We start from the raw sequence: 72,089 nt of genomic DNA on the forward strand, positions 1-72,089 counted from the left end.
AAGGAGACTGAGAGTCAAAAAGTATAACCCACCAATAGAGCTTCGGACAGATCTGACAGACTTCACTCGTAAATAGGAAGAGATAGCCCAAGAATCAGCAGAAAACTTCAGGAAGACTTCCATGTAAAAGAAAGTGAGTCAGTCAAGCAAGAAGAGACTTGGAAGAACAAGAAATCAGGCAGGGAGCTAGGAAAAAAATAAAAGTCTAAATTTGTATAGTTACTATCCTCAGACAAGCTCAGAAAAAATTTTCACATCCATTCAACTCTTAAAAAAAAAAAAAGTGCTGCTCAGTCCCCTGGATGAGGGTGAGGAGGAAGAGGGGTACTCAGTCTGTTAAGCATCTGCCTCAGCTTAGGTCATGATCATGGGGTCCTGGAATCGAGTCCCACTTCAGGCTCTATGCTCAGCAGGAAGTTTGCTTCATCTTCTCCTCTGCCCCTCCCCTTGCCTGTACTCTCTCTCTCTCTCTCTCTCTCTCTCAAATAAATAAATAAATAACAAATATTAACCTTAAGGGAAAGCAGTTACACAGCGTGAAAATGTAATCCTAGAACATTGCATGGTTTGTCCCAAGTAACATTTCCATAGGCCTAATAATTAAAACCCTGAACATTAGACTAATCAAAAGGCATGGTATAAATTTATTAAGATGACAAAGGAAGGAAGGAAGGGGAATAATAGTGATGGTTGGTGGTGAAGAAGGATATAAATCCTCATTTTTTTTTTAAGTATGAAGCCAACAATATTCCAAACTTAAATAGGAAATAGTATAAACATATCACCCAGAAATATGAAAGTAAATATCCAAAGGAACAGCATTAGAAGTTAAAAAAAAAAATTACGTGTTGCAAACATGAATGGGGAAAGACAATTTGACCAAACACTATATCCATATAATCAATTAAATATAGTCCTATTTTTTAAAAGATTTTATTGATTTGACAGAGAAAGAGAGATCACAAGTAGGCAGAGAGGCAGGCAGAAGAGAGGGGGAAGCAGGCTCCCTGCTGAATAGGGAGCTGGATATGGGGCTCGATCCCAGGACCCTGAGATCATGACCTGAGCTGAAGGCAGAGGCCCAACCCACTGAGCCACCCAGGAGCCCCAAATATAGTCTTATTTTTTAAAAAACTTAAGAGAAACTGAGCAAGCTGGGATCTGGCTAGGTGGAAGGAAGACCGTTCTGCTCAACTCTTACATCTGCAGGAAAACAATGTACCACAAAGCTCACAGTCCAGTGGGCGAGATGTAGCCCAGCTAGGAATGATGCCTTTAAAAAACCACAGGTAGGTCCATTTGTTTCTGGCTTAAAAACACAGTTGGATTTCAGATGCCTGTTGGTGGGGGGAGGTGGGGGAGCGGCGCAGGGAGGGGAGGGCCAGAGGGGAATCAAGCTACTCTGGAAAGAAAGAGCAGCATGAAAGAAGAAATCACTCAGTAACACACATGGCAATTGGCCAGACCCTGAGGATTTCAGCCTGGCTGAAGGACTACTAGTTGGGGAGCGGGGGTGGCAGAAACATTACATGGGGAGCCAAAGTTCACTTTGAGGAGTTTGCCAGCTCTGGGCAGGCTTTTAAGCCAGCATCTAATCTGTAGCTCCTGGGGGTGCTGAGATCTTGGAGCCATGCACTGACCAGAGACCTAGTCATGAAGCCTCTGAAATTAGACCATTACCGACACCTGATCCTACCTTCCAACGCCCTTATGCTGTTTTGTTTTGTGGTCTCTCTGCTCCCAAGCTCAGGAATCAATTGTAAGAACACCAAAACTCTAGCAGGATGAATTCTATAGCCCTAGCAAGTTTAGATAAGAGTATCATATCAATGTTAATTTTCTGAGTTTGATCATCATAGTACAGTTAGTTATGAGAATTCCTTGTTTTTAGAAAATATATACCAAAGTGTTTAGAAATAAAAGGCACTCATGTTTCAGGTTAGTCTGTATGTATACAACACACACACACACCACATCCATCTATGTACAGAGAAAAGGATAAAGCTAATGTAGTTAACATAGGAGGGATCTGGATAAAAGATAGCCAGACATTTTTTGTATTCTTCCAACTTTTCTGTAAGTTTTAAATAATGTAAAAATTGTATAGAGAAGAAACAATGCTTTAATACTACAACAAATGTACATAGTAATGATTCCCAAAGCCTTTCCTGAAAGAGGCCTCTGGTCATGTACTCAGATAACCATATACTGGGAAGAAGTAGAGGACCTAAATCTTTAAAGGCTTGCTGTACACAGGGTCTTTGTTACTCAGAAGATTGAAGCACTCTTCAGGCCTCCTGCTAGAGCAGAGGTATTTGGCATTGGGTAATAAATGCATTTCAAACCTAATCCTATCCAACTCACAATGGGTCCATGGTGGTCATTTCTACAATTCCTAAATGTATAAATCGAATGGACATACTAGTTTATAAACCTCCCACTTTGGGCATTCGTTTCTTAAACAGTAGAGGAATCATAGTAGGAAGGGCCAAATGAGAGCCCCTAAAACTAGACCTATCTTTAGAAAAACCAATAAATTAAAAACCAATATTGCTTCCAGAGAAAATTAGGTTAGGGCCACTCTTAGACTTAAGTGATGGTGATGACCAACAACCTCACTGATTTTCTAATTTACCAGTATGTCTCTTACAAAAACCTGGTGCATCATGGTGGATAGCAGTGAACGGCCATAAGTTCAAACAGTAGCCTCAATTGTAGTTATTGTGCCAGATGTGGTCATCTGTACTAGACAAAATCAATACAGCCTACAGAATGGGGCATGGAGGTATTGGGCCAGCAGTGCATTCTTTCTCGTATCTCTCAAGAGGAAAGATCAGAATCTGGTTGTATTCCCATGTGATGGCCAACAATGTACATGTATGGTATTGTCCTCAATTCTTAACTCTCCTACTCTCTGGTGCATCAGATTCCCAAAGTAACCTAAAACATCTGGACATTCTGCGGAACATCACATTGATCTTCCATATAGATGACATCATGTTAATGGGTCTTTATGAGCTATACAACTGGAAAGTATTCTTGATATCTTTGTAAGATATATGAGGTTTATGGGGAGAGATAGAAACCCTATGAACATTCAGAGTCTTGTTCTCTCCAAAGTTTTGGGATCCAAAGCTCTGGACCAGTCCAGGATAGCACCTCCAAAGTAAAGGACAATTTATTTTACCTTGTACCTCCTACACCCAACGCTTGATAGCCCTTTTGGATTTTTGTGGGAGGCATCATGCATACTTGAGAATACTGCTCCGACTCATTTATCAAATGATTTTGAAGGCTTCCAGTTTTGAATGGCACCCAGAGTAAGAAAGGAATCAGAAGTGAGTTCAGACCATAGTAAAAGAAATTCTGACACTTGGGCCACACTATTGGGCAGATTTCATGGTACTAGGGGTAGCCAAAGTTACCTTATGAAGTCGTGCGCAAGCTCCAAGAAGAGAACACAGCACAGATCATTAGGGTTCTACATATATAGGGAGTAGAGGGAATTAAACACTATTTGAAAAACAGCTCCCGGCATCCTAGAGATCGAGCATCTTATCAGGGAGTATCAAGTTACCATGTACGGTGAATGCCCATCATGACCCATGCAGGCTCAGAAGCAACCCACCATAAAATTAAAGTGGGACAGCTGGGATCAGGCTCAAAGCAGGCCTAAAGATCACAAAGAATCCACAAAAACAGGTAGCCCAGATTCCCATGACACCTACCAGTAATGCACAGAGCCCCTCCCTTGGCTCACACTTAGACCTTACGGTGCGAGTTCCCTAAGATTAGCTAATAAACAAAAGAAGAAAAACATGAGCTTGATTCTTGGGCTCAGACCCCTCAGTGATGAGAGTTTCAGTCATCCCATCAAACAAGACATTTAGACCAAAAGCAGGGATAGCTGAGGGTACGAAGAATCTAAAATGAATGAAAGAAAAAAAAATAAAAAAGGAGATGATGAGTATTAATTGTGACTTCAGGACTAGCTGATCCATGGTGCTCTACTATTTCCACTAACTCTCCTCTTGTATGCTTTTTCTAGAAACCGTAACCAACCAAAATCATGAAGAATCTATGCTTTAATGAAATGAATTTAATGTGAGAAGCAATGAATCTGAATAGGCTAGACTTCAGTTGATACTGTTAGTGTCCCACCCAAATCATTTTGATGGGACTGTGTACCCAGTTCTCTCAGCTGTTATGAGTGTTGGCTGATAATAGCTCATAGGCATGCCATTTATGGAAACTTGCCTTCAACTAAAGGCAGCTATCTTTCCCGGAAGGCTACAATTTCCACCTCCCCACTGCTATCAACAAAGACAGTGTCATTTGTGCTCCAGACTATACCTCTCCTACCCCATCAAATAGCTACACTTTACCTGAAAGTACATTTCATGCTTTGCCTCTTTCCCTTCCTTAGACCTCCCCTTGTTTCTTTTTTTCCTTTTATAAAATACATGAATCCTGAATCCTTGTCTCGTGATCTGCTTCAAGCATCAAACTTAGACATCTATGATAGGGATAGGACTCCTATTTGAAAATCTGTGGACAGATGAAACTTTTCCTACCAATTTCTAGTAAGGTTCTGCCTTAATTAAGAAGGTTGGCTGTTAGATAGCATTAGTTCAAGATTTCTCCCAGTGCTAGTGCATATTTTTAATGAGGTTAAAAACAACAACAACAAAGGAGGGGTCAAACTCAACTAGCATGTCAGGACTTTCATGAAAGTCCAATTCCCTTTTATATGTTAGTGAATTAATAGTGAAGGAGGGATTGGAGAACAGGAGGGAAAAGGTCTCCTGCTCCCCCAGTCATTCCTGTCCCACCCTTCACTCCATCTCTTCTGCCCTGAAGCTCCAATGAGTGTCTCCACCTCCTATTTTCAAGAGTCTCTAACACTATGACAAAAACAGCATTTTAGAGGGACCAGCTTGGCAATGGACCAGGACGGACTGGGGCTGGCAGAGAGACCGGTAGAGAGCGTGTTATGGAGAGGAGAGTGGAGGTATGAAATGGTAAATGCCTACTTTTCAGTGGTGGCAGCAGGAATGGAAAGAAAGGAGTAGAAATTAGATTTTAACCCAAGTGTCCTCAGGCCCCATCATCCTGTGGCCTCAATTAACACTGAAGCAACATTAATACCCCCGAATTCATGGGGTCATCCCCCCGCCTGCTGGTGTGCATCTCCTCTTCCCCATTCATTCATGGTCTACCGAAAGGGAGCCTTCTACGCCCTCGTGTCTTTCTGCCTCCACCTTCCCCTCGATGCTGGCTTCCTATACACACAGGAAGACAGTAGAGACTATCCCTCTCCCAACCCCAGTTTGTTCTTCGTGAAGACTTAAGGCATAATGAACACTGATGAAGAGCTTCTTTGGAGCAGTTGATAATATTAATTTATATATGACCATCCCATACCACTCAGTATTGCATACGGGTGTACGTTGCCTAATCACTTAAACTGGACATTCCTTCAGGGAACAAGCCTTCTCTGCATTCTCCATGGCGTGTAGTGTATATAATGGTACAAGGCGTATTGACCATTCTCAGAATCCTGGTGGAGTGACTAACCAGTAGAGACCTGGACAAGATTTCCAAGTCTTTGCCTAAGGGGAGGAAAAGCCTTCATCCCATCTATGATAGTAGTAATGACTCTAGGAGAGAGTACCATCTATTAATTTGATCAGACGATCATCTGGTTATTATTGGGGGCTGTAGGGCACTGGCACTGAAGACCTTTGACAGAGTTAAACTAGAAATAAAGAAAAGGCTGAGACAGATGGTCAAGTGAAAGAATAGCTCTTGGGCCCATAGGAGATGACTATACATGGTCAGTAGCTACAACTTAACACACCATAAAGGGGAAACCACAGGAAAGAGAAAAGGGAGAGTGGCAGAGGCAAACGCTACAGTCCCTCCTCCAAAACCCTCTGACACCTGAGAAAGATGTCCTGAATCATTTAAAAAAAAAAAGAAAAAAGAAAAAAAGAAAAAAAAGATTTCAGCACGTGCACAGAAGCCCTACGAGGGAAGCTAATGGAAATATCCAATTTTGCTCAGTGGCTGCTTAGCTCAAGTGGGGACAACACTTTACAAAAGAGCACCAAGAGGTGATCACTTCCCACGTGATCACAGTGATGTTGTGATTTATAGCAAATTTTATATAGAAATTTTAGGATGGTTTGTTCTAGCTCTGTGAAAAATGCTGAGGTATATTTTTTAAGGTTTTTTTATTTATTTATTGGACAGACAGAGATCACAAGTAGGCAGAGGGTCAGGCAGAGAGAGAGGGGCAAGCAGGCTCCCTTCTGAGCAGAGAGCCTGATGCCAGGCTGGATCGTAGGACCTTGAGATCATGACCTGAGCCAAAGGCAGAGGCTTAACCCACTGAGCCACCCAGGGGTCCCTGGGGTATTTTTATGGGGATTTCATTAAATACATAGTATGCTTTGGGTAGCATAGACATTTTAACAATGTTTGTTCTTCCAATCCAAGAGCATGGAATGTTTTTCCCTTTCTTTATGTCCTCTTCAACTTCTCTCATAAGTGTTCTATAGTTTTCAGAGTACAGATCTTTTATTTCTCTGGTTAGATTTATTCCTAGGTATCTTACTATTTGGGGCACAGTTATAAATGGGATCACTTCTTTGATTTCTTTTTCTGCTGCTTCATTATTGGTGAATAGAAATGCAACAGGCTTCTGTATATTGACCTTGTATCTTGCAACTTTGCTGGATTCGTGTATTGGTTTTAGCAATTTTTTGGTGGAGTCTTTCAGGTTTTCTACATAGACTATCATTTCGTTCTCAAAGAGTGAAAGTCTGACCTCTTCCATGCTAATTTGGATGCCTTTTGTTTTTGTTGTTGTTGTTGTCTGATAACGGAGGCTAACACTTTCAGTACTGTGTGGATAGGCAGTGGTAAGAGTGGACATTCTTGTTCCTGATCATAGAGGGAAAACTCTGTTTTTCCCCATCGAAGAGGATACTAGCAGGGGGTCTTTTGTATATGGCCTTTATGATGTTGAGGTATGTTCCATCTATACCTACTCTGTTGAGGGTCAAAACCCTTGGACTCTCATGTGATGAGACCAATAAACGTAGCTTTTTTTTTTTTTTAAGATTTTATTTGTTTATTTGACAGACAGAGATCACAAGTAGACAGAGAGGCAGACGGGGGGTGGGGGGAAGCAGGCTCCCTGCTGAGCAGAGAGCCCGATGCAGGACTCGATCCCAGGACCCTGAGATCATGACCTGAGCCGAAGGCAGCGGCTTAACCCACTGAGCCACCCAGGCACCCATAAAGGTAGCTATTGTTAGGTTAAGGAAGAGACCCAGGAAAGCACCAACACAAGGGGGCTGGCCACCAGCAGAACCAACCAAGCTATTAGAGGGTTGGAATTTTCAGCCCTACTGTACCACCCCTCCCCAATACACACCTCCTGGAAGGGGAGAGGCTGGAGATAGAGACCCCCAATGGCCAAGGATTTAATTAGCTATACCTGTGTGATGAAGCCTCTGTAAAAACCCTAAAGGAGAGGATCTGGAGAGCTTCCCAGTTGGTGAACAGATGGAGATGCCAGGAAAGTGGTGTGCTTAGAGAGGGCATGGAAGCTACCCACCCTTTCCCCCGACTTTGCCCTACTTCTCTTCTACCTGGCTGTTCCTGAGTTATATAGCCTTTTATAATAATAAACAGTGATCTACTAAAATCCTTCTCAGAGATCTAAAAGCTGTTCTAGCCAATCAGTCAAACCCAAGGCAGGGATTGTTGAAACCTCCTATCCACAGCTCTTCAGTAGCCCGAGTGACAACCTGGACCACAACTGGTGACTGAAGCTGGGAACCAGTGGGGAGAGTCTTGTAGGACGGAGCCTTCCCATCTGTGGGATCTGACACTATCTCCAGGTAGTGTCAGAATGAAGATCAATTGTAAGACACCCCACTGGTGTCAGAGAATTGCTTGGTGGTGTGTTAGGAAAACACAAACACATTAGAATTGGTGTCAGAATCGTAGCTGGAGATCAGTAGCAGAATCAGGAGAGTCGTCGTCACTCAGTTATGCAATGTTATTAAGCAACTACTTTATAAAAGCTAATTCAGCTAGGTAATTTGTTTCCCCAAGGGCATATACAGAACCAAGTAAAATAAAACATGCTCATTAGTAGCTACAAAGGCAGTCTGTGAGGAATTCCTTAAAATTCGTCGCATAGCGTAATGGGAAATTAAGACCCGGGATAAGACTGGAGTGGTATTTAATTTTGTCTTGAACAGATAAGATTTGGACAGGCAAAAGGACAGGAGAGTCAAGATTTTTTCTCTTCCACTAGCTTATTGTTCTTCCAAATATATTCTAATTGCAAAGTCAAAAGAAACCCATTCCCCGGGTGCCTGAGTGGCTCAGTGGGTTAAAGCCTCTGCCTTCGGCTCAGGTCATGATCCCAGTGTCCTGGGATCAAGCCTGGTATTGGGCTCTCTGCTCGGCAGGGAGCCTGCTTCCTCCTCTCTCTCTGCCTGCCTCTCTGCCTACTTGTGGTCTCTATTTGTCAAATAAATAAATAAAATCTTAAGAAAGAAAGAAAGAGAGAGAGACAGAAAGAAAGAAACAAACAAACAAACCCATCCCTGCTCCTGGAACAACAGCTTCAAAACCCAAATCCAGCGCTGGGTGGAGGAGGGGCACGGCTACCAAGGACGGCATTGTTAAAGAAAAACCAGTGTCCATGCACGAATACAAGTTACAAGTTCAGGGCTGCACCAGACAAAGTCAACCAGTAGAATCAACTCCTTCTCCGGGTGCAGTACCAACCCCACCTGCCTCAGCCCCCCACCTCAGCCTCCCCCCTCCGCGCCCCCCTCATCCCACACCGAGCAACCTTGAAAGTCCTTGGATTCAAGGGGAAGGCACTCGAGGCAGCGGGCCCTGCACTGGCAGTTAAATGCGGAGGTCGCCCTCCCTTGATTTTGTAGCCTTAGAAAACAGAGCCACTCCATTACCGCTAATAATGTAGGCCGAAAAGCAGAGACAAGAACGCTTTGCTTTTGAAGCTGAATCCCCACAGGAAAGCTGCTTTGCTCCGTGTAGGCAGAAAGAGACAAAGAGTTGCAAGACACAGTCACATGTGCCAGCACTTTCATCTCCTTGCTGCCTAGCTACCCTCGTAGGTAGAGCTCGCGGAGGGAAAATTCTGAGGCCAGCCCCAGAATGAGCAGGCACGTAGCTCCTGAGCTTGGGGAACACAACCTGGGCAAGGTTTTTAGTGACACGAACTCTGAAGAGCTAGCTCTCCCTTGACCACGAAGATCTGAGAAAGCGTTCTTACCTCTTCTTGTCTCTTCGCTCCCATCTTCTTTCCCCGTTGGTTCTTCGGGCCTCCTCCTCAGGCTGCAAGGAGAAAGGGCAAAGATGCTGTATTATTTGAAACCAGAGGTAGATTACTATGATTGAAAAATCAGCAAAAGCAAGAAGCTTAGCAGCACCAGTTTCCACCGCCTCCTCACTTCGTTGACTTCGACGCGACAATCCCCATCCCTGCTGATGCCGATCCCCCCTACCGCTTGCTCCCTCCATCTTGGGTTCCTCCAGTGGCTACACAGACCTTCCTAATTTTAAGCCAAGTGTGGCTTTCAGGTGTTCTGAGGAATAGCAAGGAACGAGTAGAAAAAGAATAACTGAAGAGGAAAATATTTCCCTGAGCAGAGAGGAGAAAAATCCGCCAATTAGAGAGCAATACTTAAAAGAGAGATGGAAAAGCAGAGACAGACCTAAATCCAGACCACCTGTACTTAGAGACTTGGTGGAGAATTTCTGATTTTCAGCTCTAGTAGACTAAAGAATATAAAAAATTAACATGAACAAAGAGGATTTAATAGTGATCTATAGGCATACTGCTAACTTTGTAGTCTTCTGAAAATAGACATTCTCAAATGAAATAAGTAAAAACATGCACATCTAAGAATTTTAACAAAATTCTTGGTTCAGAACAACAACAACAAAAAAACCTCTAAAGTCAGACTGTTCAGAAATAATGAAACTCTTAGTAGGAAGAAGCATTCAATTGTTACCTGTGTGTCACTTTTTTAAGACTACTTTACACTTAATCCTCATCACACTATGAAGGAGATGTTATTACTCTATATTTCAGGTGAGGAAATGGGGACACATAAAAGTCAAATAGCTCGCCGATGTCGAGTGGCAGAATCAGAACTTGAGTTGGCCATCATGTTGCGATCTTGTCTCCCCCAACCAGACCTCCTAGATCTAAAGCCCACATCTTTAACCACTTGACAATAAAATTTCATAAAACCCCACAGGAATGGCCAAATCACAAAGAGGAAAATGCATACCCTCAATAGCTTTTTATTGTTTAAAAAACAGATGAGGGGAGACAAGATCGCAACATGATGGCCGACTCAGTAAAGGAGCCCATGGCCTCCTTTGGCATTAAATGTGTACGGGAAGGAAAAAGGAAAAAAGAAAAGTGGAAGTTGTACTGCCCGGGCCGAAGATCTGTCAGTGTCTATGTGTTGGTGGGGAGGTGAGACATGAAGACACAAGCTAAGGATGGATAAGAGTGTGGCTTTGACTAGCAATCCCATGAGGATTACAGCATCCTTGCATATAGAGCCAAAATTGAGTTCTGTGATAACATCTCTAATGATTTTGATGTTAGTCACTCCCTGAATTGCTACAAATGGGGAACTTCCAGAATGAAATGGTTAAGAGCCCAGGTTGTTGTATCAGATCTTGCCTTGAGACTATGGCTTGGCCACCTGCTGGTCTTAGGATCTTGGTAAAGTTACTGAACCTCACTTTCCCCTTATATAAAAAATGGGGAAAACAATAGCTACCACCACCACACCAGCTCCTGAAGTTGTAAGAACTAATTCTAAACACTAAAGTACCTGGCACAGAAGAGCTTCATTCTCTCATTTTATATGTGTTCTACACATGCACACATGCGCGTACACACACACAGAGCACAGCACTGGCAGATAAAGGGCCATCAGCAGACCAAAAATTGAAGAATATCCACCCTCCAAAAGTCAGAGTGGACAGAAATAAAGTGTCAGAAGAAACCATGAGACTTCACAGTCTCCATAATGATCAGCTAGGGTATTTGGGCAAGGCCCTCTTGATAACAAAACAAAAACAAACCTAAAGTCACCTGGTAAAATGTTAAAAAAATAAAACACAGACACATCTTTCTTAAAAGCAGGAGGAGCTAAGAACAGAGAAATAACCAGAAGGAAAGGAACTCTGAAGATAAATGAGCACAGAAACCACTTATGTCCAGAGATCTGTTGCTTCCATTAGACTTGAGCTTGCACTAGAAAGAATTTTGGTCACAAAAGGGACATAAGTCCCTCCCTCACACAAGATGGGGAGTCTAACGGGAGATGCTACCCTCAATAAGCCAGGACCCATAGCTGAGGATGAACCAGAGGAACTCAGGCCTTCCGTGAGATCTTGCGTCCAAGACAGACCCCGAACTCAAGGCTCAAACTAGGATTAGGGTAGTCCTGGACTAGAATTTCCCTCAGGTGCCAAGCAGAAGCGAATTCGAATGCCCTCTGGAGCAATGTAGCTTTCTTCTAGTTCCCCATTGGTTCTTAGAGATCGTCCAAGGGTAATAGTCAGGAATCGGTGATGAGGATGCATGTTAAAAACAAGCTACCTTCATAAGGAACAATATGGAGGACATTAGGAGAAGGAAAGGAAAAATGAACTGGGGGAAATCGGAGGGGAGATGAACCATGAGAGACTGTGGACTCTGAGAAACAAATAGGGTTTTGGAGGGGAGGGGGGTGGAGGGATGGAAGAGTCTGGTGGTGGGTAATAAGGAGGGCACGTATTGCACGGAGCCCTGGGTGTGGTGCATGAACAATGAATCTTGGAACGCTGAAAAAAATAAAATAAAACTTAAAAAAAAAACAAAACAACAACAACAACAAAAAAAAAAACACAAAAAAAACAAGTTACCTTGAGGGAGAAAAGCAGATATATACATACACCCACGTGCACACGTGTGTGCAAATCCACAAAAGAGTTGGCCTGTGAAAGAATTCTGATTATTTTTGTTTGTTTGTTTTTGTTTATTTATTTGACAGAGAGAGATCACAAGTAGATAGAGAGGCAGGCAGAGAGAGAGATAGGGAAGCAGGCTCCCCGCGGAGCAGAGAGCCCGATGCAATGCGAGGCTTGATCCCAGGACTCCGGGATCATGACCTGAGCCGAAGGCAGAGGCTTAACCCACTGAGCCACCCAGGCGCCCCAGAATTCTGATTATGTTTAGTGAAATATGTAAGCTATGCCTAAGCAGGGTACAAGAAGTTTTCATCAAGTGATTTTGAATCACTTGAATCAAATAGAACTAAAGAATCAAATAGAACTTCTACCATTAAAAGATGTGATAGCCAAAGTTAAGAAAGAAGTGGGTGGAGAAGTTAACAGAAGCTCAGGAGCAGGTATAAAAACCAAAACAAGTTCTCCATAATATGTAGCCCAGAGAAACAAACAGAAAAACTGGTAAGAAGTAAGAGGTACAGATCTAAGAACAAGGGAATTCAGTCGGGGTCTCCAAAGAAGGAAGTAGGACAGAGACCACATTTGAAAAGATAATGGCTGAGAATTTTCCTTAACCGTAATTCAAGAAGCTCAGTGAATTCTAATTATAGTAAGTAAAAATAAGTCCATACCTAGACACATCACAGTAAAATTTAAAATTTCTAAAAAGCAAAAACAAGGAGTATACTTCTAATGAAGTCTGAGGGGGGAAAAAACAAACTTTTTTTTTTTAAAGATTTTATTTGTTTATTTGAGAGAAGAGAGATCACAACTACGAAGAGGAGCAGGCAGAGAGAGAGGAGGAAGCAGGCTCCCTGCTGAGCAGAGAGCCTGATGTGGGGCTTGATCCCAGGACCCTGGGATCATGACCTGAGCCGAAGGCAGAGACTTTAACCCACTGAGCCACCCAGGCACCCCAAAACAAACTTTTTAAAACGATTTTATTCTTTTATTTGGCAAAGAGAAAGGAATGGAGCACAAGCAGGGGGAGCGCCAGGCAGAGGGAGAGAGGGAAGCAGGCTCCCTGCTGAGTAGGAAGCTCCATGTGGGACTCGATCCCAAGACCTGGGATCATGACCTGAGCCAAAGGCAAAGGCTTTAACCCACCGAGCCACCCAGACACCCCCCCAAAATAGACTTTATTTCTCTTTCAAGATTTTATTTATTTCAAACAGAGAGAGAGAGATCAAGAGATTATGAGCAGGGTAAGGGGAGAGGGAGAAACAGTCTCTCTGCTGAGCAGGGAGCCCAACGTGGGCCTCAATCCTGGAACTCTAGATCATGACCTGAGCTGAAGGCAGATGCTTAACTGACTGAGCCACCCAGGTACCCCAAAAAAAGATTTTCTTAAAAAGAGTGCTGGACTGACAGCAACAAGAGAGAAAAAAAGTAGGATAATCTTTTAGTACGTTGACGATCATCATCAACCTAACATTCCCAGTGAAAATATTTCTAGAACAAAGGTGAAATAAAGACATTTCCAGAAAAAGAGTTTATCATCCAAACAAGGGAAAATCTAACAAATGCCCTTTGGACAATAGCAAATATGATCCAAAACTGTTGATCAGAGATGAAAAGGATTTGTGAGTTCATGTAAATAAACACTGAAGGCATCGAGTAGATCTTGTGGTTTCTAAATATAAAAAAGTCATTACCTTTTCTAAATGGAGGGTAGAATTACCGATGAACTTTAGACTTTGATACATCCCGGGATTTTTCAGGATAACATAAGAGGAATAGAGAAAGAATGTAGAATGCCTAAACTAGTAGGGGAAAAGTGAACTTACAAAAAATTTTAAAGATTCAAGAAAAGAAAAAAGTATAAAGTACAAAATAAGATTAAATTCAAATAAAAAAGTGATCACACTTCATTTAACTGAAACATAAACAAAAGAATGAGGAAACTCTCTACGAGCTGATAAAAATATATCCTGAATATCACCCCATCGGTGACAAAGCAAGAGGCAAAAAAGCTACCTGTCACCTTTTGTAGAAGAAAAGGAAAAATGGAAATGTGCATGCTTATTTTTGCAAAATAAAACCAAAGATAAATGAGAAAATCAGCGGCCTATGGAGGAAGAGGCCGTTAGCATCTATGAAGTAGAAGTGGTAGAGAGGGAACGAGACTTCTAAGTACACCTGTTCATAGAGCTTTGACTTTTGAACCATGTTAATATTTTATGCATTCAAAAATTAAATTGAAACAAGAGTGGGGAAAACAGGAAAGCTGAATGCAAATAGAAACAAAAGAACTCAACCATATATCACATTGACTGTATCCATAACTATACACATAATTACACAGAAGGAAAAAATTAATCTAAATAATTTCTGAACGCAGTACTCTGACAATACACTTTCAGTGGAACACAGTTTAGTCTAAGGACAGAAAGAAAGCTGCAAAGAAAATGTTTAAACGACTTAGTTTGCTGTTGAAGAAGCCATTATGAAATACTGTCAATTTATCACAGAACGGAACCAACCTGTTGTTGGGAACCCAGGTTCTCATTGTGGGAGATGAGAGTTACAACTGTGGAAGGTGGACGAAGAGAAAAAAAAAAAAAAAAACCCTGTGATATTAAAATAGAATTAAGAGACCTCATCAGTGTCAACTTGAGATCGCTTAGCCCTCCACAGAAAGGCCCTAGAAGCAATTACATCTCTGTACCGAGTGCTGTGGTATCCAGACCTTAGTTCAGAACACTGCTCCCCACTTTAAAGGAACATTAGGATACCTTAGAGAAAGGAGAGATTGCAGGGCTGAGACTGGGTAAGTTTAAAAGAAGCTGAAAAGATCTTGCCCTGGAAAAGTTAGGAAGTGCGCTCAGGCCTGGTGGGGAGTCTCACAAGAACAGGCTCCCTGAACACCGGAGCTTGAAAGGGCTCAAGATGGCCAAACTGGGGAGAATTGAAGCATCAGAATGAAAAAGGACAGGAGTAGTTTGTAACACTGGATCAACAAAATCATTCACGAATCCATCCACCCTGATCGCAAAACCTTATTTTAAAAGGAATGGCACAAGAGAGGAGAGAAAGGGAAAGCTTTTCTGGAGAGTAGAATGCCAACCAGTGACTGTCACGGGAAAGACAAAAATCGAAAATCATTATTTTGCAAGCGTAAACATCACCAATGGATGGTAACATAATGGGGTAAGAGATTGCAGCGGAGTAGAGTATAGAGAAACCCTACAGACATCTACCTTAGCCAAGGAATCAAACTTACTATAACAAGACAAACCATCCCAAGCGTCCCTTACCCCCCCGCTGATGAGAACACAGCACTGTCTGGGCTGTACTCTGGCCAGCAATATCTCCCTAGGCCGAACCTGAAACAGGGAAGGAGTCAGACAAATACAAACAGAGGGATAGCCTGCAAAACAAATGAGCTGGGATCTTGAACAAGAGACACACACACACACAGGCAAAATAAAAAAACCTAAGGATGGAAATTTTAAAAAGAAAAAAAAAAAAAAGAGTCTGGGTCTCTGTTCTTCATTAGTAAATATTATGGGATAATCCCCTGTTAAAGAAAAAAATAAATCCAAAAGGAAAACATAGAAACCGATGAGAACCAAGAAGGCAATTAAAAAACCAACAAACAAAAGCCCTCTAAAAATTCTTCATTACAGGAAAAATAATAATAATAATAATGACCCTAGAACGAGTATCTGAGATTTTCTTAATAGGAGAGGTGGTTGGAATCGAGAAGGATCTGAAGATGTGTAGACGTGGTTGTTTTGTACAAGAGGAAGCTACAGATTCTGATGAACTCCAGGGGATAAGAAAATATTTAGATGCACATCAAAAATTCAAGGTTAACTACTAGAAAAATATAGCATATTGCTTCTGAATGACTTCAGTGAAAAATAGGAACAAGAACAAAAGCAAACAAAGAAGAAGTTGATCAAAGACAGGAAAGTAACAAAACAAGAAACTAAGCAGGGTAAAATAAGGTACATCACTCCAAACACATCAGGGACTCCAACGGAGGGCTTGTAGGAGGAGAAACAAAGCCAGGAGCTATTTACAAGAGATACCCCTAAAATAAAACACCACCACAAAGTCAAAAATAAAGAAATGGGAAAAAAAAAAAAAACCCACCACCTATCAGAAAAATTCTACAAGAATAATGTCAGATAATACAGAGTTAGAGGCAACAGTCACTAACAGAAAACAAAGAGATGTATATTTTTTAAAAATCATAGTCCACAAAAACCCTAATGGTCACACACAGTTGTGTATTAGCCCCAGAATTTCCAAGTACAGAAAGCAAAAAATCTTCATAAAAATATAAGAAAGGAAAATCCCTAAGCACAGGAGTAGGTTTAACATCCTTGGAATCCACCCCTATATTCCTTTCCAGGTTTCTCCTGATTTCTTAGCAAAGTCTTACAGGATCTTTAGTGTGTAAGTCACTTTTTCTCAGGTGTCAGTATATTTCTGTCCCCAGAGCTTGCTAGGAATGGACCCCAGTGATAGAGCCAAGTGTGACAAGGATGGCTGGGGTGGGTCTTCAGAAGAAAGAATATCCCCTTTTGAGACATCTACCCTAGCTGATCGTGTAGGTTTTAAGCAAAGGAATGCAAGCCCTTCCGTGGGCACGACCCTTCTGTGGGAAGGACCCTTCCGTGGGCACGGGAAGCTTGCAGTGATTTGGGGCTTCAAGACTGTTCATTTTGTCAGAGTCTAACCAGACATTTCCATTCCTAGTTTTGGAATCCCATCCTTTCCCAGTCAATGCCCTAAACTTGAATGAAAGAAACTTGGCAACACTATGAACTTAGCACTCCTAACTCTCCAATCCACACAATTACATTTTGTACCTGACTCTTAGCAATATCAGCCCTGTGACTACGGAAGTACTAATCCTTGGAGTGCTATAAGAAAAACTCTGTGCTATCCTATAATCAGACCAGAATCTGAGCTGAGAACAAATGGACTTGAACTTGTCCTCTCCTCTCTGTAAACGCTCTAGTAGACTCAGGCCAATCCACTTCCACGGCTCTGTTCTTTAGTCCTGTTCTTTTAGTTCTTTATCTAAGATTCCAGTCCAGCAGTTGCTGGGGATCTCAAGACATTTGCTTCCAATGACATTGCATCACAAGTAACCACAGATGACAGCTCGATTCCTTGTGATTCCTTGGAATGCCAAAGATTGCCAGCATCCCATTTCCCATTAGCAAGGAGCAGACTACTTCACTTAAGCCTAGAGCAAATACCGTGTGTGTGTGTGTGTGTGTGTGTGTGTGAGAGAGAGAGAGAGAGAGAGAGAGAGAGAGAAAGAGAGAGAGATTGAGATTTATTTTCAGGGACCACTCCCAGTACCAATTCTATCACTCAGGGTCCAGGCAATAGACAAACTACATAGGAATTTGATCAGGGAGGATTAATAGGAGAAACTCTCTATAGGGAGGATATAGTAATAGAGAACAGGGCTAAGGAAGAGCAACCAAGGAAAAAACAAACGGGTTCCCCCCCTTCCCTAGAGATCCCCAGATTCAGGTCTCTTGTTAGAGGACAAGCCTACAGCCCACTGGATGATGGAGGAGCATTCTAGATGGCCTAGGGCCAGACCTGGTCCGTGGGGGGAGCTGAGGCTAGGGTCAGGAAGCCTCCAGCTGGGTGCCCACAAGCCGAGCAGATGGTCTGGGAGCTGGGGACACAGCTTGCTGGAGGGTAAGCCTCTCTCAGTGTCCTACATAGTCCCATGACTGCCGGAGACAAGCCCAATGCAAAGGTGCCCCTGCCTCCCGCAACGTCCCTATAGCACCCTCTACCGACAAAGGTTGGCATTGTGCCGACTGGCAAAGGAAAAAGGTCTTGCAGAGTCTAATTCCACTCTCCCTACAGAGAAGGGTACATTTGGAGACAGTAAATTGGTAACTAACTTATTCACTCTCCATGCAGCCACTTTTCCTTCACCCAACTCTATTGCTGTCCCAGGGCTCTTGACCTGGCTTAGTAACCAAACCTCTCATTCCCAGTGGAGTTAGCCCTGGGCAGTGCTGCCTGAAGAGTGCAGAGCCATCTGCCAACCTGTATTATGGACCTAATGGTCCCAGGACAGAACCCAGGCGGAACTCCCCTGATAGCTTAATCAATTGCTCCAGTTAACAGTGGGTCATGTTGCTGTCATTCACGGTTGCCCATGTACCAGGTAGGAGTCCTAAAGCCAGGACAGCCAGGTGGCTCTCTCAACGTCCAAATTAAAGAGCATTATCACTGTGCCTCCTGGAGGAAGCCTGTGGCCGTCGGGCACTAACAGCTCAGAGCTCGCTGAGCCCAAGTTCACAGGGACAGGAAACACTTTGTAAGTGAGTTATCTTATCATCAGCAGGAATGGGGGGAAAGTTACTGAGGAAAAAACTGAAGCATACAGAGGTTAGGTACCTTGCAGAGGTTGCACGTTTACAGACTGCTAATCAGGAATTCGAAACCTTGCCTGGCTCCAAAGTCCATGTCGTTTCCACGATGCCATGTGGCCTCCCCGCTATCTGCTGGGCTGCTGTGAAGTATCGGCGATGACCACGACATCACACCCCAGCCTCCTGGGCTCCGTCTCAGCACCCAGGAGAATCGCCAACATCTCACAGACACATGGCGCCCATGGTCGCACCTGGCTGCCTGCAGCTTCCCCTGCGGGTGTACGCTGCCCATCACCCGAAAAACGGCATTTCCCCCAACAACATTGAAACTGGGTGTCCCACCCGTGCAGCCAGAGGGCTCTTCCCTTATCTCAGAGCCCAATTCACTCCAAGCCCAATTCGCTCCGACAGCGGCACAGGCTCACGGGTCCAGTCAGCAACTGTGTCACCACCCTTCCGACCCTGCAGTAGCGGACACAGAGTCTGGCTCAAGGGTGGCGACAGTGACTTTGCAAGGGAGAAAAAGCATGCGACCTGCAACCCAGAGGAGCTGGAGAAACTTTAAGCTGCTGAGGGAGGAACCCCTGACCTCTAAGAACGCCTCTAAGCACCAGCCTGGCTGTTTGGGCGAAGGAGCACTTCCAGGTGGTTAGCTGTCACTAATGCCTCTCCTTGGAGATGGTGGGCGTGACTGATGCAGCCTCAAGCTCTCTGCTTTATGATGATTTCTAACTGGCGGCGCCCTGATGGATGCAAGAGAAACACACGGCTCAGACTTAGGGAAAAATACGAATTGGATCCTCTAGGTCCTTCTGAGTCTAATATAGAGTCTTCTTCTTCTTCTTCTTCTTTTTTTTTTTTTTTTGTTTGTTTTGTTTGTTTGTTTGTTTGTTTGTTTTAGAAGCAGCTGGTCATAATCTAATAGAGAAAGAAATGACCGTGATGTAGTTATTCTCTGGAGCACATGTTTCACTCCCAAGACCAGACTCTGATGTGGGTTTAAGAAACGCGATCTAATTTGTGTGGCTCTAACTTCTCAGCCAGGGTCTGGTATGTCTCATCCATCCACTCATTCCATTTTACCACCGAGTCCAGGGAGGGACAAGGCAGAGCCCACCTCCAGAATGGTGTGAAATGAAAACAAGTGCTTGCTGTCGCCCACCCCCTGCATTCCTCCCTCCGTTCCCTGGAGCCCAATCCCCGTCTGCTCTGCAACCTATTTTCTGCATCTCTCAGACCCCAGATACGGAGAGCCGTGAATCTGATTCACAGATCAGAGCACATGTGAACAACAAATAGGCAATGTACCATCATCTAAGTAGATGTGTATTAAAATCTAGCTTTCACCTCTTAAGTGACAAGTGATTGCAATGACTTCATTTCTGCTTTAAAAAAAAAAAGAAAAAGAAAAGAAAAGAAAGAGGGAATGTCAGCGATCCTATGCGATCTGGAAGGGCCCACACTGCCCACATCCTCTTTCAGAAGAAACAGCCTCATAGGGAACACAGCCACAGCACTGGCAGACACCTGACCGTGGGATGGTCAGTCCAGGCTTCTGGTCTGGCCCAAAAAGGTGAGCTCTGAAAATCATATTTTTCTGGAAAATTAGAAAACTGGAGGGAGCTAGAATGGCAGTTAGCTAGGCTATCATGGTCTGGAAGAAATTGTCCAGCCAAGAGAAGGAGGGCAGAAGAGAGAAACTGAGGGGGATAGCAGCCTTGAGGGTTTCCTTAGTCCCTGACTGCTTTCTAGGCTTCCAGAACAAGCCCAAGGAGTCCTCTTCTGTTGGCCTGTTCTTAGATGTCCATGACATTTCCTCTTGAATTTCAACACTGTGACAGCAGGTGAGCAAGGGGTCCATCAGTTAGTTAGTCACAGAGCTCAGAGCAAAATCTTGGCTTCCAAGCCAAAACTGATGAATCTACCCTCAAAAGTAGGGGCGATTATGAGAACACTCAGCAATCGCATGGCAGAGGCCCCACTTCATTGGGAATGAAGGTCTGCCTGGTCAGACGCTGGCAAAGGTGTACTGGCCTCCAGCTTAAGGTGGGACCAGGGATCAGGGCACTTGAAAGGAGGCCATCCACAATAGCTTCACACCTCCCTAAATGAGGTCATGCTGCAAGAGCTTACCATAAATTAGCAAGTGTGAGACAGTCTTCACATTTCTCCCAACCAGACTCCGCCCTTCCAGCATCACCCCACTTTCCATGGTGCCTGAAAGGAGTGAGGGTGGAACCCTTCGGAAACACAGGGAAATCTCCCTGGTCTGGTGGCCAGACCAAATCCTTAGGTGGAACTCAAGTAGTCACTTCAAAATTTGGTTGCTCTGTATCCACATGAGTTCAAATGAGGCAGGGTATGGCCTTCAGAGCAGGGAGAGAATCTCACCGAAGCTCTTGGGGGAGATTGTGGCAAAAAGACGTACAGTATTAGTGGCCCTGGTGAAAAGCAGAGGCATGCGGTCTCTCATAGAGGAGGACCGCTCACTCCTTCACATGATCCCTGTTGAGCTCTACCAGTGATGTCCAGTTTTGCACAGACCCAGAAGAAACTTATATATAAAAATAAAATAGGTAACCCTTGCATATTTTTAAGCTAATATCTAAGTATTTCATTTTGAGTTTAAACAGTTGCAAACAATGTCACTTACAGAATAAATGTTGACATTTCAAAATAAAACTTTTTTTATTCTCTTAAATGTAAAAATAGAAGTGGATAGTGAGATAGAATATGACTGGAGGGTGAAATGGGAAGCTGAGAAATCCTCTTTATGGAGCTGAGATGATCAGTATCCAGGCATAGTGGTAGGACAAGAATTCTCTAGGCAGAGGAAACAAGTGCAAAGGTCCTGAGGCAGGGACAAACCTGATTTGTTTGAAGATCAGGACAATGTTAGTCTTGCAGACACATAGCAGACAAAGAAAAAAGTAGCAAGAGAGAGGCTATAAGACAGGGAGATAGCCAGGGGCTAGATTGTGTAGAATTCTGAAGGCCATTTGTGCTGATTTCTTTTTGCCCCGCCTAACTCTTCACCCTTATGTCCTGTCCTGGGCCTCAGGAGCCTGACCTGTGTCTCTGTCAGTGGACTTGGGTGATAGGTGACTTCTAGATGCGTTTAGCCAAGGGTGTGCTCCAGCAGGTCTGAAGAGGAAAAAGCAGGAGGGCGGGGTTTTTATTCCCCTTGCTCCCTTCTTGCAGGATCCCATGAGCCAGTTGGGTTCCTCCAGCAAAGATCCCAGCTCCTGCCAGGGATCTTCTCCAGCCCTGCCTCTGTTTCTGTATATCACTTTCTTGCCCTGCCTTCCCACTTCCCACACCCCTTCATGCCTGGGGTGAGTCCACCTGCTGAGATAGACTTGGGTACTTTACTCTCTTATGGTTTCCCTACACCCTCCCCACATTGGAAAAAAGTCCCTTCACTTAACTCCTCTCCAATTATCTCAGTTCGTAGGGGTCATCTGTTTCCCCCAAGACCCTGCTTGGTACACAGGATAAAGTGTTTACATTATATTAGCCCTATTCTTGGACCCTCTAATAATTGTCTTCCATCCTGTGAAATTATATAACTGTATCACAGATCGTTTTTATTTTAGCTTTCATTTCTAGGGCTTTGATGGTGTTATAGGAAATGCAAAACTATAGATAAAATGCATGACGGAGCTACGTGATACTTGAGAGACAACTGGTCTACCGAGAACAGAATGCAGTTGGAGGCCATGAAGTTCAAGTCTTGAGCGGCATTCCCAGGCACAGCCCTCTCTGGGGAATGCAGTCACAGTAGCTGCAGAGCCCATTCCCCTCTCCAGGTTAAAAGGTTCCTCTTTACCCTGGTGATGGTGTTTGGAAAATTTTTCAGCCATAATCATATTCAGTCATATTTGGGGAGGCGGGAGGGGCAGGTTAAAAGCTAAAAGGAAAAATAAAGAAGGTATATATACTTCCATAACTGAGATCAGTTTACTCTTAGCATCTTTGTCTGGGAAAGCCTCAGTCAGAGGTCAAGTAGCCAACAAAGCCAACCAGAAGAGAAACTTCTCCCTTCGGTTGGGTGGACACTGGCTGCTTTCATTCATCTCAATCCAAGAAACATCATGTCCAGTCATGGCTTTGTCACACGGTAGGAGCCTTAAGTGGCGGCCAGGAAGACAGTCCATGCTAATCACGGCAAGTCACAGCTATCTTGTTTTGTTTTGTTTTAAAGTGTGTTTCCTTCATCAAGATAACAGAAATGTATTGACAAAGGAAACTTACAGACAGCCCAGAAGGGAAGCAGGAGGTTAAGAGTGAATTGCCCAGTTAAAAACAAGAACATGTGCAGAGGAGAAAGTTTCCCTCCCCTTGGAAGCTAAACCAGGTTCCCAGCACCCTGAGTGCCTGCTCCAAGATGGGGACACCCAGCAGCCCAGTACCGTCCGTTGTCACCAGATGTGCTCACACCTTCTGAGAAAGCTGGGGAAGGCCAAGGTGCACGTGGGCTCAGGAAAATAAGAAGCAAAGAAGAAAGGATGTAGAGGTTGGTTAAAAATAAAACTTATCAGATGAGAATTAAGTCCGGAGAATGTTATCTCTCCCCGCAGGAGGGTGGGAAAAAAAAATAGGCATGTCAAAGAGAACACAGGCCACAGGATGAATAAGCATAAAAATAGGAGGAAATGACCAAGGGAACGTGCCAACTCTGCCAGAGGAGGGCCTTTCTGGAGGTGCTGACACTCCAGGACAGGCCAGGAACCCTCAAGGGGGTACCCAAGAAACGGGCTAATGGACCGTTTCTCAGGCTGAGATAGATTTTATTCCCCCTCTATACTTTTTTCAAATCAATTGCTTTAACCCCTTCCCTTCCCCCGCCGCACCGCCATGTGCTTTAATTATCTTTTCAGAAAAAAAATAAAAGGTCTATGGAAAATGTTCTTGGGGAATTCCTACTTACCAGCATTTTTATGGCAGGTAACCTTGTCCCCGGTGAATTTTTCAAGATTCAAAAGTTGGCAAGTGCTTATGTCTTCCCCAGCTGCTTGCTACCACTTCCTTCATCCTGGCCCAGCCCTTGGACACAGGGAACAGCTGCCCACCTCCCCACCACCACCCACAGCTTATGGGACACCTGACAGGAATTTGGGTTACTCCCAAAGCTCCCGTGGCAAGGGGCTGACCACACCGGCTCCTGTTCCCTTTTAACTCCCATTTGCCTTGAACCTCACAAATGATCCATAAAATGCTCCTTCCGTTTCTTCATCCCAAGTCACCTTCTTTCTGCCTCTAGACCCACCAGGCATCTGTCATAAGGGTGATGCTGTTTTCCCTCAAAAAAAAAAAAAAAAAAAAGGCACAAAACAGACTACTTGCTAAATTAATTTTTAATGACCTAGTGTTTATCCACTCCTGAAATTATGAATTTTCATTCCACAACTGCTCTTAAATCTGCGACGAGAAATCGTGACAATAAAACCCAATGGCCACTCTCTGAGCTCCTTCTCTAGCTTTAAAAAAAAGAATCACAAAATGGTCTTTGTAAATTTGCTGAAAAATCTCAGCATTCGGGAGCATGAGCAGCAACCACTTCCAAAAAAAAGCTGACTTTTCTAAGTGCGAAGTTTATCAAAGGTCAAACAAACAGGATTCAAGAAAGAAATCTGGTGCTTTTTCGTCACTCAGAACATTTAAGTAAGCAAAAGAGCTGTGTTAAAGAAATTAAAATGACAGCCTCTTACAAGCCACCTTAAAAAGATTAGGCAGAGACCGCCCAAGTGCCTTTGAGAATTAAAAATGTTTCTAAATCCCCACTCGAAGTCACTGAGAGGTGATGAAAGTATTGCTGAAGATGCGAAGGTCTTTTTGGTTTTCTCCCTCAGTTTCTTTTTTTTTTTTTCTTTTAAGATTTCATTTATTTGACACAGAGAGATAGCGAGAGAGAGGGAACACAGCAGGGGGAGTGGGAGGGGAAGCAGCAGGCTCCCCACTGAGCCTGATGTGGGGCTCAATTCCAGGACACTGCGATCATGACCTGAGCCCAAGACAGATGCTTCCAACAAGCCACTGAGGTGCCCCTTCTCCCTTAGTTTCTACTTATCAGATGGAGAATCATCAGTAACAGAACTACGCTGACATCTCAGCCTGACCTCAACCCCAAATTGGGAAGGTAGGTGCATCAAAAAGAAAAATCTGCTTTCCTCCCCAAGAGTGCATCAAAGCAGGGACAAGAGGCGGGAGCACTTTGCACACTGCCCAGACATCCTGATGAGGAACCGTGGTCTGCTGGGAGGCCTCCAAATGGTGCCCAGGAAATCCAAACTGTTTTCCCTTCCGGTGGCCCCACCCTGCTCCTGTCAAGCCTGAGCCTGACAGGCCAATATTGGACACAGACCCAAAGTTCGTCCAAATCCTGAGAGGCAGGAGGAAAATATCCCATTGCCAGTCAAGGAATTTCTGCTCCTGTTCTTTACACTGAATAACTGACATTCCTTTAGGAGGCTGGGCAGCAGACCCCTGTGGATAGCCAAAACATTATGTAAGAATCCAAGCATTCATCTCCCCTTCTCTCAAATCCACTTAATCCTACTCTTCTGTCTGGCCTCTCCTCCACAGGAAGTGGAGACCACCAAAGACCTCAGGCACTGAGGAACCCGCAAGTCCCAAGTCAAATCCTGGGTGCTGCTCTGTTACCCTGTCATCTCAGACGAGCCACCTCACTATTCTGAGAACATGTCCTCGTGTGGAGAGAAGAGCTGTGTCACAGCAGCTGCAGAGAATAAACCCGTGACAGCCGGAAGCACAGGCCTGGCATAGAGGTATTCTTGGGGGCAGGGGTGTCATTTTACCAGTTGTTCTCTGTGGAGAATCCTTGACCTCTGACCCTGGACTTGCAAGGGTAAAGACAGGCCTTAATAAACGTAGCCTCTCTGAGGACCTAACCTATCAGCGTGGAGAAACAGAAACATACTTAAAAAAAATCACATTCAGATGGGAGTGGAGTGGGTCTGAGAGTAGATTGGTTCTTGAATACAAACCAGCATATATGACCCAAAAGAGCTCAACTATAACCAGCTTTGTTTTGAGAAAAACTATTTCTCTCTACTGTTTTGACAAGTCTCTAACCCACTTCACTGACCAGCCGTATTCTTTTCGTGTCATTCAAAGGATTCAAGACTGAAGCTAGGTCAGTCTTGTATTCTTTTTACTTAAAATTACATGACCAAGGGGCGCCTGGGTGGCTCAGTGGATTAAGCCGCTCAGGTCGTGATCTCAGGGTCCTGGGATTGAGTCCCACATCAGGCTCTCTGCTCAGCAGGGAGCCTGCTTCCTCCTCTCTCTCTCTGTCTGCCTCTTTACCTACTTGTAATCTCTCTGTCAAATAAATAAATAAAATCTTTTAAAAATAAATAAATAAATAAATAAATAAATAAATAAATAACATGACCAAGAACATCCTTTGGGCTAGTCCTTGTAGTTAATCAAATATGAAAGTACCTGACATGTCCAAATTCCTCTTTAATACAAGCTGCTGAGCCAGCATGGCATTTCCCATCATTGGTCTCAAACACAGGAAATTTCGGGATTGAATGGCCCAAAGAAATGAGGATGACCCAGCCTCGAAAAAAACCTGAGTTATTTAAAGGAGAAAAACAAAATCATGCCTGAATGGGTAATTCATGATTCAGACAGCCCAGCATTTAATTGGTATTAACTACTCTACTAAAGATCTATTTAATGCACTTAGGTAAGACTTTTTATTTCCATGAAATTGGATCTTTGGTTCAAAATTGAATCTCCTGCCAAGGACTCTGCACTTTTTAGGTGACGTAACACTGAGGTGGGCTCTTAACATTTCATTGCCAGGATTATAAAGAAAATTGATCAGATTATTTGCCAAATAATGTTTCTTTGTCGGGGCTGAGTCCTCCCCTAAGTGGGCTGTCAAAGAGAAAAGCAAAAAGCAGACGCTATTACAGTTTTATTTTCTAGGTTCAACCTTCCAGGGCTCAGAGTCAACCCTGAGAAAAATCAGTGCATTAAAAATTGATTTGTTATTTAGTTTATTCGCTTATAGGACTTTTGTCTGAAAGGAATAAGCAAGGCCCAAGAGGTCAGATCTTTGGGCAAGTCAAAATAATGTCTCAAGTGAAAGATACAAGACATACTATTGGAATGATACGACATTCCTTCAGAATCTTGTCACAAGCACCCTCATGACATCAAGAACCACGGGAAAAACTTGATTACAATTCAATGGCATATAGAATTCCTGGTGAACAACATTCTTTCTTTCTCTCTTACTGAAGTGTTTCAAAATCGTTCCAAAGGAGGGATGTACTCTGTCCTATCTGAAGCTGTTCTGAGGTTCCTCCTGAAGTCCCAAGCTGCTGAAGGGCAGAATTTTTCGTTGTTCTGTTTTTAGATTCCTAGTTGTCAAAGACCGATTCCAATAGGGAAACAGATACAGAATGACACTATGACCAAAACTTCCTAATACTCTTAGCCTCAATCTGTAAGTCAATGAGAGAGAGAGGTATATAAAAACTTCCAGCAGTCCTTTTTTGCCAGAGATGGAGGAAATGAATCAAACCATGAATACGCTAAGGTAGGAAAGCAAGTTTATTCAATAAAGTATTTACTGAGCCCTTAACGTGCCAGGCACTATTTTAGGTGCTGGGAGTACATTCCGTTGATTAAAAACATACAAATATCCCTGTCTTAATTGTGCTTACACTCTAGAGAAAGAAAACGAGACAATAAACATAATAAATAAGTAAATTACATAGGAAGTTAGAAGGTGATAAGCACTATGAAAAAAATAGAGCAGTTGTGAGAACGAAGACAAGTCTTATCTGGGAACTTTCCAAAACCAGAAATGGGGAGTGTGGGGGGAGAAAGCTTCTTTCTTGGAAAGTATATGTATCTATAAATGACAAAAGAATATACTTCTGGCTCTTTCATGTTCATGGGATTTGTATGCAAGAAATTAATGGGAGTTAAAAACATGAGAATGGAACTGAAAACTAGGAAGACTAACTTTCATAAAATAGGTGCACAATTCAGGATTCTCGAGACAGTGGGACCTATGCTCACTGCAATAGTAGGACCTTCCCCATTTCTGGTAAATTCCATAGTTCTGGACATACTGCCAACCACAGTGGATCTGAGAGTCAATTCTGTTGAAGAAAGGCTACTAGGGACAGAAAATAGCCTTCTGGGATTTTTTCCTTTTTTTCATTTTCCTTTTTAAAATACAACACCCCATTTTTTTTTATTTTCTCATTCTGTTAAACAAGAAGGGTGAGCTCATTAAAAAGGAAAACTGGAATGCGGGAGCGCCTACATTTCCAACCCCACTGCCATTCTCAGACAATCCAAGATGCACACAGGTTTACAGTGTATTAGCAGACCCACATCTTTTGATACCAGCTCCCAGAGGCTATTGCCTCTGCATGACCTACCAAGTGGGTTCTTTTCCCCTTTGCTTGAAATTCAAATTCCATTTCAACAAAGTAACCCAAAAAACTAAGGTCTAGTTTTTGCCTTTGGGGAATTAGGTTCTCAACTAACAAATGAAAACAAAAAATAGATGGTAGATCACCTTTGACCAAAAAACTCTATTTTCAGCAAAATGGGGCACAGGCAGCAAATCCAGGTTACAGGACCAGGAAAGAGAGAGTGTCCACCCACAGGATACTTCTAAATTGATGACAATGACAGCAGCTCTTTCTAGAGGTAATAATGTCATTAGGTTGTGATAATTCTCCAGAACCCCCCCCCCCCCAAAAAAGCCCGGGATTAAGAATATCTGGAAACTGTTCAGATGACACAAATTTCTGTTTCCTGCTGTTAAGGCTTCATGAATGCCTCTCGGCATCTGTCGCCATTTTGTTTTTCTTTGCAAACCTCCTCCTTTCAAACCAGGAAGTGTACATAAAGTGCAAGTAAGAGTCGTTCCCTTGCCCATGCTTCCAGGATCTTGTGTTGGTAGCCAGTATTATGAAATCTATCAGTTCAACCGCTGGCCAGCTAGGTCGTCCGCAGGTATTTCTGGAGTTAGCAAATGAGTTCATCTGGCAAAGAGAGTGTCTGAAGGTGGATGCAGTCTTGGCAAGAAAACACAAAGTACCATACGTAAGACAGGGATGTGAATGACGCAAGCAGTAGGGGGGCTTCTTGTCACCAAGTCACGGAAGAGGCCTTCTTTGGATCTCAACTCTTCAAGAGATAGAAGGAACCATTACCAAAATGAATGAGGCCAGCGGATTTCAGAGCACAGTCAGTTCTCAGTGAGGGCAGATTCAGTTTTCCCTGAGTTGGGGGCAGAAGAGAAAATGAAGAGGGTAAGGAGACAGATCTGATGAGTTTAATGCCACAAATGGCATCAAAAAAGCCTCCAGTGAACACCTCCCATTTTATAATCCAAAGCTGAGCATGATGCCCACCCCCATAGGACTCAGCACAATGTGTTTTCTTTGGTACCAAATGGGTAATAGGCAATGTTGCACATATCTTTATTTCAATCTTAGATTAACTTCTCTTGATTAATATGCCAATGACCACTGTAAGTCTTCGAGAGAAGGACACAGCATGTAACATTTCCCACGTTTAGGGGGCCAGAAGTTTTCCCTTCACAAACCAACATGGCGAAACTACTAGCAGGATGTTTCAGTATGACATATTTTGGGAAATGCTGCCTTACAGCTAGAGGCAGGACAGGAATGGTGTTAACAATGGAAAGGACATATTCAGGTTGTATTACATGAGTGTCTGTAGACAAGTTACGGTCCCACACCAATATAATACATTTAACCATTCTAGCTGGGCTCCATTGTATCCCCTATGCAATATGCCAAAATCATGGGCCAAACTGAATGTTATGTTTGATGGGTGAACATTAATGAGAGAAAGTTAACTATTTACTGTCACACAATCAGTGGACATTCATAGGGGAGGTCCTTTGCATTTTTTTCTGATTTTTCCAGCACAGCTAATGCCAGGGTTTCAGGATTTAGCCCACCAAGATGTCATTACTTATAAAGCTAAGCCCCAGTCAAGACCAAACAGAATACAGCTGACCCTTGAACAATATGGGTTTGAACTGTATGGGTCCACTTCTACACATGTATTTTTCAATAAATACAGTGCAGCAGTGTATTTCTCTTCCTAATGATTTTCTTAATAGCATTCTTTTCACTAGCTTACTTTATTGTAATACAGCATATAACACATAGAACATATAAAATATGTGTTGATTGAATGGTTTATATTTAAGGTTTCCTGTCAATAGGAAGCAATTATTAGTTAAGTGTTGGAGAGTCCAAAGGTATATGAAGATTATTGGAGAGAGGGTCAGCACCCCTAATCCCATGCTCATTATTCAAGGCTCAAGTATCTATTAGAATACATAGACAAATGTTAAATAAAAGTCACAGACTGACCCCATTAAAAGTCACAGAAAAATTTCAAACACCTACTCGTTAAATTCCTGAATTTCTTTTTGGCTTCTGCCCTTTCTTCAGCATCAAAGTACCAAACAGTCATAGCATATCTGTGAAAGATAAGCAGATATAAGAAAAGTAGTTTAGAAATACTACCAAAAAAATAAAAAATACTTATTATAAATCTCACATCAGAGTCATTCATAAAGCCAACATTTAAAGTTCTCCCTATTATTAGAAGTTCATCCCAATTTTAATTTAAAATAAACTTCTCTGGTTTCAATTCTATTTAAATGTAAAAAAACACGTAAGGAATTCCAAGTATGAAGCAAGCATTATCCTGAGCAATGGGAATTCAAATGATCTTTGTGAATAAATCTGCCTCTTTCTCAAGGAGCTCAGACTCTCATATGGGAGACAAACAATTCAACGAATAATGTAACAGGTCAAGATGATCTACACAGAAAGGACTAGAAGGGAGTCTTTTTTTTTTTTTTTTTAAGATTATTTATTTATTTGACACAGAGAGAGAGAGAGACAGCAAGAGAGAGAGAACACAAGCAGGGGGAGAGGGAAAAGCAGACTTAGGAAGCCCGATGTAGGGCTCCATCCCAGAACCCTGCATCCACGACCTGAGCCTGAGCCAAAGGCAGGTGCTTAACAACTGAGCTACCCAGGCACCCCAAAGGGAGTCATTCTGCTCAAGACTTGAGAGACCCAAGATGGTGTGTGTGTGGGGGGGGGGGGGGGAGACACGGAGAAGAGGAGGTGACAGATGCATAAAACTTTGAAGAGCAAATTATTTAAACAACAGGCCCCTAAAACTCTTTTGACCTGCTTTCTTTGGTTTTGGATACTGAGGCAAGGATGCAACAGAATAATGATGCCCTCAAGCTTTCTATTGTGTTTCCACTAATTTGCTTTATCCCATCTATGGGATAGACTGTAATAGGAATCATTTCATGCATGAGTTTTCAGAAAGTTTCATTTTCTAATTATTATTAGCTACTGGAATTCCTATAGCCCTTGATTTTTTTTTCCAAGGGCTTCCCATCAACATCTGCTAATGTTTCTCCTGTGACTTGGGTGATCAAGAGATTGGGGAATACCGAGGGAATGCTGGCACAAATGACAGGGCCCAATTATCGTACCCTATTAAACAAGCCACAACCAGGCTCTGGGGGGGAGAATCAGCTACCTGCTCACCTAGGGCGCATTCCAATTTGACATTTAATATGCAACACTGTGTGGGGCTCAGATCTGGGATTCCTTCGGGGGGGGGGGGGGGAGACACCTATAAATAAATCTTAAATGCGATTCTAATTTAGTTAGGCTTGTTAAGGTTCAGTCAATATTCTACCGCAGTTGTCTCCTCCTGCCCCCAATTGCGATTCCCAGTTCGGGCTGCATCCCCACAGCACAGGGCCACCGCCTGGTTTACAGCTCGGGCCATAAAACAAAGATAATGAAAGGTATATTCCGAAAGTAAGATTACATCTACAGTTTCTAGACTAATATTAAACAAGTTCATCATGTTCACCTGAAAATCTTCTCATGCTTCAACTCAGGAAGGGGCTTTTAAAAATCCCATTACTGGGACATGATGGGTACACTGGGCCCAAACCAACTTGAAGGGAAGGAAAGGGTAAAAAGAGAAAGAAGTCAGAACAAATTCCTCTTTTCTCAAGGTTCTCTCTCTGTTTGCAATAGGCAACTTATAAATTCATCCAGAGTTAACCATCAGAATTCCTGATATGTGATGACCAAAACTCTCTAGGTCTACTTCAAAGTTAGAGGGTTTAAGGGAGGAGTAGCAAAGGAGAAAGGGAAAAACACTATGGGAAATCGAGAATCCACCATGCTCACCTAATGGAAAATTATCTGTTATTAGTTCCAGCTGACATTATGGAAAACAATATGTTAATTGTTCCAGCTGACCTAAGGAATCTAGTTTCCCCTTCAACTGTGATCGCCTCCAAACAGGTTAGCTATCAGCCTTGGAGAGCAGTTGGTCCTTCGTATGCATGGGACATGAGTTTAGAGACTTCTCTGGGAACTGGGTTTTATACAGAAGTTTCTCAGGAGGCATCATGGCTCTGGCTATTACCTGGTCGCATAAGAAGGCTGGACTTCATGCGGGTTCCGGCGGTCCGACCAGAAGAACAAGAGTCTGTCAAAAATGGGCTCCACATCTGCTATGAATGACTTCCCTTCTGGAAATATCCGCAAGACCCCTCCGTGTAGCTGAGGGCCACAAAGAAGATGGATTATTTCCTAGCCTCACATATAATTAACTACCAATAGTATTTCAGCCTCATCTGGAGACACTGCCATCTTCCAACCTCCAGTCCGGGTGTGCATTACTCCCAAAATTCTCCACAGCCTTACACCTTGTATTTCGTTTTATTTCCAACTTAGCTAGTCATCCTTCCTTATCCACCTCACATGGAATGAAACCTTCCTACCCCCAGTCATGAAACCCCTGGACACAAAATGGAGTGCTATTAGGTCCAATCACACAAAACGATCAGCATCTGAGTATTTTTGACCTACAAAAACCCACTGGAAATTTCATAGGGTTCCATCTAATATTAAGAACGTCCTAGGACAGTCATCACACATAACATCCCCTTCAATTAGAATTTACAGCTTTCTTTTGAACTGCTCCAGCTCCTATGTGATCTCAGCAGCTGAAGTCCATGTTCTTTTTTCTGAACTCCGACTACCTTATCTACACTTTTTAGGACATGCATCACTCTCTTCCTTGGATTTCTTCTTAAAAACATGTACACCCATAGGGCGCCTGGGTGGCTCAGTGGGTTAAGGCCTCTGCTTTCGGCTTGGGTCATGGTCCCAGGGTCCTGGGATCGAGCCCCGCATCAGGCTCTCTGTTCGGCAGGGAGCCGGCTCCCCCACCTCCCGCCTGCCTCTCTGCCTACTTGTGATCTCTATCTGTCAAATAAATAAAATCTTAAAAAAAAAAAAAAATATGTACACCCGAACGCCTGCTGGGATAACCATATCAAGGTAGAAACCAGGCCCCACACATCAATGTTTCTGCATAGCACAAGGCCTGGCATTAACAGGCACTCATGTATTTGTTGCATGATTTCATACTTCATGATTTTTTATCACTGACTTGATAACTTTACTCTCTTGCCTATAACACTATCTTTTAAAGATTTTAAAAGATAACTAAGGGATGTATTCCAGGCATGTTACCACAGAGGGGAAGAGACATCTGACTCACTGGTTTCCCAGGTTTTGTTTCCCTGACACCAGATAAAATATCCTTGTGCTTCAGGATGACCAGTATCTGCCCCAATGAACAGGAAATGGAGATGCAGAAGGTTCAAAAGCCAAATGAGCTTGAAAAGTTCTCTGACTTCTCAGACTCCTAAATCATCCTTAAGTTTCGGAAAGCATACAAATTCCAGACAAACGTCCATAAGCATGGAACCAGACTTCCTATCTGTATGTATCTATATGTTCAAAAATATAAAAATAAGCCAGAATGCCTCTGACATTCATAAACCATGGTGAGCCATGGCAAGCAGCCACCAATGAGACGGGTCACCCCGAGAGGGCTGTGTGGGAAATCTCACTTGGGGCCGGTTTTATATCCTACAGTTAGTTCTATTTTTATAGACTCTGTCAATGTTGCTGCTGGAAGGAAAATGTATGTATCTTATTGTGCACTGAAAGTCCTATCAGCTCTGGTTTAGGCAAGAAAAAAAAAAATTGATGCCCCATTCCTGAAATAGTAAATTACCTTCTTCCTATCAACCACCCTTCCCATAACCTAATAATGACCCTCTCCTACTGCCCCCCTACCCCCCGCCCCCTCACCCCTCCCGATTAACTTCACATCCATTATTTTCATCTGGTCAATTTAAGTACTAACACCACAGTAGGAGACAAAAAGAAAATGGTTTAAAAAAAAAAGGAAATGGGGGCGCCTGGGTGGCTCAGTGGGTTAGGCCGCTGCCTTCGGCTCAGGTCATGATCTCAGGGTCCTGGGATCGAGTCCCGCATCGGGCTCTCTGCTCAGCAGGGAGCCTGCTTCCTTCTCTCTCTCTCTGCCTGCCTCTCAGTGTACTTGTGATTTCTCTCTGTCAAATAAATAAATAAAATCTTAAAAAAAAAAAAAAAGGAAATGGTGAAGTAGAAAAGAGTCATCCATGGGAATCATGAACTCCTCTAAGTCATCTGAATTTTTTCCCTAGAGTTCTCTAGCCCCGCGCTCTACTCCCTTTATTCCACTGTACCTTGGCGTCCCAATTCTTGTTCAGATAGTAGATGCAGGTGATGCAGCGGCCATCGCCGTTGGGGTTGTCCACATGTCGAACATAACCCGTCCCATTTCCTGGATAGCAAGCCACCATTGCCTGTGGAGACATCCCAAGAAAGCCAGTTAACAAAGCTGAGACACGTTCTCCCCCTGGGGAACAGCAGAGTAATGCAGTCTCTTTGGGTGCTATGTGACATTACAGGCAGCCGTGGGCTCCTTAACTGCATGGACAGTACATAAATCGAGATCCTTCGTCATGTAAGATTAACAGCCACGTCATACCTTTTGACTCAGCCCCAGTGGAAAGTGGTTCAGCAATATTCCCACAGTCCTAGAATATTTTAGACAGTAACCCGGCTACAGCATCATGAGGATACCCTTCTTTTCTCTAATCCTCCTCTTTAAAAAAGCAGGTTCTGGGCTCCCATCCTAGACCCACAAAATCAGACCACTAGATAATGGAGTTTAGGAATTATACCTTATAAGAAGTGCTCCTGAACCACCAAATCTCACCAAATCACCCGCTGTCTTAGAATAATGGCTATAGATCCTGGCATTGACAAAGAAACAGGAACCAATCACAAGGAAGGAAAAGATCAGGCCTGCTCAATAAAATGATTAGGACAGAAAGGATCAGTCGGAAGGAAGGAAGCTGTGCCCCAATTTGTTACCACAGGCAGCGTAATCAGGTCCAATTCATAGATGAAGCCACAGAAACATCAGAGTATGTTTCTCAATGCTTGTCTTCTTGCCTACTGATAACTATCACATCAGACAGAGAAGTTCTTCTCTTCCTTTGCCCAGGCACTACCTGTATCAGCCAGGCGGAGAAATAAAGTAGAAAGCCATACCAACAAATCCTACTAAAAATTACTATTAGAGAATTACTATTATGCAGGTACCAAACCTCTAATTGTTCCATGGGAAGATTACGGCAAGGAGTAGAAACAATGGGCAAAGCGCAAAAACTAGTTCTCTTCACAGGATACTGCCTTTATTCCTAAAATATTTTCATCGGAACGAGACATATGCAGGGAAGATACTGGAACTGGCAACATAAGATGAGGAAAGGGATATTTTTCCTATTTTATCGGCTGATGCCAGTGCCTGCCACATGGAAGGTGTCTGTTTAAAATGTGATTAAGTAAATAAATTAGCAAATGGCTCTGTCCTCTACAGAGGTATCTGTCATCTTATTTTAAGGATTTATTTATCTTAGAGAGAGAGCACAAGTAGGGGAAAGGAGTAGAGGAAGAGAAAGAGAGAATCTCAAGCAGACTCCCCGCTGAGCATGGAACCCAACATGGGGCTCGATCCCAAGACCCTGAGATCAAGACCTGAACCAAAAATCAAGAGTCAGATGCTTTACCAACTGAGGCACCCAGGTGCCCCAAGATTTCTGTTATTTTTTAATTTTTTCTAAGATTTTATTTATTTAGTTGAGACACAAAGAGCATGAAAGAGAGCATGAGCAGGGAGAGAGGGAGAAGCAGATTCCCCTGCTGAGCAGGGAGCCCAAAACAGGGCTCGATCCCATGCCCTGAGATCATGACCTAAGTGGAAAGCAGATGCTAACTGACTGAGCCACCCAGCTGCCCCAAGATTTCCATCATTTTAAAAACCTATCCTCAAAATATATGTACTGATCAGTTGGTACTGTCCCTCATAAAGGGCAGGGCTGTTTTGCTGGTAAAATGATCAGTCAGGTAGAGGTCCAAATTAATGCACGAGCGGCTCAATGAATCAGCTTCCATGCTGTGGCTCCCAAGTCACCGTGAGCAGTAGCATGAAAACACTAACAAAGAGTGTCGCTTTAAAGGCATCACACACGCTGCATACTAGAAGAGTAAGGCTCAACAGTAACTTGGCTTTACAATGACCTTAACACTGAAATCACGTACCCCTCATGCACCTATCGATCCCTGTATCCTGCCTTTGACCATCTACAATGTTGATGCAATGTCATATCTTGGAGCTGACGTGAGACTGTTGGCCTGAACCTCATCCACAAAGTGGAGTTCTGAGGCCACTGCAATCAAGATTTAACAAATGATGGTACCATCAAGCGAAGGATGGGTTGGAGAAAGCTGATCGGTAGCAGGCAGAAATGATGGGCCTGGCTGGGAAGAAGAGATAAATGAAGTCACCTATAATGACTAGGGAATTACTCATCCCTGGAAGCAGCTATTAGGATTATAAGAGCCACCACTGAGCCAATAATGAAAGTCACTTAAGCCACAAACAATTATAGGCAAGATTCTCTACCATCTCAGCCTCTCCCCACTGTGAAGCCCTGAAAAGAAGCAGCTTTCCGTCAATGCTATATAATCTTAAATGCTTAAACAGCCCTAATCTACGGAAAAGGTCAGTGGTCTGGATGCCTGCCATCTGGTTCACTCAGCAACTAATTATGTGATCCCGGGCTTAGTTTCTTTTCTAGAAGGAGGGGCACAGGTTGAAGGGCCTCTGAAGGTCTGAGACTCCAGCTAAGCAGCAACCCTAGAAGGAGCGCCGGGGTTCTTCAGGGTGTTACGAAACACCTGTCTACCTCAGAATGCAGTCTCCAGTAAATACTGAAAAAAGAGATAAAAACTCACAAGAGTACCTCCTTTACAAATATTTGCATCCATAAAACACAGACACACACCCAGAAAAAGAGCTAGACCCTCCCAGGGACTTATTAGGACAAAACCCCTAAGTGTCAGCAGAGAATCTGATTGCTTAGGGAAGGGGAGCAGAGGGAATTTTTCTGGCCAGAGCAAATCTTCGCCCTCTCTCCTGCTTTCTGAAGCCATAGCATCAAGTCTGAAACAATGGAAGGAAATTATTGTGGGCCTCAGTGGGCCTGTCGAAATGACACAGGCCAATTTTATCAGTGTTTTCTGGACATGAGCCACAGGCGATAGGTCTTGGCTTGGGCATGCTCCCAGCTATTTGGTCTCTGATAGAGTCTAGAACCAGGAGGTAAGGATGTCCTGAGAAGCAAGGCTCCGTTCAGCAACGGGGCATGCATTTCTGGGCCAACTTGTGCACGGGACAGAAACAAACCCCGGAAACAGATGGGTTCAACTGCAGGGCAATTTAAGTCTCATCGAGGCTGGGAAGGGGTTTATAATGTATAAAGGCAGAGAACGCTTTGGAATAGTAAAAACGGGGCCAGAGCTCTTGAATTATCACAGGATCAACATGCCAAGCAGTAACACTGGCACTGACCAGGACGACTCCTTAATGGCAGACTCTTTATTTGCCAAAACTTCCTGACTGGATTGATACCTGAAATTTATAGAACTTTAGTGACATGTTAGCGTGGCCCACAGCAGTCCATACAATACAGCCCTAGATTTGCATTCTTGGATGTGCAAATGAATCCCGTGTCCCCTTATGCATTCATCATTTCTTCCTCCAACCCCGCTGTGCCCCACAACAACCCACCACCACCACCCCTGGAAGCCTTTCCAGAGCTCTGTAGCAGAAGGAAATGAGTGGAGGGGTGAAATCCTCTCAGGCTGGCTCTAGACCAGAGACAGGTGCTCCAGACATCTGGGTGGCCACATTCAGGCTGGGACACATATTGTCTCCTCAGCAGTGACAATCATTTTAGACCCCTAGGTGGAAAGGTGATACGTCTACCCCATCAGCCTCTGATTAGACTAACCACTTCCTTAGGAACGACCTAGATTTTTAGAGAAACATACCTCACATAGCTCATGACTTTGGAGTCAGATTCACTAGTATGACTTGGTCTTAAACAAGTTATAAAGTGGTCTTTTACGTAAAATTGAATGTAGCACATCAAAATATTAATCAACTCATTTTATTCATAAAATTTGCAATCAATGTGAATCCACTGTAAAAAATGTGTCAAGAATAGCACAAGTTCAAAGCTGCCTGGCTGAGTGACATTCAAGCCCATATTTTGGTCCACTGCCAAATGCTAGACCCCTCTCATTGCTAGATAGAAATACCAGTCAGTCTTTGTAAGGATTTGCTTTCAATTATGAATGCCCTTGAGCACACACATACATGGAATAAAATGCAACCAAAGTACAGGATAACCTGTACTTAACCTTTTCCTACCTCAGTTTTCTTATCTGTAAAATGGGCTTATGAGGACTAAAGGAGTTAAGCCCTGTAAAATGCTGAGCTCAAGGCCTGGCATACACTAAACGCTGCTTCTTTCACTATATATTTAGCTATTCCCCTCAGCCAGGGCTTCTGAATATCTCCCCTTCAAGGATCAGATTCTACTTAAGTACTCTGCAGCTTCAAATCCAGGACTGGCTGACTCAAATAGCTTTGGTGCTTCCAAGTAACAGAAATGACTGAAGCTAATCAGGAATATAATGTGTGACCTCCGGAATGTGTGCTCTGCTGCCTACAACCAGGAAATTTGCAGGTCTTTGCAACGAAGGCCCAGTGTTCCAAATCCACAGATTTTAGAAGACACACGGGCAACCGAAGCAGGTCTGCGTATAAACTCTCTTGAATGGTTTTTATCCCAATTTTTTAATCAAGGTCACAAAAAATTACATCAGGCTGTACTCTGAGGTCGCCGTTTTTGGTCTCCTAAGAAGTCAAGCTACTCTGGGACAGCTCCTGAGCTCCAGGGGGGCACTCGCCCATCTTTCCTCGCCCAGCTCAGATGTACCCCGTCCAAATGCAAGGCCTCATCCTTCAATGCCATCCACATCCCATGGGCCTCCTCTGGTCCTTCCCCCATGTGGGCTCTGGACAGGGTCCTTCTTCTCTCCACCATTAGACAGTTAACCACACAGAGAACTCGGGTGTGTAAAGACTTGAGAAGAAATACAGGAGATGATGTAGCTTTGTTAGCTTGCAAAAATAGCCAAGCAGCTCACCATAGTAGAAAAGGTAAGAGTTCAAACTTTCTGGCTAGAAATGGGTCCAATTTATAGATGGGTGACAACCGCCAAGGCGATAAACCTGCCAATTTTCCTAGTCAGATCTGGGCCCAAGGAGCTGAAGGCTATACTCCCAGGGTCATTTTTCTGGGTGCTTGGAGTTCAGCACATATTTAAACACACACATTTTATGGGGACAGTGATCAGGGCAGTCCTCGGGCTGTATGCTTTACATCCTGTATTCACAGAGGCCCCCACTGAGGAAGGGGTCCCATTTGGTAATTCAGGACAGGGTAGGGGGAGTGTTAGTCCCTGCAACAAAGACATTAGCTCTAAAATTGAAGTTCTCCTATTTAAAAAGAAAAGCAAAAATTAGAAGTATTCAAACTGCTATATGCAGGTAAACCATAAGAAAGGCTAGAGAGAAACTGGAAGAGGCATGATCTTTCCAAGTTTTATTCTTAAAAAAAAAAAAAAAAAAGAAAGAAAAGAAAGAAAGAAAAGAAAAACAAGACAAAACGAAAAACTAAAGATAAATTAAGCCAAAATGTCATTTTCCATGGTTTTCCACTTGGCTCTGACAAGGACTGAGAGAAGAGAACTACAAAAATCCTTTGCAAAGGCAAGGAAGTTAAATCCAGAGGACAAGAAAGCATATGGTGGGATTACTCCATTAGCCTCATATTCTTTGTTCAGGAGTATGTAATCTTCAAGGACCCGCTCATGGGACCCACTGTTGTCACTTAAATTCCTACTGTACAATATTCATAAGGCATCTTTGCAAGATAAAGGCAACCATGTGCGGCTTCCTCCAAGAGTTTCCAGAAAAGTCACTCTGCGAAGTTCACACTTCTGACAGTTCTAGCCTTCATCTGAAATTGAACAACCACCAAAAAAGCAAACTCTCAAGGTGATGACGAACCGCTCATGCACATAAAAAGTACTTTCGAAACCTTTTACACTCACTCTAACTTCATCCAGACTGGCATGAAGAAATTAGTTGTAGATAATGTAGGCATTTTTGAGAACAAAGCAGGAAACTCTGCAAACTGTCACGAATTATCTTGGCATCTTGCTTGTTGTCTATCGGGTTGGTTAAGAGCAAACCTAGCTGTTTCCTTCCGCCTAGTGCTTCTAGTTAAAGACTTATGTAACAAAATGAGGAAAAAATAGGAAATATGCTTTTGGTGGGCAATAACATGAGCTTTGGCCAACTACCTACCATGTCCCCTTCCCAAAGTCTCAGTATCTGACCAGACAATTCAGAGGAGTCAGAACACCATACAACTACAACTGTAAGTAAGTAATCCTTTCAGCAAACCTCAAGTTGTTCATTCAAATGTTTTCTGCTATTCTATTTCTATAATGAGAACCACTTCTGCCTTCCTCATTTGTTCTAAATCCACACTAAAAATACCTCTTCCTGGAGTGCCTGGAGGGCTCAGTGGGTTATGCATCTGGCTCTTGATATCAACTCATCTTGATCTCAGGGTCCTGAGTACAAGTCCTAAGTTGACTTTAAAAAAAAAAAAAGGAAAGAAAAAAGAAAAGCCTCTTCCTGAACCCAGAGCACTGGGACAGAAAACCTCACCTTCAATTTACAGCAATAATCATCATGCCCCCCCATGCATGGATTTTGTTGAAATGCAAGAGCACTGGTAATTCTGAAAATGAAAAGTAATAAGGCCAAACCCACTCTCAGCTGCTCTGATGATGAGGGTCTATCCACCGCTTTCAGGTCAGGTGAGAGCATCGTGCATGTGAAGGCAGGGAATTGACCATCTTCACTTGAAAACCTGTCCCCAGGTAGACTTTTCCATCCGTGCCCTTGTTCAACTCTACTAAGAATTTGGTCCTAGCTCTGGAATCATCCAAACCACCACCAACTACCCAGACTCTAGAACCTTCGATTTAGTTTTCCTAGCTCAATGACGGCAGTTTTACCAGATGCCAAAGCTCCTTGAAATTCTTCATTAAAAGAGTTAGGTTCCCACCCTCACCCCAGAAATGCACGTGTGCACACACACACACGTCTGCATAAAATCACAGGGGATTCACACGCCTGTAAAGTCTGACTGCACTATATCAAGATTCTATTCCAGGGAATCCTGCACTTCGTGCATGAACTTGAGTGAATCACTCTCCCTGGAGAGACCGTGGAAACTCTGTGAGGCCAAGAATTTCAGAAACTATTGTCATTCCTTTCTGAATTGTGGTTAATTCCTCTCCTTGGAGAGGATTCAGCCAGAGCTCTGCAATTAAACACAGTAAACAGGCTGGGGAACATGGACATATCAATACAGGCTGTTTGGGTTTGGAAAGGCAGCCCTTCCCCCCAAGAAGCCTGGCTCCCGGCCAGCAGGGTGACGGCTGAGTGACAGGGCTACGTGCGCTGCGTGAGGGTGGCAGCTAGCCCACGCCCGAGCACACCGCAGGGCAGACTGCGGAGGGAACCGGTAGAGGACAGCCCTCCCCCGGCGCTCCCCGAGTCACCAGAGAAATGTTTTGAATAAGGGCTTCCTTGCACTTATGAAATCAGCAACAGTCAGCCAGACTCAGGGTGAAGGACATTAAGAAAGGCGTTTAACCATATCCTTTCCAATGCCTTTCTCCACACTTTAACAGCTGCCATTTCCTGAGGACCTGTGTAGCCAGGTGGCCCTCTGGGGTGGCACTTTCCACGCACCATCCTGTTTCATTTCCTGACCCTCCCGGTCAGCAGCAGCCTTGGCCAGGAGTCCCTGCCCCCAAGTTCTCAGTAGAAGTCATTAACCACCACACCCCCCATCTCCAAGTTATCTTCTTTGTATAGAAAAACAAATTCATGACTAATCCTTAAGGCAATATGGGGGTAGGGACTCACAATATTTGACTTCTTTTGATGTTAGAAATAGGCTTATCAGAAGAACAAAACTTTACCTGCAGCTCTCAGAAAGGCTCTGAAAATAAGAGAAAACAAGAATGTTTGTGGTTGCAGGACTCAGAAACTAGAAGTGTCTGTCCTTAAGTTCTCTTCAGCCATGAATCCTCAAATATGTTAAAAAAAAAAATCATAACTCAAATATAATTGGGAAGACAAGATTTTATAAATGGGTAATAAAAAAAAAGTTACCAGTCAAAACACATCATGAAAAATGCCTTGAAACAATCTTAAGCTAAGAGAAACCAGCCAAAACACTACCTGCAATTCTCTAGGGATACTGCAGCTGTGCGGGAAAAAATAAAGTCCGATTATTTTCTAGGAAGCCAGATCTTATATTTTCATGTGCCCTTCAACACCTGGCAAAATGTATCAGCTCAGTTAAAGAACTGACACACAGCAAATAAGCTGGAATTAGAACTTACGACATTGAGGAAACACACTGATTTACTGAACATTCTGTATAGTGCTTACCAAGTGCCTGACACTGATCCGTGTGCTTCATGAATATTCCCTCACTCAATATTCATAAATAACCCCATGAGGCAGGAGCCCTCTTCAGGTCCATTTTACAGATGGGGAAACTGAGGCACCAGGAGTTTCATCTAGCCAAGTCACCCGTTTGGGGAGAACAGAGATCTTCAGTTCTACTTGAAGCTTTTAAATCCCTCTCACCCTTGCCTAACACCCATTCCATAATCGTAGAAAACTGTAAAGGGGAAAAAAAAAAAGACAAAAATATGAAAAAGAAGGGCGCTCGTATTGAGTCTGTGAATGAAAGCTTCAAGGCAGGAGAGCGGTTAACAGAAGCACAGGGTAAAGGAGACTGATTTACTCCTGGTGGAAAGCACCAGCTGTCCACAGGGTCTTTGCTTCAGATCCTCCCACTGAAGGGCAAACTCACGCCCACTCTAAACCCGGGGCCCCCAGGGGCTGCTCCCAGGCCCGGGAGTTCCATGGGAGGAGGTCAGCATCTCGGGACCTTGTCTTGTTAGCTCAGGTCAACACCCGCCAAGGTTTTCACACTTGTTTCAAAGTCGGAAGATAAATGACCAAGGAAAAAAAAATCTTCAAGGAAATACAAAAGTGTTTCGTCAAAGGAGAGGCACCTGGTAAACACAAAGGAATGCCAGAGATGAGATTAAGCTGTCCTTACTCACGCGCCGAGCTTGCTCAGGAGACAACTCCAGCAGTACGGTGTCAACCAGAAATCACTGTACACAGAACTTTCTAAAAACCATGTTAACTACAATACGTTGGCTACAGGCCCACTGAAGCCCAGAGGAGGGGTGAGACCCACAGGGGTAACTTAAAGAAGAAATGAAAAGGCTCCTCTAAGAGCAAAGTATAAACTATTTGGGGGCGCAGTAAGGAGACTAGAAATAAAGGGGTGGCTGGCTCTGAATCTAGGGGACATGGATCATTCACTTATGTGTCCCCGTGTTCTTCTAAGACCCATACAAAGCCCCAGTTTATAGCGGGGGAGAAACCCAAAGTAACTCATGGAACGTTGTAGAACTAAGCATGGTCCTTCTACCACTAAACACCACTTCTAAAATATCAGGAAGCATTTGTTAACTGAAACAAGTGCTCTTATTTCCAGGGCAACCGCTTCAACTCCAAGATAAAGCAAGGAGGCGGATTCTCAGATGACTCTCTTGACTTACCAGATGCAGACTCAAACCTTTAACTGGGGATTCAAAGGCCTCCACGCAGAAGGAAGAAAAGGCCAAGCAGCTGCTCCTGCCAGCCCTTCTCCAGGTCCTATCATCGATTCCCATCAAGCTGGATTTGCTTGTCAGCTTTTCAGCCCACCCCCAAAGAGCTCCTCCAGTCTGCCTTCTCAGGTCTCCCATGGGGCAGCCATCCCCAACCCTGGTGGGGCAGAGACCATTTTGGGCTTCCGTGTGGGAGTCACAGGGAGCACAGGCAGTTAGCATCTAAGCCAGGCAGTTGATGCGTGTGGTCTGTGCTCATTCAAAATCATGAGGGGCCTGTCCACCGTCCTCGTGGAGCCTTCAGCTCCCACTTCTTGCGACACTGTTGGGCACATGGAGGGCAGCCACACCCCGCAGTCCTTAACCAAGATTCTCACCACCGCGCCCCCCCTCCCCCGCCCCCGCCATTTCACAGAAAGAGGGGGCCATCAGTTCCAAGCTGCACTCCAATTCTGGCTCTAGAAAACTTGTTTACTGATACAAACAACAGAAAGAAAGTCCTAACATGTTCACAGGTGGTGGGTTTTTCTCAGAAATCTCCCAGATGAGCCTCACGTGCTTGTATGTTTTCGTCTTAGCAATAAATACACTCAGATCGGAGCAAACGACTGAACTCTAATTTTCTCACGAATAGGGAAAGTGTAGGAAGATACAGCCCCACCCTGGTTCAGCCTCCTCTGATTCATTTCACTGTTTCTCCAACTTGAGCAAGTGTGAGAATCACCTGACTGATGAGGTCTGGAGAGAGGCCCAAGAACTTGCATTTTCGGCAAGTTTCTAGATGAGGCTGATGCAGCTGACCCAACCACCCCACTCTGCAAACCATGGCGATTCTGTGGCCAAACCAAGAGTTTTTGAGCAACGCCTCCTCCTAGACGGTGGAGAGTCACCAACCACCGGCGCTTGTTCATCTGAGGAGGGTGGTGGGTACCCGGAGGAGGTTGGTAACAGCAGGAAGGGAGAGGAATTCCTCAGGCAGTTTCTGGCCCAGGCTTGGCAGTGTGATTCCTAAAGCTGGCAGGAAACATCCCAATTTTAACTCGGTGGCATGGCTGAGGATTACTGTCATGTCAGCGCTGGAGTGTGACCGCTGGTAGGAGTTGCTTCTGGAATCAAATAAGAAGTGCTGAGAGCACCCATTTGCCCTCTCAGATGGAAATTCAGTCTCAATTTTCATTTAATTCCCTATAATCCCGGAGGCAGAGAAATAGTTATCATAGCCATGGTATAGATGAGGAAAGCAAGGCTCAGAAAATAGGCTTGCCCAGAGTCAAGGCGAGATGAATGAAAATGTAAAATAAAATGCCCATCCTAGGGTCTAGTGGTAGGTACCAACTAAATAGAACTTTATATATATATATATTAAAAAAAAAATCCATCTCATTCATAAAGAAGTGGAGAAGGAGGTCCTGAGACACCACTTGCCAGAAGCCAGGGCTCGAAGCTCACGGTCCGGGGTTTTCTTGCTTCCCGGCGCCAGACCCGTCCGAATGTGTGAGCTGCCAAGATCTGGGCGTGACCCTGGTACTTGCTGGGGCCAAGAATAAAATTTCACAACTGAGGGGAAAAAAAACCTCATAAAGCCAAAGTCTTGTCTTTGAGATGCTCCTTCATAGCATGTTAATATAATAAAATATTTAAAGACTTTGACATCAAATTAGGGGCCACACTGCAGAATCTTTTTTTCACCTAACAAAATATTTATAGCTTTTCTGACACCCTGACATCCTTTGAAATCAAAGTTCCTTTTGAAGATAATGAAATTAAGTCAAGCACCTATGAATTTTAAGAGACTATTCTGAGGCACTAGAAGTTTCTTTCAAGCTTAACAGTCTCTGCCAGAGTCTGTAAGTAAATGGAGGGTAGGGTAACTAAGTAAGTAAATACAGGTATGTCTGTAGGTAGCAGGGAGGCTTGGACTGAGCTACCCACAGAGTTCTGGGAAGCAGGAGGGACAGCTTCATGGAGAAGTTACTAAGATGGATTCTGAACAGTAGAAGACAACAGGGACGCTCAGTGTGCCTGGCAAATCAGCTTCCAGCATTTCAGGGAGTGGGAGGAAGAAGTCGGTCATCAGGAGATTAAGCATAGTAGGGTCAGATGGGGTCAAATGGGGTCAGACATGGAGGGCCTTAAATGACACGGTAAGAAGTTTGTAGCACTTACGGTAGACACTGGGGTGAGAGCGTGGTTTAGTCTGCAGAAAGCATGGAGATGACATGATTAGTGTTGGGTTTTGGACTGCTTACATTCTGGCAAAACCACATTAAAATCACATTAAAATGGATCACAGAGTGATAGTTCGCAAGAAACAAAGGCAGGTGATTTATGGTTAAAATAAGGCTCTTTAAAATAATTCCCTCCTCAGGGATTCCTACTAGGAAAGCAAAACAAAATTTAATTAAAAGGTTTGAAGAAAAAAAGACAAAACCTGAGGTTCCACAATGAACCTGAAACAAAACAAAAACAAAAATCCAAAACAGACCAAGTTTGAACCAATAATATTGCATGTTCCTGCCCGAGTGTTCGATATTTTGTTTGTTTTTAAAAGATTTTATTTATTTGACAGAGAGAGACACAGCAAGAGAGGGAACACAAGCAGGGCGACTAGAAGAGGGAGAAGCAGGCTTCCAGTCGATCAGGGAGCCCATGTAGGGCTCGATCCCGTGAACCTGGGATCATGACCTGAGCTGAAGGCAGCCACTTAATGACTGAGCCACCCAGGTGCCCCAATATTTTGTGTTTTAAAAAGGTCCTGAATAGGCGGTGCCTGGCTGGGTCAGTCACTAGAGCATGGGACTCTTGATCTTGGGGTTGTGAGTTTGAGCCCCACGTTGGCTGCAGAGATTCCTTAGATGATAAAATCTTAAAAGAAATTATTAAAAAATTAAAATGAAAAATGAAAAGGTTTTGGGTTTTTTCTTCCCCCCACTCCAGTAATTCAAATTAACCTGCAGAACAGTATGAGTCCAAAAGGAGCCATCCAGAAGCACACACACACACACACACACACACACAGACTCCCTGTCAGTTCTGTGTGGAGCACCGAGCTCTCTCTCAGGTTTAACTAGAAAGACAGGAGACATGGGAGAGGGCATGGGATGAGGGGCACAGGCAGAATCTTTGTTGCATGTGTTGTGTTGTGTCGGGAAAACACAGAGCAAAGCTCCCAGAGAAATCCAGACTGTTTAAAACCGTAGGTCCTTACCACTTCCAAGCAATGCTCAAAAGAATATTATCCCCAACACTTCAAAACAACTTCACATTCCCCCAGCAGAACCAAAAATAGATGTCACTGACACCTGGAATTGAGTTTGTCATTTTGCTTCCTTCCCAGTGAAAAACTAATCAAGGCTACCATCATATTCTCTGATCCTTTGTAGCTTGGAACTTTCTAAATATGGTAATAGCATTTTGGCCTCATTTTGGAAGGAAAAAATAACATTTAGTATGAAAAAGGCACACTTATTCCAGAACTTGAGAAACACTGATCACTCTATCTCCTGTAGGATGAAAACCCGGCATGGCCTGATAAGGAGGGATTCCTGTGCCACAGAGCAGGAGGGCTGGCCAGCAAGGAGGTACGGACTGAATCCAGTCCCGGATCTGAAAGCCTGCATTATACGACCAAACACCCACAGGTCCATAAGGCTGGGATCAAGTTGGGGGAGGGGGTGAAAAATACAACCCTCAGTCCCTCCTGACTCACCAAACCAAGAATAGGAATGTAACCCACAGATCATGATTGAAAGAAGATACGAAATTCAGGTAAGTGCCACCCTGGTTTAAGATTGAGATAATCAAGGGAAACAGGGTATAAATTCTATGTATAATGAACCAAGCTAACTAATCTCTCTTGGCAAACAGACACAGGGCTCTGAATGTGAGCCAAATCAACGGCTCCTGGCCACCTGCCAAAACCGAATTCCTTAGGCTGGCATCATAAAATGATTTGTCTGTCGCATTTACAATTCCAGTGCCTCTGGATTCCACTACCCGCTAGGCACCCCTGGCAGGGGCCCAGCAGAATACATCTGAACTATCATTACTGTCAGAACGTCAGCATTTGACAAACACTAGAGGAAAACGACACCCATTTCTTAGAGGAATATTACTTAACAACTATGAAGTGATACTACAAAGGAATGGTCAAATCTGTTGCTGTAATAATGAAAAAAGGAACGAAGAACCTTCTCCCTGGAAGGTTACCTGCAAAGCCTAGAAGGCTAGCCAGCAAACTGCTTCCTGGGTGCTCAATAGACTTGGGTCGAAATGTCACTTAATGTACCCAAGGCCACAAGGGTGTGTCAGAGGCAGAGGTCTTGCCAAACGGAGCAAACGTGGCCCACAGGCGAGGTCCTCCACGTTTCATCCTGAAGGGCATGGCGCTGGTGCCTGGAGATACTTCACAGACGCCCTCCACTCCTGCTGGATTAAACCACCCCACCTTAGAGCTTCGGCAGAGAAATCGTCTATACATGGTGTGTCTTCGGAATGGTGTTGTAACATGCAAGGCTGCTTGTTATTTACAAATTTGAAATTTTTCTAGCCAGAGTCAGGATACAGGAAGAAATTTACAAATTTTGCCCGAGCTGAACAAGGTCAGAAAGGGAAATAATTCATGATACCCAAAAGTCGAGCGCACATAATTCCACCTAAGAGTGTCTATCAATTTTAAGTCTTCACTGTATTTTAAATTCCCAAGTTGCATGCTGAAGTGGCTGAATTAACCTAAGGACCCTGTTTCCTAGTCTACCTGACTCACGAGGCCAGCCCCTCTCTAGAACACCTTTCCTTGCTCCAGCCCAAGGCACACCCTAATCCCTTCCCCATGGCTTGCGAAAGAGCTCATCTCTCCAAATATAAAAACACCTTACCTGCTGACTGACTGACGAACAAGATAGGTGTGATTTCTCATACCTCTCTAGCTCTAAAGACCTCTTATTAAAGGTCTGTGTATTTCTGATCACTTAAATTTTAAGTACATTTTGGTCACTTCTCATTTTAAGTAAACAGAGAAACTGTTGAGAGCCCAAAGAAGAGAAACAAACAGGACAAATCAGTGAACAAGGGGACTGTTTAACCAGAAAAAGAAAAAGCAAAGTTGGTGACAACTATCTCACCCTCCTCCGTTTTCAATGTACTTCTTTTTAGGTAGTTTTTTTGTTTTGTTTTGTTTTTTACATTTTATTTATTTATTTGACAGAGAGAGACACAGCAAGAGAGAAAGCCCATGCTGAGAGGGAGGGAAAAGCAGGCTTCCCTCTCAGCAGAGAGCCTGATGTGGGCCTCGATCCCAGAACCCTGGAATCATGACCTGAGCTGAAGGCAGATGCTTAATGACTGAGCCACCCAGATGCCCCTCTTTTTAGGTAGTTTCCACATCCCTTTCCACATCCACTTTCCACATCCCTTAGTTTCCACATCCACTTTCCACATCCCTTTGCATATCCATGTACAGGTCCACCACAGTGCAAGACATTTAATGTGTTGTGAATAAATAAATGAAGCTGATACCCACTGATTTGCAACTTCAATGCAAGCAGGTAAGCTGTGGTGGAATGGCCAGGGGCCCAAAACTGAGCAAAAGAAATTACAAGGTAAATGCGTGCACGTGCATACACACACACACACCAAGTCTTTTTCCTTGCTCCTAAGTGTCATTCAACAAAATTCACCAAGAATATTATGAAAACCCACCCAATGGTGAAACTTGCTTTCCTGTCCCTGAGGTTGTAGCCTACAAATTATTTCATTGAATTAATATCCTTCCTCCAGGAGTTCAATTATTTTGAAATAAAAACCTTTTCTAGACATTCTTCACATCCCTACTAGAAGATAGTCCAGTGCTTCAAACTCAGTGACTCTCCCCCTAAAATATCTTATTCACAGACAGACTTTTAAAGTCTTAATTACAGAAACACTGTGCATGGTGTCTAGTCCTCAAACACCATGCTCTAAGAACTGGACCTTTCTTCGGCCCTGGTAACTGTGGTTTCATATGATTATACATTCCCACTACCACCCCAACCCAGACTGACAGGTCCCCAAGACCAAGGTGAAACCCTCAGACTTTCCTCCAGAGAATGAAAACAAGGATTCTAGAATGTTCGTCAAGTTTCTGTTGATTTCAGACTGAGGCTGAGGTGGCCATTGTGAGGCAGCCATCTTGAGCCAGATGCATGGAGAAGGAGCCAAAGCTAGATGGTAAGTAGATTGGGGCAGAATTCAAGAGCACACTCAGAGAAGCAAAGATGAGGGCCATAAACCTTCAGAGAAAACAACTAACACACCAGCTGTCCTTTGGACTTTCAGGTTCCTAGTTCACGGCCCCAGTCTTCTGTGAACCCTGATCGCATTTCCTGCGTTTGGGTCCCGAGACATATCCTAATCTTTGACGTATATTATGCCATTTTTGCAACCATGAGAAGCGCCCCTGAGGCAAAGATATTCCCGATATCACCGAAGAACGGTGGGCCACAACTGTCAGTGCTCAGCTGGAGAGAAACAGGTCTACTACCTTGCAACACATTTTCTTTTATTCACAACTTATTGCTGAGTCATCTTTTGTCTGTGCTGCTTCAGGAGGGCTGATCTATCTGTTCACAATACAACTCCGGTGACCCCACTGTCCAGAACTACACCGGGCAGGGGATCCTACCAACCAACCTTGTTAGCGAACACTTTCCCTGCAAATAACAGAAGGAAAACATTAGCCCAGCATTCCGCTTTCTTCTTCAATGCTTAGGTTTTTGTCTTTTTGCTGTTTTAAGCTTGAGAATTAATTGAGTGGGGACTACGGGATCCTACGATTCCACAGTACATGGGAATGGAAGCTCTATAAGGCAGGGTTGATGCCTGTTTACCTTGGTGTCTTCGGGCCCTGCAGAGCACCCCACACAAAGCAAACGCCCCTCAAAAAATCAAAGGGCGAAAAGGAGAACAGTCAAGAACACAAACCCTGGAGTCAGATCTGGGTTAGAATTCTAAATCCTCCACTTACAGCCTCGTAATATTCACCGGGGTACAGAATTCCACTAAGAATTTTATGTACGTTATCTTATTTAATACTCCTTCCCCCCAAAAGCTTTAAGGTATTATTACCCCTCATTTTACACTTTATGAAAAGTAAACAACTTACCTGAGGCCACAAAGTTCCCGAGCCCATGCCTAAGTCCCTAACACCTATAGGATAAACTGTGGCTTACCATTCAATTTGCGACCTTGGGGAAATGATTTAATCACTCAGTTTGCTGAAGACTGTGATTCTGAAGGCTAAATCAGATAGACAGTGTTTATAAAGTGCTTAGCACCGTGCCAGACAGGGCAAACAGCTCAATAAAAAGTAGTTATTATTCTGAAAGTGACTAAATAGTGAGCCTACAGTGAGATGCTTCAAGCAGGAGAACATTTGGTTCCATAAATTACACGTTCTCTGGAAAACAGCCATTTCCAAGATCTAGGCAGCCAAAGCAAAAGGAGCAAATTATGACCACTGTTTATCTTGGATGGGGTCTGAATTCTCCAAAAGGGAGTAATAGATAAGAAATCTCTTGATAGCCTGGAAGCAATGACCATGCTTGAAGTTAGGGGGCGCCATGCCGCTGTGCATTTTAGGAAACTCCTTCCCCAGAGGGTCTCCAGCACCCTTGGATTTTTCTCCAACAAAGTGGAGAAAGATAAATTCTGACTGGTAACACCTTTTTTGGCAGTAAGGAGGAACCCTTTAACATTTCTTTCCAGTCTCTTTCACAATTTCAACTTTAGGTCCAACATATATATATTTCTATTTTATTCATAACCAGCACCTTTGTTTTTGCTTTTGCTTCATTGAGATAAAGGGCATTCTTGCATTATTCAATGACCTTTAAAAGTCTAAGGGGAAAAAAGTATTTAATTAGGATGAGTGGGTTAACAGATAAAACCCCAAGAAATATCAAAAAAAAAAAAAAAAAACTGTTGCGACCACTGAAAATGGGTCATGGGAGCAAAAATCACTACACTGACCTCTATACCTCATATACATGTTTGAAATTTACCATAATAAAACCTTAGAAATAACTTTTGAAGATAAATGTATAAATCCCACCTTTCAAAAATTTAGTTTCTACTCAAAACCTGCTTGGAAGATGCAGCTGGAAACTGGGTTTACATCACTACTCTGGGAAGCAGCATGGAGTAAGGCACTCAGATGAGGGAAGAGAAAAAGTTAAATTAATGTGAAACTACTGTAAATCATGCTTTAATAAGACCCAAGGCCACAAAGCTAAGGACAACTGTGTAACAGGCCAATCAAGCCTTTTTTATTTTTGACTCTAATAATCCAGTTGGCCAAGGAATAGCCCAGCCTAGAGGTGATTTTTCTAAAGGACCGGAATGAAGAGCTTTGTGCAAAAACAACCAAAGAAAAGCTGGAGATCTAGCTAGGGACAAAACATGTATTTCTCTTTTCACTTCAGTCACCTTCTGAAAGGGTTAACTGAGAAGTTATTTGTTCTCTCCAGAAGAGAATCTATAACTGAAGAATCTTATCTAGAGATCTTTCTTTTCCCTTACCCAGGCGTGCACAGTGTTTCTCATTCAAATGAGTCAAATTCTAGCCTACAACCCTAGCACGGAGGGTCCTTTAAGTCACAGGTAAATACAAACACCTAACTTTCAAATCTGTTCGTGACATCTTTCTACCAGCTAATTCTGCCCTCCCTCTGAGCAAATTACGTTCCCAGAATGCTGGGGGTAAAATCTTAGCACCTGAGCTGAAATGAAACTTGAAAAACTGATAAGGCAGTCATCTGCTCTTCTAGACTGAAGCAACACCCACTTCTGCAACACTGAGGCCGGCCCTTCCCCCCCTCCCCATTCCGGCCCCAGAGAGGCAAGGTCACTCTGTGCAAAACCAAAACTAACCGAGACAAATGGCTTTCTAATCACCCAAAGGATAAAGGGGCAAAGAAACACTTCAACGTCAACCTTCCAGAGTCCAGGTAACCGAATTTTCCCCAAATCAAAATAAAATTTAGAAAGCAGCATTTTCTCCCAAGATTTACTTTATTTGTGTCTGATTAGTAAGTGCTCACTGACATTCTATTTATGTCCTGCCAGCTTGAAAGGCATACAGCAATGTGTTTTCTCAACAACTGGGTTCCCCCACTCCAACCTCTTCCTTTCCACACATTTCCAGTCTTCACCACTTGCCCTTTATTTAAACTGTCCTGATCTATGAGAGAGATGAGACGATAAGGATATGTTTTATCAAAGAGTCAGTCTTGAACTGAGAAATACTAAATGTATTGTTGAAGAATAGTGCGCCTTTCTTCTCGTGCTAGCACACACTTGCCTCACTAGTGTTAATGTAAAAGTTTTCCATAGCTCCACGTGCCCCCTGACCAGTCCACAATAAAAGGGCAAATCACTCAGAACTGCCACTGGAAAATGGCAGAATTACCATCTGTAGAAAAGACCCGAGTAGCTGGACTATCCGAGAGTAAGGTACACAGACCAACATCAGGGTACCACAGGGCCCCGTAGTTCTGCCAATCTACCTGTAAATGTTTCCAAGATAAATTACCACCCAGGGAGTCACTTTTGGCCCTGTGAACAAAAATAGGGATTTCTTTCCCAAGGTGTACTCCCCATCACTTAACTAGCTGTTTTCAGTGGATCTGAGAGTTAGGAAAGGGAAGGTGGTGGCGGTGTAGGGCTCAGCACCAGGAGAGAATGAATGTTCTAATCAAGCAGTTGATCTAGGAGCGTCCTGGGCGCAACAAGCCAAGGGTACCTCTCAAAAGGGAAAAGCAGCTTTACTCTTTCACGGGGCAACTTTCTTCCCACCTGCCAAACTCCACACACCAAATGCCACACTAAAAAATCACAACCGTCTCCAGAAGCCTTAAAGCGCGCTCTTTTTTTTTCAAAAAAGAGCTCTGAACACCATGAAGTACAACAGTAGGTGACTTTCAAGTGGCCATTTAGCAGCATGAATTCGCACGTGTCTCAGATCACACGCAATGTTTCCAATAACCTGTCCCTCGTCTGGACCTTGGAGAACATTCACGTGTTACAATCAGACCAAAAAAAAAAAAAAAAAAAAAAACCAGAGCTTGTCCGGTTCGCACCACCTACCGGACCCATTATTTCAGTTAACAGAAGGTCACCGTAACGACACACCTGAGTCCCTCAGTCTGGATTTTTGCTCGAAGGAGGGGTGGGGGAGAGGGAGGCAGACCGACTGCCCGCTTCTCAGGTGAAAAACGAAAGTTCACTCGCAGCCCCGAGAAGCCAACAGACCGCGGGCTCCGCAAGTCCCCCAGTCCCCGCGGGCTACAGCGGCGGCGGGGAACCCGCGCGCGTCCTACCTTGGATCTTTCCTTGACGTAGTATTTGCCCAGCCGGCTCCCGCAGTACAGGACCAGCCTGTCGATGAGGGACAGGAGGAAGCTGATGGCCTCGCAGCCCTCCTCGTTGCCCCCGATCCACGTGATCTGGTCGCCCCGCAGGTGCCGCTTGGAGACGCCGGCACGCGGCCCCGCCAACTGGCCGTCCCGCAGGGCCCCGTTGCAGTGCAGCTGCTTGACGCGTTCCAGGACGCAGTCGCCCACCACCTCGCCGAGGAAGTTGTCTAGGTAGCAGAAGCCGACCTCGTGCAGACAGGGCACGATGTACTCCAGGGCGATTTTCTCCAGATCCAGCCTCATGATGTGTCCCAGGGGCATCTCGCCCGCAGAGCCGAGCTCGGGGATCCCCAGCGTGCACGGAGACCCGGGGCGACCGACGCGCGCGCGCGCGCGCAGCCGAGGCGCGGGGAGCGTGGCCCGGGGTTCAGCTACCTGAGGTGGCCACTGTCCCCGAGCCGCCGCCGCCGCGCGGGGGGGAGGGGAAAGTTGCTCTAAACTCTGGAGGAGGGATCCCTTGAGAGGCCAGTGGGAGTTGCGCGGGGCTCCACGACCCGGCGCCGGACTGGCCCAGCGAGGAGTCGGAGGGCCCCTTTTGGAGATGCTGAGCCACCACTGGTGCCGCGGCGGCCCCAGGCTGGGAGAGGCTGAGGTCCAGCCCCCAAGCCGGCCGACTCGGCGCGTCACGGGCCCCGCCCAGGCCCCGCCCCGGGCCCGCCTCCGGGACAGCCCTCCCCGGGCCCGTCCCCGACCCGATCCCCGACAACCGCTGCCCCGCGCCAGCCGCGCTTGTTTGTGAGTAGAGGAGGGGCTGGAGAACAGACGGAATTTTTAGACTGTGGTCGATTTGCATATGTTTTGCATAAAGTCCCATCTCAAACTTGAAAACCTGGATCCCAACTCTGGAAATGTAAATGAAATCAGCACAGTTTATGGCCGCGTTCTGGGCCGGTCACCTCTTGAACAGAATAACGAACTCAGGAACAAGTATGTGTATTAAACCGTGATCTGGTTCTAGCTTCACCTGGTTCCTTTCCTTACTCCCCTTGATTCTGCTGTTTGACCCAGGTCAGGAGACTCAAGCCACTGAGGACTGGGAGAAATCCAGTTTGAACTCAAAACATTTCCCTAACCCCTGTGTCCCCAAAGCCCTGTGTCCTCTCAATGGGGGGTGGGAGGGGGAGAGATGCACAATGAAGAAATGCTGGATTTTATCTGATTGAACCCTGAAAATGTTGTATTTTGCTTTGTTGGATGTTTTCATCAACTTCTCTTGCAAGCTGCTTACTCAAATAGGGTGTTCTGAAAGTCTGCCTTCAGAATTAATCACATGCTCATATAACAACCATCTAAGTATATCCCCCAAATGACACACTAAATTCTAGGTCTCCAAGCTCACTTTTTCTTTTTACAAGAAACTACACTTACGCAGGAGGGATGGACACCACCTGAAAAACTTTTTAGTTATCCAAAGGTAAGCTGACTGCTTTATGAATTTTTTTCATTCCCTTTCCTACCAAACACCAGAGATTAGAATCAGGGGGGAAAAGGTTCATAAATTGCATGCAAAGTTATTTCCATATTTTAAATTTTACATTAGATTACATTCAGGTTCTTCATTTAAATGGAACAAAAGAATATACAAGTTTTACAGGTATTGTGTATTTTGTACACAATCCTCTATAGCTTTTTCACTTTCATTCCCCTTCCAATAGCCCTCTCTGCTCAGCAGGCAAGGGGAGAGATATGAAAGGAAGAAATGGTGAATTTCAAGCCAAGAATAAAGAGTAAAACAGGAAAGGGGCTACTGCTACATGATGGAAAGAAGCAGACAGGGGCACTTGGTGGAGTGAGAACCTAAGGAATGTTCCAGAGGAGCAGTCAATAAGAAACCTTTGGTGGAACTTCTGTTATCCTAAGAGGAGGTTCTCTGCCAAGACGATGATTAGTTGTCACTGTCTGCATGACCCTTCTATAGGAGCTGCACCTACTGGGGTTAAGTCTTGACTTGGCCAGAATGTCCACAGCAGCTTCTTGATGACAGGAGCCCATCCTCCTGGGACCCCCCAGGGTGCCTAATAAATAGTTACTGGGAATCTGGTGTGCAACTTCCACAAGGATTTGGGGCATGTCTGGACTTGTCTGAAAGCCTACAAGAAAGGTCCATTTGCTTGAGGACCTGGGGAACCTGCTCAAAGAGAAGCCACTGGAAGAGGGTCTGGCAGATCAGCCTGGTCCAGAACCAAATCGAAGAGGCCAGTGAAGGAGGCAGTCTGAAAGGTATCTGTCTCTTGGCTGTGTTTTCCCCAACCAGCCATGGTAAATGGTCCAGTCCTGGGAGCAGGAGACCTAAAGCGAAAGCTGAAGGACTGACTGTTCATCTGTGCAAGGAGGGAAATGGAGATGCCATACTGGAAGGGAGGAAAGCATTCTCCCACTTCAGCAGGATCCCCCACATAGAGCAGGAACTGCTCTGGTCCATTCAGTGATCTCCAGGGACATTATGGATATCGGGATACCCAGGAGAGATGTGGTCTGAAGTGGCCTGAATATGGGCCCTGGTAGGCTGTGGCTTGTAGCATTTGCAGCTTTGGGGTCTGCTGTAGACCTTAGAAGTTGATACCTGAACTAAAAAAGGAGGAAATGACAGATAATCCTTGGTAGTTGGCTGAAATTTTGCTGGTTAAAACTTCTCTGCAGGGCACCTGGGTGACTCAGTTGGTTAAGCAACTGCCTTGGGCTCAGGTCATGATCCTGGAGTCCCAGGATCAAGTTCCACATCAGGCCTTCTGCTCATCAGGGAGCTGGCTTCTCCCTCTACCCCTCGCCCCTTTCATGCTCTCTCTCTCTCTCTCTCAAATACATAAAATCTTAAAAAGAAAAAAAGAAAAAATCTTCTCTGCAGATACACCTGACACTCAGAGGAGTAATTAGAAGGAAACGTACAGAGGGCTGAAAATCTGCCGTAGCAGGTGGGGGAAGTAGTAGCAGTCAGCAAAACACAGAAGACTGCATTCGTACCCATCTCCCAGAATGCACATATTGACCCAGGACTTTAAATCCCAGGACTGGGTTACCTTGGCTTACTAGCAGCTAATGTTTCGATGGTTATAACTAGTCTAGTTGTAACTAGAATAATAGCCTATAAACAAGTTCTAGCGACTGACAGCCTTCAACTGCTCTAGATGATTTGGTTGCACCATGTGGGCAGAGTGGAAGGGGATTCAATACCTTCCCACGCTTCCTGCTCAGCTAGGGTGCCTATTAATCAATCAAGGGCCCCCGATCCACTAGGGGCTGCCAGCTCCACACTTGGCAAAGAAGCCGGAGATACTGTGCCTGGCAAAAAGCACTCGGTGTGATTACACAGACGGGGGCAGACAGGCTGGAGCCACAGGCAGGCTCGGAGGCTGAGCCTCAGAGTGGCAAACCCCAAGCTAAGCATTAAAGTACATTTGCTTTAGTTATCTGCCCATTAATGTGTGGCATTATAATAATATTAAAATACTTTTCATATTCATAACTAAAACAAATTAATGTCCATGTCATTTAGTTACAATAACATTGTCTTCCAGGGTCCATCTGCGGGACATGGTTGAGTCAGGGAGAGAGAAGTGTGGTGAATTTCTTTGCCTTCGAATGTGAGCTGAAAGGGATCTTAGTGGTCACTTGGTCCAACTTCATCTTCCTACAGATGAGAAAATCAAGACCCGAAGGGCTGGACATCAGCTCTTCATGAAGGAGTCTCTGGTAGGTGGGAGAAGGAACCTGGAATGCCTCTGTCTTCTCAACTAGAACAGAGAGAGCACTCACTCTCATCCTCTTCTGTGTCTGTCTTTTTAATGAAGTGAAACCGACAAAACATAACATAACCTCGTTTAAAAACAACAATTCAGTGGCACTTAGTACACTCATATGTTGTGCATCAATGGCCTCTGTCTAGTGCCAAGACATTTTCACCACTCCAAATGAAAACCCTGTACCCGCTAAGCAGTTACTCCCCAGTTCCTACCTCCCCCCAGCCCCTGGCCACCACCAATCTGCTTTCAATCTGGATAGTCCCCATAAGTGGAACCACAGGATATGAGATCTTTCATGACTCACTTCTGTCACTTGGCATGTTTTCCAGGTTCATCCACGTGATATCATGTGTCAGGACTTTATGTCTTTTTGAGGCTGAATGATATTCCATTGTATGGATATACCACTTGTGTTTATCCATTCATAAGCTAGTGGACATTTGGGTTGTTTCCACTTTGGGTTATTTTGAGTAATGCTGTTATAAGCATACACATGTAAGTATTTGAGAACCTGCTTTCAGTTCTTTGGGCAGGAGTCGAATTGCTGGGTCATACGGTAATCCTGTTTAACTTTCTGAGGAGCCGCCACACTATTTTCCACAGCAGCTGCCCCATTTTACGTTCCCACCAACAACATGGAAGAGTGGGAGAGTTCCAACACATCCTTTTTTATTTCTTCTATTTCTTTTTTTTTTTTTTTTTAGAGAGGGAGTGAGAGGTGGGTGGGAAGGGGCAGAGGGAGAGGGAGAGAGAGGAAGGAGGACTGAATCTCATAACCCTAAGATCATGACCTGATCAAGAGTCAGACACTTAACTGACCGAGCCACCCAGGTGCCCTCATTTTTCATTTCTGATGAACACTGTCTACATTTCTTTTGCCCTTTCAATATCCTGGTGTGCCTGAGGTTGCCTCTCTCCTATCTGCTACCATTCTTCCTTGTGTTTTTGCCATGACACATCAAGAGGTTGATCATTACATTGAATGACCTGAAAATGGGCAAGGGTTATCTTGTTTGCAACATTTACCACATTCTAGGCACTGTGCTAAAGTGTTTCAAATGTTACTTCTATTAATTCTGATGACACTACCAAGAAAAAGGTACTATTATTATCCCACATGATAAAGATGATGAAAATGGGACATAGAGAGGCTAAGGAACTTGTCCAAGTCACAGAGTAAGAGAGTATAACCACAATGGACAAAATCAGAGAGATTCCAATGTAGTAAGATCAGGGGGAGAGTTATTTTGAGCCACTTGCTTGGCATAGCAATGTTTTCACCCTTAAATACTCTTTTTTTGTTATAACTCTTAGTTATAATACTCCTCAATGACAATTTTAATTATTGGTTCCCTTACTGATATTTGGTGCAGAAAGGAAATAAACAAAACTTACCATAAATTATTTAGACAGCTGCATTAAGAGTAACCCTCCAAACCTCCAAACTACAAATTAGGATTTGTTCCTTGCTCCCTTCCACCAGTTATGGCCCAGTGTTTCCAGGAATCCCACATAAATCCAAGGATAAAAAGCCTGTTGACAATAGTCAAGTAGTCCCTGGTAATAAGCCACACCTCAGTCCATTGGGTCCTGTGGCTGCCCTTCAGGACACAGGAAGTGCATCTAATTTAAATGGAGCTGACGAAACAAGAGGGGAGTGCCTGAAAGGAATCTATGCTCTAGCTCACTGCTATGAATTGGGTTTAAAGAAAGATGCATATGATTATGTGCCATTCCCTGTGAGTCAAGCCATCCTACTCCTTTCCAGGTCTAGCGGGATGGCAAGGAAAGCAACTTTAAGTATGTGTCTTGTTTGTATGTTTGTTTGTTTTTAAGGGAGGTAGGGGCTCAGGGAGAAAGAATCTTAAGCAGGCTCCATGTCCAGCGCAGAACCCAACAGGGGCTCCATCTCACAACCCTGAGATCATGACCCGAGCGGAAATCAAGTCGGAGGCTTAACTGACTAAGCCACCCAGGCGCCCCTATGTGGGTTCTTAACTGTTCTAACATATGGACAAACTTAAGCCTCTCTCATTTGCTCTTTGATAATTCAGGCCATGTGCAGATTCTGGGAAGTGTGAACTATCAGGAATCTTCATTAATATTTTCCAAGTCAACTCCTGCTTAAAGCCGAAAATGTTTTAAAAGCATTTGCTCTGACTAAAAACGTGACACTGATCATAAAAATATAGCGGGGTCAAGCTTATATTAATGTGGAGTATTTTAAAGAATGATTTATGCTTAATTTCATAAAGCCTTTTCCAAAATGTTTTTATCCATTAGAATTTCACATCTTAATGTATCTTTTTTTTTTTTTTTACGATTGTATTTGTCAAAGAGAGAGAGAGTACAAGCCGGGGAGTAGCAGGCAGAGAGAGAAGCAGGCTCCCTGCTCAGCTAGGAACCTGATACAGGACTCCATCCCAGGACCCTGAGACCATGACCCAAGCAGGAAGCAGACACTTAACTGACTAAGCCACTCAAGTGTCCCTTAATGCACTGTATTTTTGAAAATCTTTATATTTTAGAGTAGTTTTAGATTTACAGGAGAATTGTGAAGATTTATACAGAGTTCCCATATGTCCCATGCCCAGTTTCCCGATTAATATCTGATTTAGTACAGATATGGTATATTGTCACAACTTATGAACCAATATTGATACATTATTTTTAATAAAAGTCCTTATTGTACTCAGATTTCCTGTGTTATCAAAGGTCTTTTTTCTTTTCCAGGATCCTGTGGAAACTGTACAGTGGTTGAAATGAGTTCACAGTGTTTTCAGGAAAGTCGAGACCAAGAGAGTCTTTTCAGCCCTTGGGCTCCTGCAGAAACTTCCAGGGGTTCCCCAAGGTAGGAAGGAATGGATACCAATAGAACATGTCTTCTTCCCATCGTAATAGCCCATTGTGGTGGCTGAGCCTTGGTCAAACCGTTGAGAGATGGTTCTGTACAACCAGGTATCTCTGGGGTTCAGGTCACTAATTCCTCCCTTTTCCTCCCTTTTCCAACCTGACTATGAAAGGGACAGTTCCAACACAGGCTCCAGTGACCTGGGGATCACTGTTTAACAGAACTTTATTTTGTTCATATATTTACATCTCCTCCCTAGCTCCAGAGAAAAAGTCTGATTGGTCTAAGGCAATGTGTCTCCAACATTAGCATCCATCCCAATCACCTGTCAAGCTTGCTAAAGCACAGATCTGTACTAAAGCACAGATCCACAGGCAGAGCTTCTGATTCAGCAGGTCTGGGTGGGGTCCAATAATTTGCATTATGAATGCATATGCATATGAAATATGCAAGTGAAGCTGCTTCTACTGGTCTGGGTCACACTCTGAGATCCACTTTTCTAAGCCATTCTGTTCCTGATGTCACCTGGCAATTGTTAGTCCAAGGGGTGGGCAGGTGACCTTAACCAGCCTAATCCAGGGGTTCTTCCCACTGACTGCACATCAGACTCACTTGGGAGCTCCTAAAAAACTACCTCCAGCCAGGGCCCATCCCAGACTAATAAATTAATATTTCCAGCAATAAGGCATAGGTATGGAGCAGTTTAAAAATTAAAATAGCGGGGCACCTGAGTGGCTCAGTGGGTTAAGCCTCTGCCTTCAGCTTGGGTCATGATCTCAGGGTCCTGGGATCAAGCCCCAAGGCAGGCCCTCGGCTCAGCAGGGAGCCTGCTTCCACTCTCTGCATGCCTCTCTGCCTACTTGTGATCTCTGTCTGTCAAATAAATAAAATCTTTAAAAAAAAAAATTAAAATAGCAAGTAAATAAATAATACATCATCATCACCATCCCCATCACCAATTACTAAACAATAAATTGATTTAAAAATTAATCCATTAAAATGAAATAATAGCAAGGGGCGCCTGGGTGGCTAAGTGGGTTGAGCCTCTGCCTTCAGCTCAGGTCATGATCTCGGGGTCCTGGGATCGAGCCCCACATCGGGCTCTCTGCTCGGCAGGGGGCCTGCTTCCCTCTCTCTCTCTCTCTCTCTCTCTCTGCCTGCCTCTCTGCCTACTTGTGATCTCTCTGTCAAATGAAAAAGTAAAATCTTAAAAAAAATGAAATAATAGCAATAATAAATAATAAAGCACTCATGAGGATTGTAATGTATAGCAGTATTGAGAACCACTAGTTGGCTTGAACTGAAAAGAATTTATATTGGAGGGAGATGTCTCTTTGTTTTTCTTTATGCTGAATGTAGAGAAAAGCAACAGACAGCTCTATGGCCTCTGGCAGACCTCTAGTTACCACCAAGGGAGCCAGGGTCTGGATGAAACCAACACTGAGGAAGGCAGAACCGAGCGTTGAAAGAACTTGGGACCTTGATGACATCAGTGAGAGGCTTATCTTACTGTTCCAGGAATCTGCCCTACCTCTGGACTTCTAGTTACAGGAGAACATGAGATAATACATTTCCTCATTTTAAAAACCAATTCAAGTCACAGTTTTCAGCAACTAGTACTGAGAAGCATTCTAACAGGAGACCCCAGAGAAATGGTCATGCCGTGGCCATCACAAATGGCATCCACTCTTAACGATACTCTGGCTCAGTGTCACCCCTCTGTACACTTCAGGGGACTAGTTTCCTTGTCAGAAATCTGACTCATGGAGACGAGACAGATGGGGTAGAGGACAGTTCTGAGGTAGTCTGTGGCTAAGCGCCTCTCCCTCTCCAGAGTGTGTGTTTCCATCTCTGTAATTCTGTTGTCCTGTCCCCAACAGAGGAAATGAACAGGATGAGGAAAGACCTCACATTTCACCTTTTGTTAAAAATAATTAGTTTTCTCTACCTACCTAAGCAAATTATCTCATAATAGTCAAACTGGAAGTTATAACTGTATGCTTCATGAGCTGTTTTCTTAAAAGTGCAAATTTGTTTTCAGGCAATAATTCCTTTTTTATATTTATAATAGGAAAATATGAGTAAAACATAAATATTCAACACTGGGAGCTAGCTAGACCAAAGTAAGTATCCAGCAAATGTTTACTGCATAGATTTAGTGTAGTAGGTTACAAAACTGAAAAGTAGAGGAAGAGTCACTTTTTGAGAGAGAAAAAGAGAGAGACTGAGACCAAGATGTTAATAATTATTTGAGTAAGTGCAAATATGAAAGTTTTGTTATGTTGTATTATTTGTCTGTGGTTCTAATTTTTCTGTAGTGGACACATATTGTTTTTGTAAAAACAACATAATACATATTTGTAAAGGATAAGGGATTGTTTTTCCTACAGAAAACAAATCCTTAATTCTTCCACGTGCTGGTCATTGGCTTGTTGGTGCCAAGGACCATTCCCGCCATTCTGTGCAGTGCTCTGTCAGAGGTGGCTGGAATCCTGTGAATTGCATTTCCCAGACTCCTTTGCCAACTGGCTGAGTTAGATCCTGCCAGTGGGTAGCATTGGTGGGAAACTGAATGAAATGATGGAGAGACATCCTCCCCTTTGTTAAAAGCTTCTGGCAGTGGCTGTGGCCCTGACCAGCAGCTAGGGGCTCCAGCAACAGCATCAATGGCTAGGGCAGGGGCCAGTTCCAACAACATCAGCAGCTTCACAATGTCAGAGGCCCTCGCTACCTCCCTTTCTCTCCTCCAGTATTAGGACTGGTCCTGACTTCCTGTAGATGCTTACCTCCAGGTTACCACACCCTTTTTCTTCCTCTAATCTTGACAACATTTACTTGTAACTGATTCCTTAAGCTGAACTCCCTGTTTGAAATACCTAGAATGACCTCTGTTTTCACAGTTGGACACTGACGGATATGCTTATGGACTCTCAGTTCCTGCCTCAAATTCACTGATAACTCCTCTACTGCCAAACTGTAACTCCAACCTCTTGTCTGCTCCTTATCTCCATTGCCAAGACCAGTCTGGACCACCATCGTCTCCCATGCACATTACGGAAGCCTTCTCTCGGCTCTCCCTTCTTTTACACTTGCCCTCCAAAGATCCATACTCTACACAGAAGCTCGAGAAATCTTTCTTAGGCATAAGTAAGTTGGCACCGTTCCCCTTTGTGAAGCCCTTGCCTTTACAATCAAGTCCAAACTCATTGCCATGGTCTAGGAGAGGCCCTGGTGACCACGTCATCATCATGCCTTGTCTTCTTCACTCATTATGATCCAGTCACACTTTTCTTTCAGTTCCTAAAACAAGCCAAGCTCTTTCCTACCTCATGATACTGCATACGTGGTATCTTCACTCTGAAATACATTTCTCCCTACCCTATGAAAGGTAGCTCCTTCTGATGATCCTACATTTTCTTTCTTCAGAAAGGCCTTATTTATCACCCTAATGAAAATAGACTGTGCCCATCTCATCTCCTTGTTCATTTCCTTCAATCGTGCCTGTCAAAACTTGACTCTTTTTTCTTTTTTTTATTTTGTCTGCTTTACATCTATTTCTCCAAGAAGTCTGGAGGCAGAGACATGTTCACCACACTATTTTCCAGTGCCCAGCACCATGCCTGAAACAAATCAGATGTCTGCTATCCACTGAATGACTGTGCTGCATTTTTAAGTGTGTTCCTAAATTCACACGTAGAACTCAAGGAAATCTGATTTTCTCAAAAATTTTTTCCATTGTTGGTTGTTTACCTTGTGTTCCTATAGAGAATAAGCCAAAAGTTAATGAAAATCTAAAAAGTAGAAAGAAAAAAATGGAAAAACAGGCCAAATTGACAAATTTTTGGAAAAACAGAACAAATTGACAAAAGATAAATAGAGCTGAAAAATCTTCCCATGATGCAGTTGCAAAACGTTCTACCAAATCTGATTTGGTCCAAACTCTTCTGTGGGCAAATTTGGTTTTGCCTGAGTTGATTGAAGCCCATTAGCTAAAGCTTATTCAGTTATCCAGCCTGGATTCTGAGTCTCTTTTAAGGCTATGTGAAGGTCGTGCAGAGAATTTCACATAGGATCAGAGCTCATTCTTTTTTTTTTTTTTTTTTTAAAGACTTTATTTATTTATTTGACAGTCAGAGAGATAGCAAGAGGGAGCAGCAGAGGGAGAGGGAGAAGCAAGCTCCCCACCAAGCACCAAGCAAGGAGCCCAATGTGGGACTCGATGTCAAGACCCTGGGAACATGAGCTGAGCCGAAGGCAGATGCTTAACGACAGAGCCACCCAGGCGCCCCCAAATCTCATTTTTAAAACGCTTTTAGCTCTTGCATTCTTACATCCTTCAGTCAGGACTTTATTCATTGAATCATTCAGTCAGTCAGTCAACAAATACATTCTTGACTGCTTTCCCTGTGCCACACACTCTAGTAGGTGCAGGACACAGAGTAAACAAGACAGATGGGATTCCTGGGCTCTGGAGGCCTACATGCAAAAGGGATACAGCCAGTCAACAAGAAAACACATAAGTAAAGCAAAATAATTTCCCTGCTATGGGAAAATACAACAGGAGAATGTGAAACGTAGTAGAGGGGCACCATTGAGTCTCTGGTCAGAGAACTCTTCCGTAAGAAGGCCCCACTCACAAGGCTACCCTGAGACTTGAATATACCAAAATGATGGTGTCTTCTCTCCTTCCCCCTCCCAGGTAATTAAAAATTTAAAAAGCCAACCAAGCCTTAAAATAAGTGCAGAGAAGGTCAACAAAGTTCTGATCACCCTCCACCCTCTGCCCCCCAACAATGACAACCACTTGAAGACTTTGGGGAAAATATCTAAAATCAAATTCATTCCACAATATTTTCTCACTGTGAGGGCTCTTTTTTGGCTGGGTCTCCAAAGTATACTTTTAATCTGTTTACTGAGTGACCTAGTACCAAGGGCCATCTATGCAAAAACCTGAAGAGAAAGTAGCGACCCGCAAAGCCTCTGATTGTGAACTTGGTGTATCCAGCCTGTGGGCTGAATACAGTTTTACTGGCACATTCTTTGTCCATTGCCTGAGTCTACTGCCTCCAAGAGGAACCATCTCCTTTCCTTCCCTTCGGCCCCTTGTCTGGCTCCCTCTAGTGTGGCCCACACCCCAGGACGACAACATACAACAACTACCATGTCAGATAAAACCTGAAGTACAGGGGCCCACTACCGAAAATGTTTGTGATCCATGGATTTTCTTTTTCTTTCTTCTTCTTCTTTTTTTTTAATTTCTGAAATAAGATCAAGAGCTGGTAGGGAATTTTCAGTTGCAGCGGGACCATGATTTTCTTTTTCCTTTTTTAAAAGGTGATGATGGCCACTCTGCAGAGCCTGTGGGCAGGAGGCTGGGCATGGCAGAACCAGGTAGAAACTTTGGCAGCAGTTGAGGTGAGTCCCCAGAGATGGGGGGCTCATGGTAAGGGTCAAGTCCCCTGGGGCTGGGACTTGCATGGAAACGGTAGGCATCAAGTCTCCAGGAGCGCCAATCCTTCTGTATCTGCAAATGGGATTATTTTTCTCCATAAAGGGCTCAATGTATCCTTCCCAGTGTAGCTCTTAGCAGTCGAAAAAGTTGCCTTTCGAATCGTCCCATTTGATTCATCCTCTTTGAGACGCCTCTGATGTACTTCTGCCCATTTCAGGCCTTCACAGGAACCTCTGGACTCTGGCCTCCCATTTCGTTCCCAGATGCCTCGGAAATCCCCCAGGGCCTCTGCCAGCTGCCTGTGCCATTAGAAACAGTGCGGACATTGGTGTCACTCTCCAGCTTCTCTTGGGGACAAGCTGCTGAGAACTGGGGCAGGCTAATGGCAGAGTCTTGATGCTGTGTCCTTCTCTCTGGTCATTCTTACAGGGCACAGTGTTCTCTGGGACTCTGCTAATGTGCCCACCTGCCTGGGCTTCTCTTCTCAAGAGCTGACACTTTAGACAAAGCAGGCCCGCGTCTCTTTTTTTCTCTAAAAAACAAAGAGCAATGTGTCCTCTTTTCTCTAACTTGGAACTCTGCATCTGCTGCCTGTCTGGTGGCTGTCTAGGTGCTCTCTGGATCTGCTTTCTGCTGAGTGTTGGCTCTTTCTGGCAAGCGGAGGCAAGTGGGCTGTGGAAGGTGATGGAAGCTAAAGTTTTTGACAAAACTTCCTGGACTGATTGAGAGGCTGGTTTCTGCCATATCTCATTTGTTCACTCTCAGCTGCATTCAGGTTCAATTCAGTTTTTAAAGATTTTTATTTATTTATTAATTTTGAGGGGGGAGGGGCAGAAGGAGAGTGAGAGGGAGAGAATCTCAAGCAGGCTCCCCACTGAGTGCACAGCCTCATGCGGGGCTCAATCCAAGACCCTGAGATCATGAACTGAGATGAAATCAAGAGTTGGACACCTAACTAAGGGGAGCCACCCAGGTGTCCCAATTCAATTTTTAAAAAATAAACTATTTTTCTCAAACTATTATAGATTTGAGTTAGAATCTTCAAAATCAAGTCCGAATGCAAATCAGATGAACCCACAGCCTGGGAGGTACCACAAAATAATATCAACAACAAAAAATAAACCTTTAAAGAGTGTTCTTATCTCATTTTGTTCATTAAAAAGACAGAAAGGGAGGGAAGGAGGAAACGGAAAAATTTAGGGAAGTACATGGAATCATGTTACTCCTGAGTGCCCCCTCATTTTTCAAAGTTCTATGCCTCATTTACTTTAAAAAAAAATTGTGGGGCGCCTGGATGGCTCAGTGGGTTAAGATTCTGCCTTTGGCTCAGGTCATGATCTCAGGGTCCTGGGATGGAGACCTATATCAGGCTCTCTGCTCAGGAAGGAGCCTGCTTCCCCCCCTCTCTCTGCCTGCCTCTCTGCCTACTCGTGATCTCTCTCTCTCTGTGTCAAATAAATAAATAAAATCTTTTTTAAAAAATTATAGTTAAGGGATGCCTGAGTGGCTCAGTTGTTTAAGTGTCTGCCTTCAGCTCAGGTCATGATCCCAGGGTCCTGAGATAGAGACCCACATGGGCCTCCTTGCTCAGCAAGGAGCCTGCTTCTCTGTCTGCCTACTGCTCCCCCTGCTTGTGCTCGCTTGCTCTCTGAAAAATAAATAAATAAAGTCTTTTAAAAAGTTTAAAAATTGTGGTTAAAAAAAGAAAAACCCACATAACTTCATTCCTTGATTTATGAGATTATAATTTTTCCTGCCAGCCTGGTTTACTCCCCACCCTCCTCCAAATCTCTCCAAACCTCCCCAGCAGCAGGTGTTTGTCTGACAACAGGTGAAATGGAGACAAACAGAAAGTGAATACCCAGGTGATTTTAAAGAGATAAGAACTATTTTGCGGCTGCCTGCTTCCAAAAAGGTGAGTGACTTACAGAAGGATCTGGGAACTTCAGTACATTGCCACGTTTTCGAGAAAGATGAGGCCAGTAGTAGCTGTGTTGCAAGGCAGAGGTCAGAAAAGCCAGAGAGAGGAAACCATTCTGGAGTTTGCATGGCTGGTCCGCTTTCCTCGGGCACCTCCAGGACCCAGAGAATGAGGCTGACAAAGGCAGGGAGGTGCAGTGAAATGGACAAAGGCCATTTAGACTTTCACTGCAAGGTTAGTCCTCATCTGAGAGTGAAAGTGGTTTTAGACCCTTAAAGGAACAGAGGGAGATGGCGTGGCTGTGCAGGATTGGGGGTTTGTGGGTTGAACACGGAGTAAGAATGCATCTCAAAAGGGGGAAGCATATCAGAATCACCTGTGAAACTTTTTCAAACTCATCATTTTGATCCAACCCTGTCCACCATGCCCCCCAAGGCCCATATCGATACCTCCGTATCCTCCTTTCCCCCTTACCACTATAGAATGAACCTCTGTTAGCTCACAGGTGTGAGTCTGTCTTCCAAGTGGGTTGGGGCCAAAAGTGTATCCAGATTTGGGGGGATCTGAAGCTGATACAGTTTTAGGGGCTCTCCTTAAACAAAATACAAAATAGCAGATATAAAATGCCTGTAAGCTAATATAAAATTCACTCAAAGCACTCCAGTGCCACAGACAGATCTGCCTCCTTCTTCTTAATAACTGCATACTATTTTATTGTATGAATGCACCACAATTTATTTATCCATTCCTCTATGATAGATCTATATGTGGTTTCCAGCCTCTTGCTCTTATATAAAACACTGCTATGAGCACCTGTTTACATACATCAATTCCCACATTCAGGAACATATCTGTAGGGCAAATTTCTAGAACTAAAAATCCCAGGGTGGAAAGTGCATTTGCGCATTTCTAATTTTGATAAATATTATGGAATCACCTTTATAAAAATTGTCCCAGTTTATACTGTTACCAGTAGGATACGAGGGTACCTGTTTCTCACATCCTTGCTGGCATTAGAATAGTATTGATTTATCTTTGCCAATGTGAAAGATGAAAAATTGTATCTCTCTCTCTCTTTCAGTACTTTTTCATATATTTGGGCAGCATATGTGGGTTGTTTACTTGAATTGTTTGTATCCTTTGCCTGGTTTTGTTTTGTTTTGTTTTGTTTTGTTTTGTTTACAGTAGACCAATAACCTAATTGGTCTTTTTCTCACCAAACTGCAGAAACACTTCATATTTTAGGAAATCTATCACAGTAATATGTAAAATGCAAATATTTTTCCCAGTTTTTTGTTGATCTTTTGACTTGGCTTTTAGGGGCTTTGCCATCACATTTCAAAAAAAAAAAAAAATTTACCCAATTTAGACTTCCAAGAGTGAACTATTTTTTTTTTAAGATTTTTATTTATTTATTTGAGAGAGAGAGAGAGATCAGGAGGGAGCACACAAGCGGGGGGAGTAGCAGAGGAAGAGGGAGAAGCAGACTCCCTGCTGAGCACAGAGCCTGATGCAGGACCCATTCTGGGACCAGGACGCTGGGATCATGACCAGAGCCAAAGGCAGACACCTAACAACTGAGCCCCGCAGGTGCCCCAGGTATGGGCTATTTTAGCTCTGGCCCTGTGGGAAGGCTCCTCCAGAAGGGTGGCCCTTGACACAAAACCTCTAAGATCGCATGTACATCTATTTGTTCGGGGGTCTCATGCAAAGAGCGGGAATCAGGCGCTCTCATCAGAAGGCTCTCAGGAAGGCCTGTGCACAGCATGTTAGCAAACACAGCCAGTAAGAAGTACCAGAACTAGACAGAGCCCAAATCATAAACGTTCTGAAGGTCAGGGAAAGGATTATAGGTTAGCCTTAAGTCCCCACAGGGGAACCAAAATCAATGGGGGAAAAAATCATAGGAAGCCATTTTAGATTCTACATATTATTAGATGACTATTTTAATGATTCTCACAGTGCAGCATGGATTGGGCTTCAAGAGTATTTGTCAGTGAGTTTCAGGCAGAAGGAGTTTCCACCTGGGTGGAAACACGAGGGGAAACTGAAGCATTTGATGGGAGTTCGAACTCAGTGACATTTCTTTCTTTACCAAGAATACCGGGATTCTGAGATTTCCTGTGGTAGATCATCTATACTCTCCTCCCCCTCAACTTTTCTCTTCCTTCATGGGCTCTCCCCTTTTCTGTTCGTAAATCTTTTGTCCTTCCATCCTTCCTTCTTTCCTTCCTTTCCTTTCTCCTCTCTCACTTGATAGTACAGCCAATGCTTTATTCCTGACCCCACTGACAGCATTAAGGGACAAGGCGAGACAGCATTGATGTGGAAAAAACTCTCTATTTTCACTGACATGTGTTTATAGCAACGCCATGTATGGAACTGGCACGGGAACATTCTTTGCCCCAGGAGTCCCCGAGGACAGGAACCACCCCATTTCCCTCTTGTGTTGCATTATGGTGCAAGAGACATGAATCTACTATATCTACAAAAAGCAGGTGATGTTATTATGCATTCATGGGCTGTCTCCAAAATGACTAACTGCAGATAGTATGGCTTCCTCTTAACAATTCAGGTCTAGGAACATTTGAGGGCAAAGACTGGTCTGAGGGGTCATTACTGAAAACAGATTTGAGAGTCTTCCCTCTAGAAGAGGCAAAGCCATAATTTAAAGATGGGATCAGTACATCAGAAGGCAGTTGAGAAGGTGCAGAAGGACAAGAAAAAAAAAAGCATACATCCATAGGATGGTTGGCAAAGGAACACCTTCAAAAAACTTGAGGCAGACAATCTCACATGATCCTAGATCTGGAGAAAGGCCTAGATAAGGCCCGAAACTGAGGTGGGAGGAAAATAAGGAAAAGAGGACAGAGCGCGCTTCTCTCAGAACCCTGCTGGAAGTGCAGCAGACCAGGAGGGGAGTGGGCAAGGAGGAAAAGAGAGCAGGTTGGACACTGCGGAAGTGCTTTTCCATTTTTTTGCCTCATTGCATTTCATGGCGGTTTTCCAAGTTACAAATTATGATCCTGGTTTTACGGCTGTGGAAACTGAGGCAAAGAAAAGTCGAGGGACTTCCCGAGAGTCGGCCATGGTGGTGGGATTTCTACCCCATCTACATACAAGGCCTCACCTCTATCACTCAATTCAATCAGAGCAAAAGGAAAGTTCCTGTTATTGAAAACAATCAGGGAGGTCTCCCAGGTGAGCGCCGGCTTTGCCTTCAGCCAGGTGAGCTGGGCCAGCAGATAGGCTCTGCTCTTGGCAGAAGAAGGAAAAGAGAACTGTAGTTACAAGTTTTCTCAGCTTCTCCTCCCAGCCAAGTCGACGTCATATTTGTTCTAGGGCCATCTTTTATCCAAATAATATCTCAGTGTTTCCTCAAAGAAGATATCAGTGTGCTTGGTTTGGATGCACTGACTTCTTTCCAATTTCTTACTTCCCTGGGGCCACATTCTCTTGACACATCTCTCCTCCACACATAGCAACCACACTAATTTGGAATTGGAATCCTACACAGAGAGGGAAAACACCCAGCAGAAAAATAAATCCTAATTTTTTTTTTTTTTTTTTTTTTTTTTTTTTTTACCCACCATAGATTTAGTTGGAGATGAGAGGGGTCCTGCTTCAAACACACTGCAGTACAATTAAATACATAAACAGAAAGAATCCTTAAATATTCTGATTTGCTCACTGTTTACATTACAAAATTAATTGAATACAAGAACAAAGGCAAACAGCTGCAAATGGAGGAGAGGGGTGAACAGCCAAAAAAATACCAGGAAACAAGAGCTGGTTTTCTGCTTTTTTTTAAAAAAATTGATGAATCCATTCCCCATGACTCCTTGCCTACCACTGATTTTTCTTATCAATGGGTACATAATTAAAGTTGTTAGCTGTTATTATGGAACAAGCCCAAATGAAAAAGACAAAAATAACAGAACACAGAGAATATTCCTTATGTAAATCCTGAATTCGAGAATGCCAAAAACCAATGGAAAATGACAGTGCCAGCTGACTTGGGACTTAGGACAA

The 72,089-nt window shown here is 43.8% G+C and overlaps 1 protein-coding gene across 1 annotated transcript; it reads right to left on the bottom strand.

Annotated features, from left to right (window-relative positions):
- Nucleotides 1-27,011: 27,011 nt before the first annotated feature.
- Nucleotides 27,012-54,687, bottom strand: EGLN3 (egl-9 family hypoxia inducible factor 3). Its single transcript, XM_059181883.1, has 5 exons — nt 53,998-54,687; nt 34,120-34,239; nt 31,959-32,095; nt 29,888-29,961; nt 27,012-28,721 (listed from the first exon to the last, which is right to left on the bottom strand). Exons 1-5 carry the CDS (start codon nt 54,352-54,354, stop codon nt 28,690-28,692), a joined length of 720 nt encoding a protein of 239 aa, XP_059037866.1. The 5' UTR covers nt 54,355-54,687; the 3' UTR covers nt 27,012-28,689.
- Between the last annotated feature and the right edge of the window lie 17,402 nt (nt 54,688-72,089).

The sequence above is a fragment of the Mustela lutreola genome, chromosome 7 (genome assembly GCF_030435805.1).
Source record: "Mustela lutreola isolate mMusLut2 chromosome 7, mMusLut2.pri, whole genome shotgun sequence".
Classification (NCBI taxonomy): Eukaryota; Metazoa; Chordata; class Mammalia; order Carnivora; family Mustelidae; genus Mustela; species Mustela lutreola.

Excerpts from the sequence above, each read along its gene's own strand:
- EGLN3 (XM_059181883.1), bottom strand. The coding sequence starts at position 54,354 with ATGCCCCTGGGACACATCATGAGGCTGGATCTGGAGAAAATCGCCCTG. Across the intron at positions 34,240-53,997 it reads ACGTCAAGGAAAGATCCAAG|GCAATGGTGGCTTGCTATCC; the intron begins GTAGGACGCGCG and ends ATGTCTCCACAG. Across the intron at positions 32,096-34,119 it reads ACAAGAATTGGGACGCCAAG|CTACACGGAGGGGTCTTGCG; the intron begins GTACAGTGGAAT and ends TGTGGCCCTCAG.